Consider the following 72,089-nt stretch of genomic DNA (forward strand, 5'->3'; position numbering starts at 1 on the left):
CGTGGGGAGGGCGGCCCGACTTCTCACTCCCTGCCTCTCCTCGGGGCTGCCCTCTGTGCTTCCCCCTCTGCTGCAGAGTAAGTGCAGGGAAGCTTCATATATAGAGCAACTCCCTTCCTTCCCGCTCCAATCACCGATCATTTGCCGCTGGTCTCCTCTGCATAGCCGCATATACACTCTCTACTTCCTGATTAACAGGAAGTAGAGAGTGTATATGCGGCTATGCAGAGGAGACCAGTGGAAAGTGAGGATTGGTATTTCCAGGAGGTTAATGCTCCATGCCACACAGTTGGGTTAATCAAGGTCTGGATGGAGTCTGCATTGGCCTGCACTATCTCAAGATTAAAATAGGGATGATCAATGAGATGCAAATATTTTCAAGTTCATGTAGGATTATGTAAATTTGTATGCAAAACTATGCAGCTTGAAAATGGACTTGATTGATGCATTTTCAAGCTACATACATTTTGTATACAAATTTACAGTTAGCCATTAAAAGGTATTACTTTTACAAGACGTTTTTTTCTACCTACATAATTTGTTTGGCTAACCAGGTACAGAAACATTTTTACTACTATACAAATCTACATAATCCTTAATGAACTCGGAAATCTTTGCATCTCATTGATCATCCCTAGATTTGAACACTACTGAAAAAAAATGTTGAGGAAGGTGTGTATGGTCACAACCCATTAAGCAAAACTAAACCATTTTTTTTTTTTTTTGACGTTTCTAAAACTGGTGGAGAGCATACCAGAACGCATAAAACGCTGTGATTGCAAATTGAGACTATTCCACCAAATACTGAATTCGAAATGTTCTTTAGTTGAAACATCACCATTTTGCTTAAAATAAAACTGGTAGACTATTAGGTTAAAAATTTAGATACTTACCTCGGGAGAGGAAAGTCTCTGGATCCACCCCTCCATTCCAGCGTTGGGACCTCGAAGTTCCATGAAGTTTACTTGCACGGCACAGACTGCTTACCGGCGCAGTAGCAAGGAGCTGCACAGGCTCTGCTTTTTCCACCAAAAATATACACCTAGTAGAAACAGGCCCGTAATTTGGTCATCCTGTCCAGTCTGCAATCAGATTTTTATGTTTTAAATACTGTATTCAAGCTAAAGCATAATACATCATCTAATATATTAGTTATACTAGTTTAGGTCTCACCAGAACTCCCTGAAGCATAAATGGGGTGAGAAAATGGGAAGATGCTTATTTACATGGTCCATTCAGCAGAAACAAACCTGCCTGTTCTAGCAGCAGCTGAATTAGTTCAGGTGATACAGAAAATTGTAGTGGTTACTGTTTGTACAGCTCTGCAAATCTGTGTGCTGAGGCCTGATGTTATCTTTACAGACAGGCATTTCCACAGTAGAACATAACACTATTGGTGATGTTTTTAGTATTAGGCAGCTCAACTGCCAGATTCAAGTCCATCTGCTTCTGTTACATGCAGCAAGTACATAAATCTCAGGATTACAGCTAACGCTGGGAGGTGAAGAGGTTAGTGTGTTGTTTGGTTGACTTTTAACTCTATCATGCTTCTTTGACACCCCGGCTTAAAGGGACACGCACTTAAGCCAGGATTAAAAAAATCAGTTTTACTTTCCTAGTACTTCTACCAGCCCCCTGCAGCGGCCCCGTGCCTTCGCAGTCATTCACGGAGCCTCCGGTACCCCGCCGCCAGCAAGTTTCATTTTTGCTGACAGGCCTGGCCACATGTATTTTTCTTCACATGGCCAGGCCTGCGCAGAAAACCCGTCAACTCCCTGTCGGGGCCCATCAGTGAAAATGAAGCTAGCTGGCAGCGGAGGACCGGAGGCTCCGTGAGTGACTGCAAAGGCACGGGGTGGCTGCAGGGGGCTGGTAGAAGCCCCAGGCAAGTAAAACTGATTTTATTTATTCCTGGCTAGACGATGCCCTAGCTCAAGCTGACTCTTTTGGGTGTTTTTTTGGGGTGTTTCTTTGTGTTATAACTTATGCTACATTGTCTTTCTCTGCATCTGGTATTATGTTCTGTTCCTTTCTGACTGTTTGACTTGTCCTGTATCTGTACCTATATCCTTTATCAGTACCCTGTACGTGCCAAGACCAATTCCGAGCACGACCCAGTCGTGCTTGGCGATAATAAAGATTCTGATTAAGTATCCCTTTAAGGAATAATACTGTAGTGAATGTGAAGAGTTTCCTTTAAAGAGCAAAATTTATTACAATTGCTAAAGATTGGGTATGCTGTATCCAAGTTCAATATAAAAACATTTATCTGTAGCGACCAGTAAGATGAAATACTGTTTTTTAAAAGACACTTGGAATTTGAATATAGGTGTAAAAGAGTTAAGACATTTTCAATACTGACCTTTTAAAATGGGATCCTTGGCTACTAGGGATGAGTGAGCAAAGTTTTGCGAGACGCAAAAATTTTTCCGGATTGTACTGCCACAGATCGTTAATGTACCTGAATCCCGCATCGTTGGGAGGAACAGTGACCCACAGGATACCACGTGGTAGCAGCCACAACACTGCTGCCGGGGCAACCAGATGCCGCTCAAAGAATGCAGCTGCTATCCGGGGACTGCCTGCCCCACGCTGCTGCAACTTCAACACCACTGCCAGGGTTAAAAAGTCGTCGTATGTGGCTGCCCGGACACCATCTAAGGACCCAGAAGATGCCTGATCCGCTTCTCCATGTGGGGCCACTACACCGCCGCTGCCTGGGATCGCCATCACAGTAACAAGCAGGCAGCTCCACCGCCACAACCCGGAGAGGTATGTGCACCACCACTCTCTCTGCTCCCTCACGACCACCGAGATTCAAGGCTGCGGCCGCTCCTCCACCACTGCGACCCGTAGGGGGATGTGCGCCTCCGCTCACCCTGATCCCTCTCCTGCTCCATACATGCCACTGAAACAAGCTCCCCACCACCGAGCCTGCAGTCCTCAAACAGCACAGTGCAGCTCTGTAGTCCCCTCTGCTCTTATCCACCAGGCCACTCTGATCTGGCCAGCCTACACAGCAGCCCTGGTTCCCCGTAAGCCCTGGAAGGCCCAGTTTTCCTTCACCAGAACTGTGGGGGGCAGAGGAACAAGGCCCTTTAGAAACAGCACCACACATATACAGTAATGAAAAGATATATGCAATTTATTAGTACAATAACATCACTATACACATAAAAGCAATTAAAACATATATGCCACCTGTGTAATTAATCACCATGAAATAGCAGCGCTCAATGAATCCATATGCATATATTTGTCATAGATCAACCTCAGGGGTGCTCACATAAGAGACACCCACTGGGTATGAACCCGGGTTCAATTGTTAACCAGTATACTAGTAATAAAGTGCAATGCTGTCCTAATGACAGTAACTCCCAATACAGTGCTAAATGCTATCAATATGATGCAATAATTCAAACCGATGCAATATGATCAAACAATCTTCAGTGAATACACAATACCAGTGAAGCTGAAACACACTTAACACATTAATAGTGTTGCAGAGAGATTCCTCCACCAGAACTGGCTCCGTGTTCTTTTTATTCCCAGGAGCACCGGGCCCCCCTCCATCAAATGGATTCTTCTGGTCCTGACCAACTCAGATTTGGTCAGCAAGCCAGGGCTTTGCCTAAACGGGGGTTTAGCACATGGTTTCGGACTGATTGTCGGACTGTACCCAGGGGTGTTCAAACTGCAACCCTGAAGGAACTTTCTGCCTCTCTCCTCTTGCTTTGGTTCTCTCTCTTTCTTTCCAATTCTCTCTTTAGCTATCCCCTCTCTCTCTCTCTCTCTCTCTCTCTCTCTCTCTCTCTCTAAGTGCCATATGTACACATAGGTATATGCTTACTTTGTACTATACTGTATCTGATTGTATGTGTTGAAGATCGCATGTATGTGTTTTTTACCATCACCGACCCTGTATGAGCCAAAAACAATTCCGGGTACAATCCCCGTTGTACTTGGTGAAATAAATGATTCTGATTCTGTGCTAGTCATTATGGAAATGTTGTGCTGTGGATAGACTTTTTATATTTACTTTTTACTGAGTAAGTAGGGTACCTAGGTAATAATGGTGCTGGTTGGAAACAATAAAATGATTCCCAATAGTTATTGGTAACTATACTGATATTCATCTATCGCCTTCCCTATCCTATCTCTCACATTATCCCTCCCCTACCTACGCCTAAAACTAACCCACTTCTACCTACACTTAACAGTACCCCCCACCTACTCCTAACACTAGCTGTGAGTAAAAGAAAGCCTGGGTAATCATAGCGATGGTTAAAAACCATAAATAATTGTAGATAAATAGATTTTCAGTAAGTGTGCCAATATATAAAGAAGAGGACCCTTAGGCTCATTTAAAGAGAGTCTGAAGCCAAAATAATGTCCTCTTTTTAGCTTGTAGCTCTTAAGCATTAAGACCACAGCTGTTTCGCTGGGTCCCCATTGCAGAACCATTTATTTATGCCCCCGAAATCCCTGGGGCAAAATTCTGCGGATCACAGATTCCGCTTCCTGGTAGAGGCAGAGCTGTATGCAGTAGCTCTGCCTCGAATACAGTCAATATCCGCCTTTCCCTGCCTCTCTCAGTCTTCTTTCACTGAGAGGGGCGGGGAGAGGTGGAGATTGACTGCACTGGAGGCAGACCTACAGTGCAAAGGTCTGCCTCCCCTGGGCAGCAAAATCTACGACCTGAAAAGTAGTAGACTTTTGCCACAGGATTTCGGGGGATAAATACATTGTTCTGCTGTGGGGATGCGGCGAAACAGCTGTGGTCTTAATACTTAAGAGTACTACAAGGCAAAAAGAGGAACTTATTTTTTCTTCAGACTCTCTTTAAATGCTAGCAGAGAATGCAAAGCAAAAATGTAGCTTTGTTGCAGTTACTCAATGTTCATCAAACTAAACTGAAAGTTCACTGTGCAACTTTCCTATTACAGACACATATGTATGCTTAACAATATAATTCACATCTACTAAATTGAATCCTGGTTGTGTCGAAATATTTGAACCATGTGAAATGGGTTTGTTTCACTGATTTTATTAAAAGCGGGAGATTTTAAAAGAGGAAAGACCAACAAACCCAGAATTTGTCTTATTTTTGGGTTTACTGACGCCATGCTGGGAGACTGATATTCTAACAAGCTACTTTTGCCACTGGCTTTTTAGTTTACTTTTAAGTTACTATGAAATATCCATTACTGTGGGTGTAGTATCCTGCCCTGAGCCCCCTAGTGGAGTATTAATAAGACTGTAAGATGAGGAATCGGCTTACTGGAGGCGGGCTGAAAAGTTGAATTATTTTCCCAGGGCTACCCACATGAGTATTAAAGTGAACCCGAGGTGTGAGTGATATGGAGGCTGCCATATTTATTTCCTTTTAAACTCTAGTTGCCTGGCAGTCTTGCTGATCTATTTGGCTGCAGTAGTGAACTGAATTACACCAGAAACAAGCATGCAGCTAATCTCGTCAGTTCTGACAATATTGTCAGAAACCCCTGACCTGCTGCATGCTTATTCAGGATCTATGGTTGAAAGTATTAGAGGCAGAGAACCAGCAGGGGAGCCAGGCAACTGGTATTGCTTAAAAGGAAATAAAAATGGCAGCCTCCATATTATTCTCACTCCGGGTTCCCTTTAAAAAGCAGTGATGTCCATCCTCTCTAAATTAAATCCTTAAAGAGGAACTGTCACGAAAATCTTAAAATTTAAAACACATACAAATAAGATATACATTTTATTCCAGAGTAAAATGAGCCATAAATTACTTTTCTCCTATTTTGCTGTCACTTACAGTAGGTAGTAGAAATCTCTCATTACAGACAGGTTTTGGGGTAGTCCATCTCTTCATAGGGGATTCTCAACATGGCATTTATTCTTTATAAAGACACTCCCTGAAAAAGATTTATACAAAGATGTTGGCCAGCCTCCTTGCTCACTGCACACTTCTTTGGCAGTTGGACAGAGCAACTGCTATACACTAAGTGCTTTTAAAAATAAAGAAAACCCTGAGAATCCCCCATGAGAAGATGGGCTAGTCCAAAATCTGTCTGTACTGTCAGATTTCTACTACTTACTGTAAGTGACCGCAACATAGGAGAAAAGTAATGTATGACTCATTTTACTCTGAAAGAAACATACTTCATATTTGATTATGTTTACATGAATTTCAAATTTAAAGATTTTCGCGACAGGGGCCCTTTAACGAATATAATTTTCCTTCACTTTTAGCATGATAAAATAATGCAAGGCAGCATTGTTAAGAAAAGAGACATGCAATGACCTGTAGTTTGCAGTTTATGTGTCCATTTATGAACGGTATCAATTAGGTGTAATTACAACCATTTAATAATGTTGAAACTGTATATTTCATAAATGTTTCTCACTTTTACAAAAATGATTTTGATATACATATTGCATGGATCAGACCACATATGGAAGTTACCTGTATGTATGAAACTGAGACACTTTGCAGGATTGTAGTCTTAAATTAGCACAGTTTATCACCAATGTAGATTATGACACAAGAGAACAATATGAAACGGGCTTTCAGTTACTGCAGTCACATGATGCTGAGCTTGTCATTACTCTGCCATCAGATACACTGTACAGAGCATTTTACATCGGTGCACCCACTGTACTGTACTGAGTGGTTCTTCTCTTTTCTGTGACTGGCAGTACGAAGGCAGGATAACACTTGTTAGAAAATCAGCAATTATGGATTATTATGACATCAGTCTTTAACATGAGGCAAACCAGTCTGATGATGAGAATTTACAAGTAGAAGCTGCAACTTAGAAATGGCAGAGAAATGGCTCTCACAGGCTCTGTTATTCCAGATCAACCTGGGAATTCTAAACAGAAGGATGAGACTGAACCCAAACAACAATTGAATGGGTCGCCCAAACAACACAACACCTGGATTGAGGTTGGTGAGTAACATATTCTTCCTGGCTTCTATTTCAGATTGAAAAATATTTATAGATTACTATTGTCATGTAATGAGAAGAAAAGTATTTCATGGCATAATAATAATCCTATAAAAAATATCTCTTGAATGTTTAAAAACATTAGCTGAACACTTGCTCAAATTCTCAATGCAAAATACTATTTGAAGCAAATGTAAGTTGAAAAATGAAATATGTATATATATTTTAAAAAAATGATATACTCAAAGACAGCGCTGTGTAATATGTCGGCGCTTTATAAATACAAAAAGTAAATAAAATAAGACAGGAGTAAAGAAAAAAAAATCATGTGCTTATGGAATTTAACTTTTTACTAGTCAGATTACTTGAATATGTATTTTTCCGAGTTGCGTACTGCCACACTTTTTTAAGCGATTAAATATCAAGCATTTTAGCAGTGTATGATCACATCATTACATCTAATTTGTACAAAGAAACCTAGCAATAAGACTGCAACAGAATCTGTATATAAATGAATTAAGTTAAAATAGCGATAGTGTAAAGCTACACAACATTTGAATGCTATTAAGTTATATGTAAGCAAAGAAACAGTTGATGCCTAAAGATACTTCTTCAGAGGTATATTTTCACATGCAGTAGAAGTACCTCTGACTTGATAAGAAGCTAAGATGTGAAAGTGTACATTACAATTTAAAAAGAGAATGTATGAATCCTGTAACCTCTGTGTAACTGTTTATAGCTCCAACATCTATCCATACCAAACTGCTGTACTCTTACCTTAGAATTTTGTTGGTTTTTCTGCTGACAGAGTTTGTTGGGTATTATAGAGCTGACCACATGTACCATGCTTTGTTTTGCCTTTTTTTTTGTCCTGAGAGTGTAAATTGATTGGGGCCTAGAGATAAAAGCAAAATGTGCAGTGACAAGAGTTTTCTACAGCAAGGGTCATGAGAGAGCAATAACAGTCAACGAGGTCCGGTGATAGCAAATTGGCAATGAGAGACATGAATTACTCCAGATTTTCACCGAGATAACATTTTACAAGAGATGTCTTTAAATTATATCAAGAACTTCTATGAAGGATGTGTGAGTATCAACTGAGACTAGCTGATCAATGGAGTGTGGAATGGTAATAGTTAATGGTGGTGCAAAAGTATATGTATGTCAGGGTTCTACAGCTACAAATATCTTTGTTATTATTCCTTTCATGTCTGTCATGAGCAGTGCTTTGGTATTAGTTAAATATCATATTTCAGAAATTTTGAGGCTTTCCCAAGTAAAGGCAACAAGCAGACTGTTGGCCCATGAATTCAAGTCAGTGTATTTTGCTTTTTCCTCCATCAGATAGTTAAATAATCATCACTTTGATTTCTGTGTGTTATAGCTTGCTGTAAAATTCCAAACTCATTGGAAAACACCCCTAGTTATTTATTTGCTAGCATGTATCGGGAGAGTTCTATCATCTGTCTGCTGGAAAACAAAGAGCAAATCTGTGTTTTACTTTCCTGCGCTGCTGACTATCCTGTGATACAATACAATGAGAAATGGAGGCCTCCAGAGCTGGGCTGGTTTTGTTGTAAATGTTTTTTTTTGTGATGACAGTAGTTTCTTTTGGTGGCAGTTCTGTGCTGAATGTAGTCTACGTGTGGGTCTTGTTATGTCTGTGGCATGACTGCACTGCAAAGAAGAAATAATATGTAATCGATGAGGAATGTATGTAAGTTATGTTTATTTGTATAAATTATATGTAGTACTGTAGAAAAATGTACATATAGCATAAGTAGATGCATAAGTCCTGTTTAATTACAGATAATTATGATATTTTTTTTTCTCTTAAAGCTCAGACCTCCAACGGTGATTGGTCAGTTCCATACCCTTTTCTTTGGTTCTGTGCGAATGTTTTTCCTTGGTGTCCTGGGTTTTGCTGTTTACGGAAATGAGGCCTTACACTTCAGCTGTGATCCTGACAAACGAGAGGTTAACCTCTTTTGCTATAACCAGTTTCGACCGATAACTCCTCAGGTGAGCTAGAAATTAATTGCACTTCTGGGAACTAAAAGCATAACATAATATAGCAAAAGAGATTGTAACGGTACATTTCATTAATGGTAGCTTCTTTCACTTTACAAACTACTTTACAATAATGAGTTATAATTAGTGTATTGTGCAACTAGCCATCCTCTTTTCTTTATTGTTACTAATACTATAGTAGTATATGCATTATTATATTACTAGGGAGAAAAACTGTTCAAGTAGAAGGCAAAATAAATACAGTACACGGTATATGTAATTGATTTTAATCAGACTTGAAAATTTAAATAATGAAATGTTATTACCATAAAGCTAAAAAAATGTTACGCGTATGGCTTGAATTGATTTTAAGATGACATAATTATGTAAACTGTCTACAAATCTTACCTAGAATCTGCCGGCTTTGCCTTTTTCTAATGTTGGTTGTAAAGATATTTACATATAGACTAGTGTCACCTGTCAGGATCATGCTTGATTGCGTATGTGACGCTGCATTGAAGGAGCTTTATACAGAAGTGTCTGTTTCTATGGAGCAAAGACTATGGCACAGTACTTGGAGTGGTTTCTAGTGGGTGGGGTAAGCAGGCGAACAATGATGCTGAAAGATATGGTGGCATGCAGTCTCTAAGTTGGACACCATACACATGGTGTTTAGCCCCCTGCCTGACCAATTTCAGTCTGCCAAGTGTTTGTCACTTAAGGATTAATAACCTAATGCAGTGGTATAACTATAAGGGCAGCATGGGGAGCAAGAGCTGTGGGGAACCCCAACTACTTACCCTCTCTCCCTCCATATAGGAGTCCATCCTACAGAACAGGTGTTGCCTTGGCCACACTTGTTATGGGTGCACCATGACGGCCACCCTTGTTGTAGGACCCCTGGCAGATGGGCCCTTGGGCTATGAGGGTCACCAAGGTGAGATGGAGAAGAGAGAGTGAAACTGGGGGCATACATTACTCAATATTGTCGATCAACCTTCTGATTCAATAATTTTAATGAATCAGAGGAGAATCAGTACCACAACATGGCAGCTTGATCAATCCTTCAATCATGTTCTGGCTGAAATCGGTTGAATTAATCAATCGGGAATGGCGGAAAATAATGATCGCAAGGACTTTAGCAGGTGTGCAGTGGTAACTGCGTTCGATATAGCAACAACAACAGACCCAATGTACCTTTACCCAAGAAGGCAAAAAATGTAAAGAGATCATAGTTTACTAAGATATTAAGGGTCTGGAAATTGTTAGGAAACTAGCCTGGATTTATTTAAAAAAAAATTGCTGACAGTGTGAAATCACATAACTGAAAAATGTGCAACCTTTTTAGCATGACCAAAGTGAGGGGTTAAATCTATTCCTAGGTTTCCTGAGTCATTTATGTCCTCTAATAATATATAGCTTGAAAGTAGGTATCTATACACAGAGAATAAAGGGGTGAGATATGGATAGAGGTGTGAGAGAGAAGAAAGGAGACATGGAGGAGAGGGGGAAATATGGTGGAGAAAGGGGAAATGAAGGCGGGAAAGATGATTAAAACTGAAGAGAGTGACAGATGGAGGGGATATAGTGGAGACAGAGAGGAGAAAATGGGTCAAATTGTGAGGAGAAAGGGCTTAGACAGAGGAAAGAGATAGTGGAGACAGGAGGGCGTGGGGTAAGGGTGCCAATACATTACTCGATTTTACAGGCCAAACGACCTTCCGATCCAATAATTGAATCGAATCGGAGGAGAATCGGTGCTGCAGCATGGCTGCCCAATCAATCTATCAATCGATCGATTTCTGGACAAAATCAGGCGAAAGGAACGTTTGCGCATGGCAGAAAATTTCAGTCGCAAGGACTCAATCGGGTGTATGGTGTTAATGGTGTATGATTTCCCGATGACCGACAGACCCTTCCTGATCCCGTCCGGTGTCCCCTCAAGTGTATGTGTGTCCCCCACAGCCATGTGCAGTGTTAATTGTTGAAGACACGTGCATGCCCATGAGAGGTGCTCGGAGTCCCTTTTAATAAACACAGTTCAAACACTGACACTGGTGTGCAGCTTCTGTAAAATGGTACACGGTATACACGGCTACACGGTACAAACTAGGAATTGGGACCTAATTCCTCGGGTGACTGGGGCCAAGTGATGTGCAGAAGTACTGTTGGTGTAAAGGGGTAGAGTGACAGAGTGCCTTTTTATCTCACAGAAAACGCAGTCTATCACTTTCCCAGACACTCTGTCCCTTCAGCTGGCAGAACATGGAAACATACTAATATATCAAGGATGAGCATAAATGTAAATTAACCTGGTCAATGTACTTCCAGTTAGCAGTAAGATAGTATGTACAATGTACTTCTAATTAGCCATAAGCTATCACCTTGTCAGCGATTATAATATTTCTAAAAGTAAATAAATGTTACCTACTCCAGCGCTGTTATTCCATGTATATGGAGGGATAGACCGCAGCTACCAGGAGAGAGCTGGAGAGGGCTGTTTATTTGAGCTAAGGGGACACAGCGCCGCCCCAGGAAGATGCCTGTGCGTAAATTATTCTTCCAGGTCATTTTATAGTGCATGGTGGTGAAGAAGCAAGAACCCTAACAAGCCTTAAGGTGGCCACACACGATACAATAAAATGATCCGATTTTACAGCAATTCGATAAAAACGATCGTATCTCTTGAAAAAATTGAAAGCTTTATTTTCATTCGACCGTAAAACCCAATCGGATTTCCCGTTTTTTTCAATTTAAATCAATCCGGAATGCCAGACATTTCTCTTCAATTTATACTAAAGATTGTATGGTGTGTGTTGGATTGTCAATTTATTAACCTGCTGAGCGGTCTGGACGAGCTCAGCTCGTCCAACACCGCCAGAGGCTGCCGCTCAGGCCCTGCTGGGCCGATTTCCACCAAATAAAAAGCAGCACACGCAGCCGGCACTTTGCCAGCCGCGTGTGCTGCCTGATCGCCGCTGCAGCGCGGCGATCCGCCGCGTGCAGCGGCGAAAGAGGGTCCCCCCAGCCGCCCGAGCCCAGCGTAGCCGGAACAAACAGTTCCGGCCAGCGCTAAGGGCTGGATCGGAGGCGGCTGACGTCAGGACGTCGGCTGACGTCCATGACGTCACTCCGCTCGTCGCCATGGCGACGAGGGAAGCGAAACACGGAGGGCCGCTCATTGCGGCCTTCCGTGTTATTCCTTGCCGCCGGAGGCGATCGGAAGATCGCCTCCGGAGCGCCCTCTAGTGGGCTTTCATGCAGCCAACTTTCAGTTGGCTGCATGAAATAGTTTTTTTTTAATTTAAAAAAAACCCTCCCGCAGCCACCCTGGCGATTTAATCAGAACGCCAGGGTGGTTAATATACACACACTAGCAATTTTCTCAGAGTTTCGAATCATTTTTAGCATAATTGAGGTAAAATTGAACATAGGTGTGTGGTACATTGGATATATTTTTGAAATGTTACAATCAGTCAGAAAAAATGATTGCAATTCTTAAATTGCACAGATATTTAAAAAAATTGTATGGTGTGTGGCCACCTTTAGACAATGGTACAGATATTATATTGCCAGGCCTTCTGAGGGAATGTTGGTGTCAGAAAAGTTCAATTAACTTTGTAAAGCACTGCAGACAATATCAGTGCTACATGTCTATGGCCTGGTGCACACCGAGCGGTTTTTGAAGCGATCCGCAAACCGTTTCCGCCTTGGAAAACGCTTGGCTAATGTATTTCAATCGGCTGGTGCGCACCGGCGGTTTGCAGATTTTAGCAGACTGCAAACGTGGGTCCTGCAGCACTTTTGCGGTTTGCAGAAGCATTTCTGCCTCAATGTAAATTATGCTAGATCAGAGCGGTTTTCCAGGCGTTTTTGTTATAGAGGATGTTCACAGGGCTGGTTTAAGCATCAATGGGGCCCCAGGGCAAAATAAACCTGGGGGGCCCCCCCAACATATACCCCGGAACAAAAATCGGCATTAGGGGACCTTTTTGCAGCTGGTATAGTCAGGGTGTGAAGTCCCAATCGGTCAGAGCTCCACATTCTGGCTATCCCAGCCTGCATGGGGGACAAGGGGTTAAAACGTTTCAGGAGGGGGGACCCCACATAATTTTTTTTTTTTTAAATTCCCACACTCTAAACATAAAAAAAAATTGGGAAAATAGGAAAAAATGCCAGGGATCTTCATACAGCCATATTGCGGCTGTATAGCGATCCCTGGCCAAAGCGCTGCGGCTGCGTATAGACCCCCTGGAAACCCTGTCAGGAAATTTATTGCGCTTTCGTTTGATGCATGTAAAATTACACTACCGTTAGGTTTGCTACTAAAAGTTACATTTACTGCATTTAAAACTATACTTTTTTCCTTCTAAACTTTAAAATCGTTTTTCTCAAAAACTATAAGGGCTTTTTGAAAAATTGTTTTTTCCTCTTATTCCTAATGATCTCCTTAACCACTTAAGGACCGCAGTCTTTTCACCCCTTAAGGACCAGAGCCTTTTTTCCATTCAGACCACTGCAGCTTTAATGGTTTATTGCTCAGTCATACAAGCTACCATCTAAATGAATTTTACCTCCTTTTCTTGTCACTAATACAGCTTTCTTTTGGTGCTATTTGATTGCTGCTGCGATTTTTACTTTTTATTATATTCATCAAAAAAGACATGAATTTTGGCAAAAGAATGATTTTTTTAACTTTCTGTGCTGACATTTTTCAAATAAAGTAAAATTTCTGTATACATGCAGCGCGAAAAATGTGGACAAACATGTTTTTGATTTAAAAAAAACCATTCAGTGTATATTTATTGGTTTGGGTAAAAGTTATAGTGTTTACAAACTATGGTGCAAAAATTGAATTTTCCCATTTTGAAGCATCTCTCTCATTTCTGAGCACCTGTCAGATTTCATGAGGTGCCAGAATTCCAGGATAGTATAAATACCCCCCAAATGACCCCATTTTGGAAAGAAGACACCCCAAAGTATTCACTTAGAGGCATGGTGAGTTCATAGAAGATTTTATCTTTTGTCACAAGTTAGCGGAAAATGACACTTTGTGACAAAAAAAATAAATAAAAAAAAGTTTCCATTTCTGCTAACTGGTGACAAAAAAAAATGAAATCTGCCACGGACTCACCATGCCCCTCTCTGAATACCTTGAAGTGTCTAGTTTCCAAATAGGGGTCATTTGTGGGGTGTGTTTACTGTCCTGGCATTTTGGGGGGTGCTAAATTGTAAGCACCCCTGTAAAGCCTAAAGGTGCTCATAGGACTTTGGACCCCTTAGCGCACAATTGTCCATTTACAGAGATATTTCTCCCACCCAGCATGGGTATGTGTAAAAATACACCCCAAAACACATTATACTACTTCTCCTGAGTACGGCGATACCACATGTGTGACACTTTTTTGCACCCTAACTGCGCTAAGGGGCCCAAAGTCCTATGAGTACCTTTAGGATTTCACAGGTCATTTTGAGGCATTTATTTTCTAGACTACTCCTCACGGTTTAGGGCCCCTAAAATGCCAGGACAGTATAGGAACCCTACAAGTGACCCCATTTTAGAAAGAAGACACCCCAAGGTATTCCGTTAGTAGTATGGGGAGTTCATAGAAGATTTCATTTTTTTTTCACAAGTTAGCGGAAATTGATTTTTATTGTTTTTTTCACAAAGTGTCATTTTCCACTAACTTGTGACAAAAAATAAAATCGTCTATGAATTCCCCATACACCTAATTGAATACCTTGGGGTGTCTTCTTTCTAAAATGGGGTCACTTGTGGGGTTCCTATAATGCCCTGGCATTTTAGGGGCCCTAAACCGTGAGGAGTAGTCTAGAAACCAAATGCCTCAAAATGACCTGTGAAATTCTAAAGGTACTCATAGGACGTTGGGCCTCTTAGCGCACCTAGGTTGCAAAAAAGTGTCACACATGTGGTATCGCCGTACTCAGGAGAAGTAGTATAATGTGTTTTGGGGTGTATTTTTACACATACCCATGCTGGGTGGGAGAAATATCTAGGTAGGGGCGGTCGGCAAGTGGTTAAAATCACAATGCAGTAAAATATATATATATATATATATATATATATATATATATATATATATATAGATAGATCTATATATATATATATATGTAGATAGATCTATATATATATAGATAGATAGATAGATAGATAGATCTATATATATATATATATATATATATATAGATAGATCTATATATATATATATATATATATATATATATATATATATATATATATATATATATATATATATATATAGATATAATAGATATATATATATATATAGATAGATATAATAGATATATATATATATATAGATAGATCTATATATATATATAGATAGATCTATATATATATATATATAGATAGAGCTATATATATATATATATATATATATATATAGATAGATCTATATATATATAGATAGATCTATATATATATATATATATATATAGATAGATCTATATATATATATATATATATATATATATATATATATATATAGATCTATATATAGATATATAGGTGGTTGGGAGGGGATCAAGGGATACATGGGGGGGGAGTGCTGGATAAAAAAAAGTTTATTTTTACACTAAAATCGCACAGCCTGTCACGGCTGCAGGCTGTGCGTCTCTCCCTGTCACACAAGATCCACAGTGACAGGGAGAGGGAGGCGGAGAGGGAGGCGGAACGGCAACTATGTTGCCTTTCAGAGGGTGATCGCTGTGATTGGCTCACAGCGATCACACGGCAGGGAGCCAATCAGTGACGGCTCCTGCCGATACCCGGAAGCCTTAGCTGTCATAAGACAGCTAAGTGCAGCCGGTTCGGTGCGCGTGATCGCGGCGGGGAGCGGCGGCGCCGGTGATAGAGATCTACGCCCTGCCAGCCAGGAGCCCATCAAAACAGGGCGTAGATCTCTATCACCTCGGTCCTTAAGTGGTTAACATATCCTGCAAATTTAGGGTTTCTAGCATTTAAGGTGGATTTGCTATTAACCATTAAAGTCGGCAGGTTTTTAAATGTGTTTTTTTTTTCCTTTGAAACTTTAAAATCGATTTTCTCAAAAACTATAAGGCCGATTTGAAATTTTTTTTTCCTCTTGTAGCCACTAGGGGGCCCCTACAAGCTCTGGGGCCCTGGGGCAGCTGCCTCCTTTGCCTTAATGGTAGCGCCGGCCCTGGATGTTCAGTAACAGCTTTTGCTGTAACAATATTTGTAATCTGCTATACAAAAACGCTAGGCATGTTTAGAAAACGTCTCTAAACATGCCTAGAATCGCTCTGAAATCTGCTCCAAAAACCTCTAGCGTTTTGAGGATCTGCTAGCGGTTTTGGTGTGCACTGGGCCTATAATACAGTCAGACATTTCTGTGAAAACAGCTCTTTGAACTACATTGCAAGAGTGACATCTAGTGACTGATTGCACACATTACATGTACAAGGCAAAATTTCTGGTATATGCTGTATATGACATTTTCAGTTCAATTATGCACAAGTAAACGAACCAGGATTTTATACATTGAACTAAAATAAACCTTAGTCTTGTATTAAAAACACTGCATAATACAGCATGCCTTTTTAACATAGAATATAAAATGCAAGTGATCACTACCCCTTGTCTGAAGTGCTACACACACAGTGCATCACTGCAGGCATCATGGGCGACGCCACACTGGGGCACACGCCCTCCCCTTGGGGACCACTGTGCCCCCCCCCCCCCCCGCTCAGTAACATACAGCTTACAGTGAACAGGATAGGGTCTGTAAACAAATCTCTACATGTCACGGTGGCGTAGTGGTTAGCTCTCTCGCCTTGCAGCGCTGGGTCCCTGGTTCGAATCCCAGCCAGGGCACTATCTGCAAAAAGTTTGTATGTTCTCTCCGTGTCTGCGTGGGTTTCCTCCGGGCACTGTTTCCTCTCACACCCCAAAAACATACAGATAAGTTAATTGGCTCCCCCTAAAATTGGCCCTAGACTACAGTAGTTACACTACATAATATAGACATATGGCAATGGTAGGGATTAGATTGTGAGCTCCTTTGAGGGACAGTTAGTGACAAGACAATATATATGTATACTGTACAGTGCTGCACAATATGTCGGCGCTATATAAATACTAAATAATAATAATAATAATGTCAGCCTGAGTCTATGTAGACATTAAGTAATCCAATAGTCTTATCAATTTGCCATAAATACTTAAAAATCCTTGCAAGATCCCATGTAATTAATGTATCTGGATCATATGTATATTTGCAAAATAAATCTTTCTACCGTCTTCTGATTGTATGATCTAACATTGTCAGTCAACAGGAATAGTTTGAAGAAGGCTTACAAGCTGAAAGCTTACTGTTTTTCTTTTAAATTAGCTAATAAACGAGAGCTTTGTCCACAGCAATGCTGTTCCTCTCCCTCCTGCCTCTTCCCCCTCCCCTTGCTTGCAGAGTTGTGAAACACAGGCTGGGGGCTGGAATGATTTGTTTGGGATCTGTATACACAGGAACAGCTTGCTAGCAATTAAAGATTAAAGCATGCCAGCAAACTAACAAAGTAGCCAATGTTATCACCTGAGTTAGGCAAAAAATATCTAAAGCTCACCATACAATTGATCACCCAAATCGGCCCCACCAGCCTACCCCCTTTGTGCCCCCCCCCCCCCAAAAAAAAAAAATTGACACTGGAACAGCCACTGGCAGGCATGCAGAGACCCAGATGCAATGACGAGCTACAGACTTGTCAATTGAAAAGCCTTATGCCACCGGCTAGAAGCCAAAAACTTTCAAAACAACATTTATGAACCATTCCAGTCTGGCTTCAGGAAACATCACAGCATTGAAACGGCTCTCCTTCAAATGTTCAACCACCTACTCCTGGCAAGAGACAGAGGACAGTGCTCCATCCTGATACTGCTAGACCTTTCTGCAGCCTTTGATACAGTTGACCATGACATCTTGATAAGCAGGCTACAGGAATACTGGGGCATTGATGGCATAGTTCTTCAGTGGTTCCAATCCTTCTTGAGTGGCAGAACCCAAAAAGTGTCTATGGGGACCTTCCTGTCCACCTCTGTACCACTTAAGTATGGGGTGCCTCCGGGCTCAATCCTTTCTCCCCTGCTATTCACGATTTACATGTTACTGCTTGGAAAACAAATCCAAAAACACGGCCTGACATACCACTGCTAAGGTGAAAATTATATCGTATATACCCAATTATATCTTTTCTTCAAGCCTGGTGTGACAGACCTAACTCCAACTATAAACGCCTGCTTAGCTGAACTACAGCAATAGATGAGTGACAACTGGCTGAGACTGAATGCAGATAAAACCGAAGTCCTTCTGATTGTGAGGGCAGCGCATGAGAACAAAACAACTTCGCTTGCAGTCTTCACCACTGGGAAAAGAAGGTACAGATTTACACAGCTCTGAGCATGTGTACAGCCTGGGAGTTCTAAATGATGGGGGTTTTAAACTTCAGAACTCACATCTCTGTTGTGGTGAAATCAACCTATTTTCAGCTGAAGAACCTCGCAAAAATCAAGCACTTCATCCCCCCCCCAGAAGACCTGCTAACGTTAGTTCATGCCTTCATTACATCCTGACTAGACTATTGTAATGCTCTCTACACAGGCCTTCCAAACAAGGACTTGTACCGCCAACAGCTGATATAGAATACTGCTGCCAGACTGTTAACTAACCAACGTCGTCACTGCCACATAACATCGGTCCTGCACTCCCTTCACTGGCTACCTATAAAATGGACGATCCTGTTCAAGATCGGCCTACTGACATAAATCACTACGTAATCTGGGCCCTGGATACATTAATGTTGCAGCTGTGTAATAATCCCTGCAATCTCAGATCCAAAGGTTCTAATAATCTAGTCATACCCAGAGTCCACCTGAAAACCTTTGGTCACAGATCCTTCTGTCATGCCTCTTCTACATTATGGAACTCCTTACCTCAGCAGATTAGGACAGCTCCATCTCTGGATGTGTTTAACTGCTTGCCGACTGCATCACACCAATGGGAGTGGCGGCGGTGGCAGCCCCAGGACCACCTAACACTGATCGGCGTAAAGTCCTGGGGCGGCAGTTTGCAGGAGATCGGGCGGAGGCTGCACGCGCATCTCCTGTTGGTAGGCGGAGCGGAGCCTTCAGTCTCTGAGCGGCAATTGGTGCCCGGGAGACTGTTAGACAGCAGAACCGATGTCTAATTACATAGTACAGCGCTGCGATCAGCAGCAGCTCTGTACTGGGGACAGCTGTGTGACACGGCTGTCCCCTTGGGAGACCTGAAGGTGATCGGCTGTCATAGGCTGAAGCCTATGACAGCTGATCACAGTGATTGGCTGGCGGGGGGAGGGAGGGTCTAGGGTAAAAATAATAATAAAAAATAAAAAAATAGAAAGTTTATTAAAAAATAAATAACAAAAACGTTTACATAAAAAAAATAAAAACACGGGGAGCGATCAGACCCCACCAACAAAGAGCTCTGTTGGTGGGGAGAAAGGGGGGGGGGGAATCACTTGTGTGCTGTGTTGTGCGGAGCTGCAGCTTGTCCATTTTACATAAAATGGCCTGGTCTTTAAGGGGGTTTAACACTGCAGTCCTCAAGAGGTTAAAGGGAATCTCAACTGGGAAGGATATGGATTTTTCCTTTTAAAATAATACCTGTTGCCTGACTATTCTGCTGATCCTGTGTCTCTAAGGGCCGTTTCCACTGTCGCGGAAACGGCCGCCAATCCGCAGTTTCCCCGCAGGCAAATCGCGCGGGGAAACTCTGCCATAGGGGATAACGGCGCCGCCGGCCGAATCGCTTGCAGTAGCGATTCGGCCGGAACACCGTACAGAATTCGCGGTGGAGGTTGCGATTCCCATGGGAATCCCATTCGCCTGCGATCCCGCCAACCGGCTCAGTGCCGGCGTGCGTCTACGAGACACACGCCGCACTAGTGGAAACGAGCCCTAATACTTTCAGCCACAGCCCCTGAACAAGCATGCAGATCAGATACTCTGACTGAAGTCAGACTGGATTAGCTGCATGCTTGTTTCAGGTCTGTGATTCAGTCACTACTGCAACCAAAGAGATCAGCAGGACTGCCAGGCAACTGGTATTGTTTAAAAGGAAACATCCATATCCCTCTCAGTTTAGGTTCCCTTTAAATCCAGACTGAAAACCTACCTACTCAGTTTGGCATTTGCAAAAATATAATTTTGTTGTGTTAATACATCACCCTACTACCAATTACTGAATCTGAGAGAGCCTAAGCGCTTTGAGTACCTATGGGATAAAAGCACTATAGAAATGTTATTGTTAACTGCAGGATTATAGCACAGCTATAGTCTTTGCTTACACAGAATCATTTAATCTAACTTGCATACAGCTGTTTCATGGTAGCTGTTCCTCATCAGTTCATGCTATGGATTTGTATGATTCTGAAACCATGATTTTCCTATACTAGGCCAGGATTTCCTACAGTACAAGACCAACCTGCTGCAGTTCCACACTGCCCTTGCTCATGCGAAGCAGGAATACTTTACCAAGCTCATCGGAGCACAAGCTTCCAACCCCCGGCGTCTTTTTGCCACTTTCAACTCCCTGCTTAAATCCACCCCCCCACCCTCCGTTTCCTCCCTCTCTGCCACATATTTAGCCACCCACTTCACCAACAAAATTGTCTCCATCCGCCCGGAAATATCCAATCTCCAATCTTCACCTCCCAGCTCCTCCTCCACCCTATCCTCCCCTCACATCCTTCACTCCTACTACCACCGAGGAAGTAAACCACCTACTGCAGACTTCCCATACCACTACTTCCCCCCCTTGACCCCATCCCTTCTGATTTACTCCAGCCTCACTTCACGGAATTGGCCCCAGTCCTCACTACCCTGTTCAACCTCTCCCTATCCACAGGCACCTTCCCCTCAGACTTCAAGCAGGCCACTGGCCCCTGCTCAAGAAACCCTCCCTCGACCCCTTGCTACCCTCCAACTACCGTCCTATCTCCCTCCTCCCCTTTGCCTCAAAACTCCTTGAGCGTCTGGTTCACAAACGCCTGACCCAGTACCTCAATGCCTGCCCACTCAACCGAAACTGCTCTCACCAAAGTGGTCAACGACCTTGCCTTAGCTGAAGCTGAAGATAAATACTCCATTCTCCTCCTCCTTGACCTTTCAGCAGCTTTTGACACAGTAGATCATCCCCTACTCCTCCAGTCCCTCCAGTCTTTGGGCATTCACGATCTCGCCCTGTCCTGGCTTTCATCCTACCTCTCCAACCGCTCCTTCACGACCGCCTTTAATGAGTCCTCGTCCACCCCCAACCACCTCTCGGTGGGAGTCCCCCAAGGTTCGGTCCTTGGCCCCCTACTGTTCACCCTATACACATCCTCCATTGGCAAGGTTATCTCCTCCATGGGTTTTAACTATCATCTGTATGCAGATGACACCCAGATCTACCTCCACACCCCTGACATATCCACCACTACCATGGACAAGGTCTCCTCCTGCCTATCAGCCATCTCCTCCTGGATGTCCGCTAGGTTCCTGAAACTAAATCTAGACAAAACGGAATTTATGATCTTCCTACTCCGGCCATCCACGAACCTCCCAGATGTGCATGTCACTGTTAACCACACTACCACACTACCATTTGCCCTACCTCTCAAGCCCGCTGTCTGGGTGTCACCCTGGACTCCGCACTCTCCTTCACTTCCCACATTCAAAACCTCACAAAGTCCTGCAACTTCCACCTTCGTAACATCTGAAAGATTTGCCCTTTCCTGACCTCTGCCACCACCAAACTCCTCATCCATGCCCTCATAATTTCCCGCCTTGACTACTGCAATGCCCTGCTGTCTGGTCTCCCTATGACCCGAACAGCCCCACTACAGTCCATCATGAATGCGGCAGCCAGAATTATCCACTGCTCCCATCGCTCCACCACGGCCGATCCCCTTCTAGAATCCCTCCACTGGCTTCCTATCCAGTCCAGAATCAGATTCAAGATACTGTGTCTGACCTACAAATCTGTCCACAAAACCTGTCCAACCTACATTTCCGATCTTACTCAGAGGTACACACCTAGCCGCTCACTCAGCTCTTCCAATGAACTTCGCCTAACCGCCCCCCGCATCACCCAGTCCCATGCACGCCTCCAGGACTTCTCAAGGGCTGCTCCAACACTATGGAACTCCCTACCTCCACCCATTAGGGCAGCCCCCTCCTTCAACATCTTCAAGAAAGCCCTCAAAACTCACCTTTTCACTCTGGCCTACTACCCCTCACAAGTGCTCTAAACCTACAGCTGAACTCTGGTCCCCTACCGTTCGTGACCTTACCTCTCCCTCTAGATTGAAAGCCTTTGGGCAATGTCCTCCTCCATTTGTGTCCTACCTGATCATGCACCTCCATTACTGTGAACCCATGCTATGCATCTGAGTGAACCTAACTTGCCTAATCTCCATGCTCCATCCAGTGACTGACTAAGCATTACCTGGTACTCATACTGTGCTGTGTGATCTGGTATTCTTGTATTCCTGTATTGTCATATTGCTGTATGTCACCCCTAAATATTGTCTGTAACCTAAATTAATGTTCAGCGCTGCGTAATATGTTAGCGCTTTATAAATACAATAAATAAATAGTTATCCATCATTTTGCATTACCAGGCAAAAGTGCTAGAAAAGTACTGTGCAAATCTACTTCCATGTGGCCGAGTGCCATGCTTGCCAATAATATCAGCAGTTTTAAAGAGAATCTGAAGTAAAAATAATAAAAAAACAGATACTCATCTAAGGAGAGTAAGGCTAATTTCACACCAGGACGTTGCGTTAGAGGGGGCGTTAAGGTCGCATAACGTCCCCCTAACGGAACGCCTGGTGGTGCTGGATCTGGACGTCAGAGTGAGCCGCGTTGTGCAGCTCACTCTGGCGTCAGTGATGCCGTGATGCGTACTCTTGGACGCATGCGGCATCACGTGGTCCCGCCGGCCAATCGCCGCACAGAGCGGCCGCTCCAGGAAGTAAACACTGCATGTCACAACGTGCAGTGCATATTAATTAGCCATGTGCCTGGCCGCTCTCCGCTTCTCCACAAGATTACTGAGCATGTGCAAGCAGTCTAACACGGCTCAGCCGCGTCTAAAGTACTGCATGCAGTACGTTGTCTTGTGACGCAGCGTTACAATGTAACGCAACGTCCGCGCTGTGAACAGCCCCATTGATTTTTCATTACTGTGCGGTGGGCTGCGTTACAGGCTGCTCTAACGTGCGCCTGTAACGTCCCACTGTGAAACCAGCCTAAAGGCTCTGTGTCATATAGAGTCTTCCCATACCCTACCCTCCTTCCCTAAAGTGTTTTTAACCCCTTCTCACTCATACTGGCTGAATCGCTGACCCAGACAGCAAGAGTCTCTGCTATTGTGAATCATATCAGCCTGCATAGTCCATAAAATGGGGTGGAACTATGCAGGAGGCGTCAAAAATCCATCCCCCTTTATTGCAAAGCTGGAGCTTTTTTTTTATTTTTTTTTATTAAATGGGTGTTAGGATCAAGGCAACCATATTTATTTCCTTTTAAACAATACCAGTTGCCTGGCAGTCCTGCTAAGCATTTTGGTCAGTAGGATCTAAATCACACACCTGAAACAAGCATGCGGCTTATCAAACTTCAGTCAAAAACATCTGATTTGCATGCTTGTTCAGGGTCTATGGCTAAAAGTATTAGATGCAGAGGATCAGCAGGACAGCCAGGCAACTGGTATTGTTTGAAAGGAAATAAAAATGGCAGCCGTCAATACTTCTAAGTTCAGTACTTTAAAGCCAATGAAGCATGTGCACAGATTTGTTAGAGACACTACAGTAAGTGAATATTAACCACGTCTATGAAGTTTAACGCTTAAAGAGAACCTGAGTAATAAACTAGTTAGTCACATACATCCTAATGAGGCTTCTTTCAGGCATCCTCCATTGTTTGTTGGGACTCTATTGATCATGGTCACGCTCTTTTTCTGGTACAGACACGGCCATGTCACAGCCACGTGAGCATGTGCACACTTGTGCAGCAGCACGGAGCAGCTTGTGCATGAGGGACTTTGACTTGCTGTGCAGTTTCCGCCTTATTCATAAAGGTGCAGTACGGCTGCGCTAGTGCCAGAAGAGGAGTTTGACAACAATCAGATTACCAATGAGCCCTTGTCGGTAATCTTTGGAGCTACCGGGACACCGAGGGAAGCCTGATTAGGATACAGAGGTTTCCCTCTACTTAGGTAAGTATGTGTTGTTTTTTTTTGTAATTTACACCTCGGGTACACTTTAATGAACTTATCCAAACAATTTGGTGTGAGGGGTTCCCAAACTTTTTCATATAACTGTAAGACGTGTATAAACAGCAATTTTGCATGAAGTGGTTAAATTACGGCATAGATATCATCTGAATGCGAGGTTCTCGAATTAATGAATTGCGTGTGTGCAGAATGCTTACAGCTATGGGCGCGCGAGCGAGATGGGCGCGTGGAGGTTCCGTGCATGCACAGTTGCGAACGACTTTTGGCTGAAGTCGCCACTCTAACGTAGCTGCCGGTGGCAGAACAGAGGGTGCCCAGAGGATGCCGAGGGACTTCACCGACTATGAGGGGCTGGAGGAAACCCCGAGTAAATTCATTTACCAATTTTAGGATCCTGCTCAGGGTCACTTAAAGCACTGATGATGCTAGTTTAGGTATTCATACTAGTTACAGGGCTTACTTGACTTAACTACTACTTTCACTTTAGTCTGTGCTTCCATTCAGATGATTAATTCGAGAACCTCGCATGCGCAGAACACTTATGGCGATGGGCGTGTGAGTGAGACAGGTGCGGGGAGGGGACATGCATGCGCTGTTGTGCACGACTTTTGGCTGAAGTCACTGCTCTAATGGAGCCATCGGGGGCAGAATGGAGGGAGCCAGGAGGACTCCGAGGGACATCAGTGACTATAAGGGGCTGGAGGAAGCCCTGGGTAAGTTAATTTGTCAATTTTAGGGTCCTGCTTGGGGTCCTTTTAAGCATCAACTGATTTTTCATAATTTTCTCCAAAGAAGGAAATGTATTATTTAAAATGGTTGGAAGTGTTTGTTTTTTTAGCATCACATTGTAACTGTTCTTCATGTTGCAGGTATTTTGGGCTCTACAACTGGTGACAGTGCTAGTTCCAGGAGCAGTTTTCCATCTCTATGCAGCCTGCAAAAGCATTGACCAAGAAGACATTCTCCAGAAGCCTGTTTACACGGTGTTCTATATCATCTCAGTTCTTTTGAGGATTACATTGGAGGTGGTAGCATTTTGGCTACAGTCTCATCTTTTTGGCTTCCAAGTGAATCCAATATTTAAATGCGATGCAGGAAGCCTAGATAAAAAATATAATTTAACCAGATGTATGGTTCCTGAACACTTTGAGAAAACCATCTTCCTCATTGCTATGTACACTTTTACTGTCATTACTATAGTACTATGTGTAGCTGAAATTTTTGAGATTCTATGTAGGCGTTTAGGATTCCTAAACAACCAGTGACCCATTGCCTTACTACTTGATGTATTCAAGTAAGATAAGTCCTCTGAAGCAACAAAGGACTGTTTATAAAATATGTCTGCAATTTTTATGCAGGTTATTCAACCGTTAAATGTGACACACACTAATGTGAAATGTGATTCAACTTTAGGGAATAGTTGTTCTTAATGCACTGACTGACATATTTATTGTATTTAATTGTAGCCATGTAAACACCTTGGTACCATCAATATATGTTTTTGCGACTGAGAAGTTGGTGGACAAATATTATATTAGGATTCCTAGTTATATTTTTCAGTGGATGATAAAGTAGTACTGATATTTCTATAATATATAGAATTACAAAGGATTATTGCTGTGATCAGATACAGTTTTGGTTTTGATTATCACAAACAAAAGCAAGTGTACAGGAACAAACAAAAGCAAGTGTACAGGATGCAGTAAAGTTAAATGAGATATGGATGCTATGCACTTGTATTTTTAACAACCAACCTAAAATTGTGGTAGACAAAACTAATCTATCTGTTATATTTAATTACCTTTTTAATGGTTTAATAATTTATGTTCTAGCTGTACAATCAAACCACACTACAAACAATACCTTCTTCATGGCTCACTTGTTATGCAGTGTTCTGATTATACATTGTAGTGTACGTTATCAATACACTACATACTCCTAAATATTGGATTATCTCGCATAAAATGCAGCTTTTGTGTACATTATTGTCAATACATTAACTTTACTCTTCTGAAAATTGGAAAAAGTTACTTTGGTGAGAAAACATTGGCTGGTTGCTATCAGATTTTAGCACCCACACAGTGCATACCTATATATACCTGACACAAAGTTGACTAAGTATAAGATACCCTGAAAAGTATGATACCAATATACAGCAATATATTGATATAGGTAGTGTTTCTGATGCTAAATCCAGGAAAATTACTGATAAAGTGAGTATCCTGAATGATTTACTGCATTATACTAGATGTCACTTGTACCTGTTCAAGTATAAAACATAAGTGCACTTATAAATATATTCACTTATATCCATTCAGTGCAAATCTGCTCCCTGATCAGTAATGCAACTATAATGGATTACCAATGTTTCTCCCTTGCAGAGATATGAGGTCCCCTGGCTGCCATTGGTTTATAAAGGCCTCTACAGTTACCTGTACTGTGCAAGTGTTGGTTGGCTTTTCGTTTTGGAAAAACTCAAGCGATTGGTAGAATTTCAAACTTTTTATTGAACATTGTAACTGACAATACAGTATCAGATTGGCTTACTCAGGTCAATACAGCGCCTATAGAGGAGCATACTCATGAGCTCAAACACATATAAGCTATTGAAAACACCATAAATATATATCAAGAGACGAATAAATGTAACTAAAAAATAATAAACTTGTATCCTCCTCTATAGGCACAATATTGGCCTGAGAAACCAGACTGATACTCGTGAAATGGATCATCAGCTACAGTGTTCCATAGAAGTTATGAAATTCTACTGATTGGTTGCGTTTTTCCAAGACTGGAGGCAAGCCAACTCTTGCCTTAATTTTTTAGCCTTTTTCAAAGTTACTTAAAAATTGTGGGTACCTTCCCCCCTGTTCTGAATACAACCCCTGTTGGTCTAATCAATGCTTTCTGCATATTACTTCTTCAAGAGACAGAAGGGGTATTCACAGAAGTACAGAGGACAATACAGAGCAATATACAAAAGAAAAAGAGTTGTGTGCTCAGACCGGGTATCACCTGACTTATATACTGGCTGCCAATTGTTTATTGACTTTTATAATGGCACAATAAATGCATATTGCATAAGCTTGCCAGAATGTGCAGGGTCTAAACTATTTCACTGCTATGCCATGCAGGAGTTTGCCCACACATAATTCTTTGCATCTCAACAGAGGCACCTTTTATGCCTTACACACCTCTTTTTTTTTCTTTTTCTTTTGAATGCAACACAGAACAATGACCATATCTCTTCCATAAGTCATGAGTGAAAGCCTTCAGACAGGGATGTATACTGTAAATGTTAAGCCTCATCTACACGGGTAGATGAGGCTCCGATGATCCTTATCAATCGAGCCGCTGATGCGGCTCGATTGATAAGATCCGACAGGACGGATCTTGCTTCCGCCGATTCCCTGCTCGCTCCCCGCTAGGGGACAATGGCAGGGAATCGAGCAGAAGATAAGCGGCGCCGGCGGGGACGAGCGGGCACGAGCGGGGAATCGAATGCGGCGCACGCGCGGCGAGCGGGGACGCGGCGGGCACGCGGAAGAGGCGATCCGGCGGCTAATCGAGCCGCCGGATCGCTGCAATCTCTAATGGTGTAGATGGGGCTTTAGAGCTGGTGTACACAGTGTACAGGCTACCACAGAGAAGTGTTTGTAAACAACAGGCAACCAGGGGTCCTAACAACTCTTCAGGGGAGCCAAATTAGCAATATTGTACATAAGAAATAGGGACCAGTTGGGGACTGATATAATGCATTTATATTATAAATGCACTTATCCTTTCACCCTAATCCTCAGCTAATGTACAAATTGTTAACTGTAAGTTGTAATATTGTTGCTAATATTGTTTTTGTGCCAACATTTCATGCATCTAAACAAACCTATGCCATGATATTTCGAGGACAACAAATGTCATGACATAGAATCAATGTACAAAAAAAGTATGTGCCAAAAATGTCTGCGCTGAATATAACAGGTTCACATTCTTATTTCAATAAGGGAAAATATTAAACACTTTGTAAGAATACGTGATTTAAATTAATTTATAAGCAATTTGTCATTCTGTTTGTTACAGTTAATATTTTACTGTTAAGCATGCTGTATTTTAAGGACACTTTTTCATATAGAAAACTGATATTGTATTTGTATTGTAATGGCATATAACAAAGTTTCTACACCTAGATCTAGTTATGTTTTATTTGTTATGTTGGCAAATGTGTTAAAGAGCTGAATAAATGCTAAAACAATAACAATCAAAGGAAAGATTTTAAAGAACATCAGCAGTACTACGGTGCAGGAGTGTCAGCTTTCCTTTGTAAAGCAATCCTTAAAGGCGCATACAAACGCCATACTGTAGCTAACAACGGGTCTGTCAGGCCCTCCTACTGGGCAGACGTTCTGCCGACAGTAGCACGTGTGTACAAGCTGCCGGCAGACTGATAAGACAGATTCTGACAGATCCACTCGGCGGCAGAAAGTCCGCCCAGTGGGAGGGTCTGACGGATCCATCGTTAGCTACAGTATGGCGTGTGTACGCGCCCTTAAATCTGTGAAATAAAAAAAGATAGTTACTTACCTTGTATCTTCTTAGGGCTGGAGCACACCAAAAACCGCTAGTGGATCCGCAAACGCTAGTGGTTTTTGAAGCTGTTTTCCAGAGCGATTCTAGGCATGTTTAAAGAGATTTATTAAACATGCCTAGCGTTTTTTGGAGCGTTTTTGTGTAGCAGATTTTATATTTTGATACAGTAAAGCTGTAACTGAACAGCTTCTGTAACAAAAAGGCTTGGAAAACCGCTCTGATCTAGAGTCTTTCAGAGCAGTTTTCCACTTTCCTATACTTTACATTGAGGCAGAATTGCCTCAGAAATCTCAAAAATGCTGCAGGAACCGAGTTTGCGTTTGGGGGAAAAACGAGCCGCCTTGGTGTGCACCAGCCCATTGACCAACATTAGCCAAGCGGTTTTCCCCCCGAAAGCGGTTTAAAAAATGTTCAGAACTCTTGGTGTGCACCAGCCCTAACACTGTAACGTTGAAGCTCTGAGTTCCTCAGTGCCTTCAGTGTGCGAGCGTGGCCAACCATGCCCGTACTACACATGCATGGTCCGCACAGGCCAAGTAGAATAAATGGCTCGTATATTGAGGAAAAAAACAGTACACAAGAACATTTGTTATACTGGGCTTGCGTGAACCGTATTTGCGTATGTGCAGTACAAACATGCACGTACAGGATCACACTCGCACACTGAAGAAACATTTAACCATCTTTTAAGTCGCATATATTTTGAGGGACAAAGCGCTGGAACGTTGGGGTGTAAGAGGTATGGAGAAATCTAGAGGCTACCCACCACAAAGGTAAATCCATCTTGTTTTTTTTCTTTTAACTTCCTTTAAGTGCTTCTAGCATGTGTGACAAAACATGTTCATAATTCATGTTTTGTGTGATCAGAAATTTCTACAGATGTTAATGTTCTAGCTTGGCCAATGCCAAGAAACCAAACCCCAAAGCTCAAGGATTGTCTAGTGGCTTAAATTGACTAGTCAGTTATCATAGCTTAACCACTTTATGCAAAATGGACTTTAATAAACATCCTATTTGTGCACCATTTGGCCTTATTCACACTAGAAAATGCAGATGACCAGCAGGCATCACTCAACGCACGTGATAGCACGCCATCTACGTTGCTGATCCCATTTACTACAGTGATTGGGTCAGCGTTGTATTTTGCTGAGAATACAGTGCATACAATCTGAACATCAGTGCAGTCTATGCACTTCTGATGTTTTTCCATGTCGCACAATATATGCGTTGCCGAAATTCACATGGCAACGCATATAGTATGAATGAGGCCTTAGTGCAAATAAGATGTTTTATTAAATGTCCTTCCTTTCTTACTAAGTGAGGACCAGGGCAGCAACGGCAGCTTTCATAATCTCCCAGTAGAGGTCCACTTTGAGAAAACTGTGGCTAAACACCTTTAGTCAAGATGTTATATGACGGCCTCATCAGGAAAAGTACAAAAAAATCTAAATAATAATAATCTAAATAAGCAAAAAGGGAGGGTTTTTATAGGTTCAAGGAATCTTTTCAGTGATGGCACTTTTAGCTAAATACGTGGCTGCAATATAGACTTGAGTATACATTTTGACTATGAGCAGAGCAAGACTTTCTGTGGAACCTGCAGGGTTTTGCAGTACACTTGCTGGCTGTGCTTAAAGTGTACTGTATGTTTGATTCAAGTAATATGGTCACAGATTTGTTTAGCGTAAGGTCCCTGAAAGGAGCATTGTAAAAACAGCGCTGGAGATTTGGGCGCAGCCGGTGCCACCACAGGCTGTAATAGAAATTACGGCTATAGCGTCGCTCAGTGACTAATTTGGGCGCCGTTAGAAAACGAAGCACAAATTACTATGAAAACACTGTATTCCGCCGCCAGCAATAGCATTGCGTCGTTCCCCACTATCCACAGTGACCTGGAGGGGGAAGAGTAATTGATGCCGCCAGGACTTTTGCAGGAGCAAGTTGCGCCACTTTTTGGCTTTACCCTGCTCCCAAATCTCTTAGCGGCTTAATAATATGTATGCCCCTGAAAAGCTCCAGTTCTTGGTTTTATTTTGAATTAAAAATGAAAGATTAACTTAAAGGGAATACAGTACAAATTAAATTTTTTATCTTGCTTGGGCTGTTAATTTAGAAAACTCATACATTTTTTGCAACCATTAAAATATTGTTTAATGAAAGGAACTGTGATGTTAGCTTTGGCGATATAAAGAACTCTTTATTCATTATCCATCCAAATGTTAAGGAAAGTGCATCTTTTCTTTCAAGCTAAAATATGTAATCTCAGGAATGGTCTTTCTGTGTGGAAATTCTATTAATGTAATTGTTTTGTTTCTTCAAAAGTTAATTCAAATGTCATGAGTTTAATTTTTTTTTTAATTCTGAATGTCAAAAACTTTAAGGGAAAATAAAAAATAATTAAATGTTTGTAACTTTTCTGTGATGCGTATGGGGTGAATGCCAGAGTTGAGGTGTGTTTTGGATCTTATAATATCTGAAAGAAAATGTATCTAATAAAAAGTAATTATACTTTACTGTTTGTGAGACTGATAATTAGCTTATGACAACAAAGTATGGTAACTGCGATAATTATGGAATAATTATGGAATAAAGCAGGGAAGCTGACAACTGCCAATGTCATTAGGGGCTGGTTCACACATGCTTAAAAACATATTGTTTTCTCAGTGTAGTGCAGGTTTGTCTGTTTATTAAAACTTCTTTGTCACCTGTCATGAACCAAGAAATGGTTGAAGACTGTGACAGTGTGGAGTCTATATGGGTGAACTCATTGTGGAAGGAACAGTGGCGTAGCTAAGGAGCTGTGGGCCCCGATGCAAGTTTTACAATGGGGCCCCCCCAAGCACTCTATACATAGCAATTGATACGGTGCACCAAAACCTGCCAATGGCAACTACAGAGTCAGAGGTGCAAGGAAGGGATGGGAAACAGTTTGTTAATGATTACCACTATTCAAAGTATCTATAGAAGTGATTATTATGAGCACAGGACCAATAGAGAGCTAATACTGTAGTTGAGGGAGGGCCCTTCGGGGCCCCTCTGGCCCAAGGGCCCCGATGCGGTCGCTACCGCGGCACCCCCTATTGCTACGCCCCTGGGAAGGAAGTAATGTCAGTTGGTATCGGGGTGTATTACAAGCCATCACACATAAACATGGCTGGTTCTAGCTACAATGGGGCCCTGGGGCAAAAGTAACGTGGGGCCCCCTTAGCAATGTCCTCCCTCCCCTGCAGCCTCTGAGCCAACTCCCAAGACCCATCCCACCACACTCCCAGCCAAACACAATCATTGGGAGTCCTGCATATAGCTGCTTTACAGACTGAGCACCTAATGTAATCCAGCAGCTTGTTTATCATTGTGTGAAAAAGGTGTGCAGACCTCTGTGACAATCCAGCCCCGTGATCCCGTCTAAAAGACGTTAAAAGACCTGTTGCTGGATCGTCAGAAGGTAGTAATGTGACAGAGCATGCCAATCCCGTTTAATCTGCTCCCGTTACCAATCGGGGAATAACCACCTCTGATGGTTGGAAGTACGGTGAACAGACTGACGCTAAAGATTTGTCGCCAATGCTGTCGGCAATATGTAATGTGACAATCACTCACCAATCCCGTATTACTAGGCCACTGTTGCCATGCAGGTCTCATGAACTAGAGACTTCTGGAAGCAGATTCACTGTGTCCATAGTAAATGGTTATGATTGGTTTGAGGTGTCCATACATGTATAATCCTGATTGTATGTACAATTAGTAAACTAAAAATATCAATTTCACGCTGGAAATCGGGTAGGTTCACTGCCACCACTCTCTCGTGTTAGGGAGGAGAGAGACTCCCGCTAGCTATTCCTAGAAGGAAGAAAACGGTTATTTGCAACCTAACTAGCAAACAACACTTTATAAGAAAATAATAAAACAACGCGGTAGAATGACTCCTCAGAGGGTAGATCCTTTGTAGCAACAATCAGATGACCAGAACAGGCACAAGACTGAACGATAAAATCGTCAGTTTTATTCGAAAACTATATACACACAGTATACTTTAACCCACAGATAAATATACCTGTCTGGCAGAACAGATTGGTTTGATAGAAAAAGGAGAGAGATGAAAGAGAATGTCTTATTGTACAGTTCAAATAGCGTATTGCTAGTCCATGCAGCAGTCGCAAGTCTTTGGAGAAAGTTCAAGATGCCTGATTGCCATGCCTTTGTGAGAAATAATCCAAGTGATTTTGCCAGTGTCCAGCTGGCTGCCAGTTGGTGTTAACTCGACGTCAGATTTTAGCAATTGGAATTTTGGACACAGAGCTTTCTGAGCTCTGACAAGTTATAGCCTCCACTTCAGCAAGGAGGAGTGAATGTGGGGATCACACGCCTCTTGGAACCTGAGATGAGCCAGCCCCTTCTCATGCAGACTGAAAATATATCTAAATCATGAGAGGAGTGCTATCTCCAAAACCGTACAGGTTATGTTAAATCTAGTAACATTTTTAGGTTGGTCAGCATTTTTCAATAACGATTATACCAAACTTGAGGGATCTGGAGTGAATTGTGACCCCAAAATGCATATCTCTGCTTTGGCAGGGCTTACCCTGAATTCGGAAACATCCAATTGTGTGGTTTGTTCTGAATATCATAATAAGCAGGTTCTAAAGGCCGACGCCCAGTTGGAAAGACATATTTATGACAAAAGATTGATTTCATATTTGTGAGGTCACAGAAAGGTTTTCTAATTCAGTGAGAAGGCCAGCTGGGAGATGCCCTCCTTTGATCTATTCAGCTCAGTGAACCCTAGGTGACCCCTCTGCTGAGATTGATGCCGGCCAGTCTCAAATCCTTGGTCTAAACTGGTTCTGTCAAGCTCCTATCTGACTTCATCTGATGGATGGGCCTGTAAACTTTCCAGGGGGTCCCATGTGGTCAGGAGAACAGCTCTTCACACATACGTGAAAGGTTTTGTAATTAGAAGCTATCAAAGAGCCAGGGAGAAGAGGAAAAAAAGTTCATTTAAAAAAAAAAGACATTTTTGCAATCAAATTTGCGCTTGTGTTTTAAATGGCGCACACGTGGTTTTCTCGGGAATCGTGTGAGAGTCACAACCTCTTTTTCTTAAACAGTCCTGCATATGTCCCCTAAAGACTAATCCAGGTGGGACACAGGAGGCAGCATCATGCTCTACACTCCGGACTTCTCCTGACACGGTGCCTCTCTTCCTCATTCTCTACAGGCATGTATGGGGTCAACATAGCTGGAGGGGAGGGACACCCACCTTGGGGACCCCTATGGCCTCTGGGACTATTGCCTCCTTTGCCTCTATGGAAGTGCCGGCTCTGCACATAACACTGAGGAAGAATAATAACTGCAGCAGGTTGAAAAAACAGGACCATAGTTATGGGGGATTGGGGATTCAAATAGCATCCAAACCAACCAGGGGGAAGCTTCTGCTTGATTTGGGCATTTCAAATGGACCAGAATTTGCATAAAATGTCTGGGGACATTTGGGGTACAGTGAGCACAATACAACATTTGTTCTGGCATTTAATCAGTGGGACAACTAAAACTGTATTTTAGAAAAGCCTTATTTAAGTAGATCAGGAACTCACAGAATCTTGTAAACTGGGATAGTAAATTACAGGGTAAACAACAAAAGAGGGGAAAGCAGCAAAGCCGGTCATCTCGGCACTGAGCGTGCAAGAGTAATTCGGGGATCCGGCGATTGCCAGACCCCCAATGTTTTCATGACAGGGAAGAAAAGCATGGCTTTCAGAAGAAACGTGTGCAAATATGAGGAGAGTATACAAACTCCATGCATATAAAAAGAGAGGCACCCACACCCGTGATTGCTTCTGACTTTGGCACTTATTATTGACCTGAGGAAATGGGCCAGTACCCGTGAAATGCTTTGTCTTTTTGTGCATCATTAAAATTATTTCTACTCATGTGGTTTAGGTAAGATCTAGTTACTCCTATACTTTATGATTTTAAGATAAGATACAACCAGTGACCAACCTGCTTAGCGGATCTGGGATACCGAACAGGAACGGTGAATTTCCTGTAAGCTCTGTTGGTGGTTGCAGGAGTGCAACCCACCTTTCTAAGTATACTCTACTACTTTACTCGTACCCATTTTACCTAATGATACTGCACCATTGGACTCCTGGTCCCTCTCATTACAGAACCTTGGCAGTTGGAACTACAACCACCAGGAGTCACGCCATATATTGCATTCATATAGTGTCTTGGCTGAAGTTTTAAAATGGGAATGTAGTGCTGCAAGATAAAACTGGTGACTAGTTATCCACTATGCTGCCTGTTATGTACTTATTATCTACAGTTAGTTTTGTAAATATTTAAACATTCATACAAGATTTGTTATTTTTTGACATACTGAAACATATTTAAGTTAACGTTATATAATAATATGGACATTAAATGCAGACTCAGCTTTACTTTGGGGTTAAAAACATCCAAATTGGAGGAAGATGAAATATGGAGAAGAAGCAGACCTAGCCACATTTTTATTTTTTGCCTACCAGGTTAACTTTTTGTTGCTGCCCCCTTCGATTCCAGGTTCAGCCTTTAACTACACCAACCCACTCCTACATGTCCACTGCCCCCATACAGCCTGTGTAAACCTACCAGGTGAAATATGCAATACACTCTTAGGTTGAAGTCTGTATGTGCTCTGAACTGGATTGATGACATTTTTGTTCAACTGGTATCTTTGCCTTCAACTTAACGGACAACTTAAGCAAGAGGGATATGGAGGCTGCCATATTCATTTCCGTTTAAACAATACCAGTTGCCTGGGCGCTGGTCTATTTGGCTGCAATAGTATCTAAATCACACCAGAAACAAGCATGCAGCTAATCTTGTCAGATCTGACAATAATGTCAGAAACACCTGATCTGCTGCATGCTTGTTCAGGGTCTATAAAGAATAACAGGCTCCGCAATATGAAATTCAAAGTTTTAATATAAACATAATATGGCTCCTACCCAGATCTGCAAAGTTCTTATATGTGGAAAGGAGAGGGGACAGCTGACCTCCTACGACCCCTCAGGTGTTCTGTGACCGATGTCACCAGAAGGTACACACGCAGCCAAAACAATCATTAATCCCCCCCCCCCCATAGAAAGTGTACCCCGTATAAACCTTTTTAACCAACAATAACAAATGTGTCCTCTTAAACTGCCATGCAGGAAGATGGTTCCTTAATTGGCAGTCAAGCCCACATGATTCTGGCCTTTTCTTGTTTTTCTTCCTTTTTACCTACCAATTCACCTTGTTTTACCCCCTGAAGGTGTGCATTGTGGTCCGGTTTAGACTGGGGCATTGTTGCGGGTTGTGGGGAGTTCGGGACCTGGAGTTTTTTCCACCTTACCGCTGCCTAGGTCCGTTGTCTGTGCAGGTACAGTACAGGCAGTGTGGAGGCTTCCTGTGGCCTCATGTTCATGAATTGCTCCCATGCTGCTGTCCTCAGCCTTCTGTATCACCGTTACCGAGTCCCGTAACTTCGACGAGTCGTGGCCAGTCTGCACAAGAGAAGTGTGCCCTCTACGTATCTTTCTGGCAGCTGCCGGAGAGATAAGTAGAGCGCACTATTCTTGCGCAGACACGCCAAAATTATGGGACCGGGTACCTGCTATACAGTAGGCTGAGGACGGCGGTGTGGGAGCGATCCGTGCGCATGGGGCTGTAGTTCTGAGCCTGCGCAGTACAGCCCGGAGGACGTCCGATGACGTCAGCGCGCCAGCGTGGAACGCACAATGGAGCGCAGAAGAGGCCCGACCTGGCCGCCGGCCTGCCCAGGTCAGGTCGGCCACCGGAGACCACCGGAAGCCTGCGGAGCGGCGCCGAGGGCACCTCCTGCCTGCCACGGGCTGGAGGAAGCCCCAGGTAAGTGGATTTGAATTTTTATTTTTTTTTAACTGTCCCTGAACCTTCCCTTTAAATTATTGTATTGGTGGTACAGTCAATTATTGGGACTTCCATGCCCCTATATTCATGTTGCTTACAAAATACATTTTCACGACTACACCACTAAAAAGTGGGTGAGAGAAATAATATCAAACTCAAGGTAAAGCGAACAACTTATTTTGAGTTGTTTGCTGAGGACTGAAAATATATTTTATTGAAAAGGTGGAAAAATAAAACTTAGGAGAAAAGTTTTCAGTGTTCCTGAACTGAGAAAAGTGTCCTGAATGCACAGTGGGATGCGAACGTTTGGGCAACCTTGTTAATCCTCATGATTTTCCTGTATAAATTGTTGGTTGTTACGAAAAAAAAAATGTCAGTTAAAAATATCATATAGGAGACACACACAGTGATATTTGAGAAGTGAAATGAAGTTTATTGGATTTACAGAAAGTGTGCAAAATTAGGCAGGTGCATACATTTGGGCACCACAAAAAAGAAATGAAATCAATATTTAGTAGGTCCTCCTTTTGCAGGAATTACAGCCTCTAAACCAGGCATGGGCAAACTTGGCCCTCCAGCTGTTAAGGATCTACAAGTCCCACAATGCAATGCAGGAGTCTGACAGCCACAGTCATGACTCATAAAAGAAAATGCATTGTGGGACTTTTGTAATAGCTGGAGGGCCGAGTTTGCCCATGGCTGCTCTAAACGCTTCCTGTGGGTTCCAATGAGTCTGGATTCTGGTTGAAGGTATTTTGGACCATTCCTTTTAACAAAACATCTCTAGTTCATTCAGGTTTGATGGCTTCCGAGCATGGACAGCTCTCTTTAACACACACCATAGATTTTTAATTATATTCAGGTCTGGGGACTGAGATGGCCATTCCAGAATGTTGTACTTGTTTCTCTGCATGAATGCCTTAGTGGATTTCGAGCAGTGTGTAGGGTCGTTCTCTTGTTGAAAGATCCAGCTTTAGCTGTGTCACTGATTCCTGGACATTGGTCTCCAGAATCTGCTGATACTGAGTGGAATCCATGCCTCAGTCAACTTTGACAAGATTCCCAGGCACTGCCCTGGCCACACAGCCTCGCAGCATGATGGAACCACCACCATATTTTACTGTAGGTAGCAGGTATTTTTCTTGGAATGCTATGTTGTTTTTCCTCCATAGGGGGAATAACGCCCCTTGTTATGGCCAAGTAACTCAATTTTAGTTTCATCGGTCCACAGCACCTTATTCGAAAATGAAGCTGGCTTGTCCAAATGTGCTTTAGTATACCTTAAGCGGCTCTGTTTGTGCTGTGGGCGGAGAAAAGGCTTTCTCTGCATCACTCTTCCATACAGCATCTCCTTGTGTAAAGTGCGCTGAATGGCTGAACGATGCACAGTGACTCCGTCTGCAGCAAGGTAATGTTGTAGGTCTTTGGTGCTGGTCTGTGGGTTGATTCTGACTGTTCTCGCCAATTCGTCGCTTCTGGTTCATCTGAGATTTTTCTTGGTCTGCCACTTCAAGCCTTAACTTGAACTGAGCCTGTGGTCTTCCATTTCCTTAATATGTTCCTAACTGTGGAAAAAGACAGCTCAAATCTCTGAGACAGCTTTCTGTATCCTTCCCATAAACTGTGATCGTGAACAATAATTGTTTTCAGGTCATTTGAGAGTTGTGTTGAGACCCCCGTGTTGCTACTCTTCAGAGAAAATTAGAAGAGGAGGTAAACTTACAATTGACCCCTTAAATACTCTTTCTCATAAATGGATTCACCTGTGTAGGTAGGTCAGGTGTCAATGAGCGTGCCAAGCCAATTTGAATTCCAATAATTAGTTCTAAAGGTTTTGAAATCAATAAAATGACAAATTTATGCACCTGCCTAATTTTATTTAAACAATTATTGCACACTTTCTGTAAATCCAATAAACTTAATTTCACTTCTCAAATATCACTGTGTGTGTCTCCTATATGATATATTTAACTGACTTTTTTTTTCATAACAACCAACGATTTAAACAGGAAAACATGATGATTAACCAGGCTGCCCAAACTTTCACATCCCACTGTAATTATGTATTACTTTCCTTTGCAGTTAAACGTACCTTCCTGCAATTTGTTTCCTACAGTGTTATTTCCGTTGCCTGTCATCTATTATTTTTTTGTCTGCGGGCCAACTGAATCCATTCTCCTGGAAGCGCCGCCCTCCTGCAGCACAGCTGCAGGCATGGACAAGTTCATTACTGCTGAGCACAAGTGAGTTCACAGACCGTATGAGCCCTGTACAGGGAACCACCTTTGCCCAAAAGAAGCAAAACAAAATATCTCCTAACGAATCCAATCAGATTGATGGAATTCAACTGAAAATTGTATTGATTTCATTCATCTGATTGGATTAGTTAGGAGATTTTTGCCCATTAGTGGTCCTAAACGATCATTTCTGATTGTTCATATGAACCCTTGTTTGTAAATTATCATTCAGCAAATTGTATAATTAGTGGCCACTTTTAGGCAGGGTTCACATTTGCGTTAGCAGTCAGGATTTTCTGGACCGGATCCGGAACGTATACTGTACAAACGGAACGGACATTTGGCAATCCAATGATAGTCTATGGATGCGTACATACTCGTCCGTTCCACGCGGACCGGATCCGGACTCCGGATACTTTTCCAACTTGCTCTATTTTTCACGTACGTCGGATCCGGCCGCCGCACCCGGACCGGATCCTGACTGCACCATCTGCACAGCTGAAACCAATGAGAAACGGAAAGGACAAAACACACTGGCTATAAAATCTGGACGTTCTACCCACTTCCTATGAGTTTTCTATGGTCATAGCGGCCATTTTGGATGTTGACACATGGGCCCGGCGTTTGAGGAGTGGAGCAGCAGTGACTTGTGGCTGGAGATATTTGGCAGCATGTCGGAAGAGGTGAGGCCCTACACAGCTGAGGACCTGATTCTACAGGTGCAGCAGCTACCTGCCTTGTGGGAGAAGGGGCACCAAGACCACAGCAATATCAGGCTGTGCAGAACACTTTGGCAGAAGATAGCCAAGTCGTACGTCGAGGGGTTTGATGATCTGAACCGCAAAAATAAAATGCAAGAGGGTATGTTGACTACAGGTGTTGTTTGGGGGGGGGGGGGGCTTGTGGCTTTTCATTTGTGTTTAGTTTGATTGTGATGTATTCCACTTTTGATATTGATGTGTGTCACCTTGCCAACCCACCCACCCACCCACGTGTTACCCACCCACCTGTGCCGTGGCCCTGCCACCTGTGGCCCAACCACCTGTTTCCCACCTGTGGCCCTGCCACCTGTGCCATGGCCCTGCCACCTGTGGCCCACCCACCTGTGCCATGGCCCACCCACCTGTTGCCCTGCCACCTGTGGCCCACCCACCTGTGCCATGGCCCAACCACCTCTTGCCCACCCACCTGTTGCCCTGCCACCTGTGGCCCACCCACCTGTGCCATGGCCCACCCACCTGTGGCCATGCCACCTGTTGCCCTGTGGCCCACCCACCTGTGCCATGGCCCACCCACCTGTTGCCCTGCCACCTGTGGCCCACCCACCTGTGCTATGGCCCACCCACCTGTGACCCTGCCACCTGTTGCCCTGTGGCCCACCCACCTGTGCCATGGCCCACTCACCTGTTGCCCTGCCACACCGTTATAGCATGGGTATCTGGGCCGCAAGTTCAATCCTGTGGCCTAGACACGCATGCTCTGCGCACATACAACATTCAGATTGCCCATTGAAAAGTTAAAAACATTTTTATTACAAATGTTTAAATTTTATAACTTTGTAACTAACAACAAACGGTAAAAACAAACATTTTTATTACAAATTTTAACATTTTATAACATTTTAACTAACAAACGTTAAAAACAAAAAAAAAATATAACAAACGGTAAAAACAAAACAGTATTCAGGCTCGTCCTGGACGGGTCTGGAAATAGTCTTTCATTTGGTCCCTGTTGCGGAGGGACACAGTCCTTGGCCTGGTGGCATACCTCCTCATTGGCAGTAGTGGAAGCACATTTGGGGGTTCTGGAGTGTCCTTTTCCTCCTGGCGCACAAAGTTATGGAGGATGCACGCTGCCTTCACCACGTCGACTGCGTTGGCCGGTTTCAACAGCATCGGCGTGTGGAACACCCTCCACTTTGACACCAGGATCCCAAATGTGCATTCCACCATCCTCCTTGCACGGCTCAACGGAGCGTTGAAGTGGAGCTGCCTGGCATCAAGGCCCCTGTCCGGGTACGGCCGCATCACATGGCTGGACAAGGCGAACGCCTCGTCCCCCACAAACACATAGGGGTAAGCCGGTGTCCTAGTCCCAGGCCAGGGTCTGTCACCGGGGAGATGCAGTCTGCCTTCCTCCATCCTCTGGCAAAGGGCCGTACGTTGGAAGATTCCAGAGTCATTGGAACTTCCGTACGACCCCACATCCACGTAGACAAACTTATAGTCCGCATCCGCCACTGCCATTAGCACAATGCTGAAGTATTTTTTATAGTTGAAATAATGGCTGCCACTCGCCGAGGGTTTCTGAATCCGGATGTGTTTGCCGTCCAGCGCGCCAACACAATTGGGAAACTTGCACTGGGTCCAGAAGCCCTTGGCAATCTCCTCCCATTTGTGGGTGTCTGGCACTGGCATATATGTGGCCCTCAGTCTTCTCCAAAGGATTCTTGAGGTCCTCATGACGATGCCTGCCACCATGCTCTTACCAATGCGAAAAGTGACATGTAGCGATGCATAAGTTTGTCCAGTTGCGATGTACCTACAAGAGAAATAATCAAAATCAATTTTTTATGTCTTTGCAGGTGAAAAGTACAAAGTTCGATGGCGTAGTATTAGGGACGCCTATGTGAAATTTCTACGGCTCAAAGGCAAGGAAGAAAGAAGCGGAAGTGGGGCCTCCCAACGCAAAGATTACCAATACGCTCAACAGTTGTCATTCCTACGTTTAAGTGTGGAACCGAGAGTGTAAGTACCACTATGGTGACCATGAACTGAGAAGGCATTGTATATGACGTTGATCGACGACTACCATGACTTTGACCATGTATTGACAAAATATTGTATATGATGTCGGTTGTCAAACCAATAATATCGTTTTTATTATCTACAGGACTCAAGACAATTTTGAGGAGGAGCAAGAGCAACCTGCGGCACAGTACACCAGTGAGGAGGAGATCGATGATGAGGTGTTGGATAGCACGTACGTCCCACCGCTCAGAAGGAGGAGGTCGTCTAGCACCGACGTGCTAGATCTTTTGGAAGAGAATCAACCAATTGATCTGGACGTGGAGGAAGACACCCAAGATGTAGAGGTGCCAGGACCTAGTGACCAAGCTGTCGAAGAAACGGCAGAGTCCATTCAACAACAACAGCCACGCAGGGCAACGCCAACGCAACGCAAAGGCCGAGGTGATGAACCTACCCCCCAAGTGAGGCGTCGAGTGCCCTCTGGCCCCACCCCAACCTGAAGGGAGACTGAGGCTGAAATGTCTGGTGCGGTGTCTGGGCTTTTGGGCATTTTACAAAGCCATGAGGCCCTTATCACCTGGCAGCTGCAGGATGGGGACAGGGGACATTTAATCGAACAATACAGGCAACACATCGATTCCCTACAAAATGAGCTACGGGCTGTGCACGGTCATTACACAGAGGAGTATAAAATGATGTACACAGGGCACAGTTCGATCGGCTGCACGCAGAACATCACCAAGCAGTGGCACAGCTGCAGCAGATGATGCAGCAGATGCATCACCAACCTAGTGAAATGATGAAACTGCAGGCACACCCGGCATTCCATACTGTCATGTCCGTCCTACCCTTTTTGGAGAAGGTGCCAAGTCACAATATGATGGCATGCCACACTAGTTTGCTGGATGCTATCAAACAGCATATGGAGACACCATTGATCCAATCGGCATCATTCAGACCTTCCCAACCTTCATCGCTCCACTGGCAATCTTCCTCACAGTCATACACTGGCTACAGAGGAGTTACTTTCACACCACTGTTGTCAGGGTCCAGCACTTGCACGACCAGCACCCAAGACAGTCCTGATTTCCAGCCACCATCTAGCATTTTCCCAACAAGTGCTGTTGACCCAAACATTTGAATCATCTCTTCATTATCTCCCTAGGACATAGCCATCAAAACCTGTAAATACCAATGACTATATGGCTTCTGCTTTGGTCTTTCCATTCCTGTCCTCTTACATCGATTCCACGGTTTTGAGGGCTATGTCCTACAGGATATCTAACAACCATTTTAGTCTTTTGTGCCTCTGCAGCTGTGCTCCAACTTTCCTCTTGTTCCTGAACATGGTCCTCTGAACCTTGGATAAAGGAGAACAAGACAGGGCTAGCCAAGCCTTTCCCCGCCCTGTCTCCTTCATCCAAGGCTCAGAGGACCATGTCCAAATAGTTATGTTTTTTAAGTGCTTACATTTAGGGACTGGTGTCCCCGAAAGACACTATACCTGGGTCACAAGTGTGCCTTTAGGGCAGCTATGCCCTGCACCTTTTGCACAAGCTATGTCCTGCACCTGTGCCACACAAAGTTGGTTGTTCTTGTTCCTCACCCTCGAACATGGCCCTCAACCTTTCGAACCTTGGATGAAGGAGACCTGGACAGGGCTAGCCAAGCCTTTCCCTGCCCTGTCTCCTTCATCCAAGGCTCAGAGGACCATGTCCAAATAGTTATGTTTTTTAAGTACTTTACATTTAGGGCCTTGTGTCCAGGGATGGATCAAGACCAAGTTGTGCCTGGGGCAAGGTCAGGTTTTGGCGCCTAAAGGTCAGGTTTTTGCGCCTAAACTGCCATTCATTTTGCCGCCTTTTTAAGAATTCATCAAACTGCGCCTGGGGCAAGATACCCGCTTGCCCCCCCCCCCCCCTAGATCCGTAGCTGCTGGTGTCCCCGAAAGACACTATACCTGGGTCACAAGTGTGCCTTTAGGGCAGCTATGCCCTGCACCTTTTGCACAAGCTATGTCCTGCACCTGTGCCACACAAAGTTGGTTGTTCTTGTTCCTCACCCTCGGACATGGCCCTCAACCTTTCGAACCTTGGATGAAGGAGACCAGGACAGGGCTAGCCAAGCCTTTCCCTGCTCTGTCTCCTTCATCCAAGGCTCAGAGGACCATGTCCAAATAGTAATGTTTTTTAAGTGCTTACATTTAGGGCCTGGTGTCCCCGAAAGACACTATACCTGGGTTACAACTGTGCTTTTTGGGCAGCTATGCCCTGCACCTTTTGCACAAGCTATGTCCTGCACCTGTGCCACACAAAGTTGGTTGTTCTTGTTCCTCACCCTTGGAAATGGTTGGAACCTGGGATGAAGGAGACCAGGACAGGGCTAGCCAAGACTTTTCCCTGCCCTGTCTCCTTCATCCCAGCTTCAGATTACCATGTCGAAGTAGTTATGTTTTGTATTTCCTTATCTACATAGTGCCTAGTGTCCCCCTCAAGGCACTATGTTGTTGGAAAGTTGGCCTAGTGGACCATTTGCATGTTTTTTTGAAAAATTTAGCACCATTACTGCACTATTTCTTGTTGGCCTTGGTGTCCATATTGCACTGATAATTAGCACTTGTAAATGTATCTCAAATTTTTTTTTTTGGGCAGACCACAATGGACCAAGACCAGTCCGATGCACAACCGCACTCCCTTGGACATGACCTTCTGATTCTGTGAGGTAGGAAACCTTTTACAACATGACATGGCATGGTTCAAAGTACACCTATGCCTTGCCATGTCATGTTGACTTTCCTGTATCCCAGGATTTGAAGGCCATTCCCAAGAGAGTCTATATACACACAACTATTGTCCATGACCATGCTATTGTACCATAGAACTGTTCTTTATGTTTAGTCTTCCATATTGGAAGAATGTTTTCATGTTGAAAAGTTGTTTATCTTCAAATAAAAAAAATTTGGTTTTACGTACCTCAGCGTGATCAATAGTTGTTCTTGTGGTGTGACTGCTCTCCTGAACCTGGTATCCTTCTTCTTTAGGTCATCCTTCACTATCTCCAAGAGGGTATCAAACCTAGGAGATGGAAAGGAAGAAGCTGTAAAGTTTGCTGTGGGACAAGGTGTTGGGTGGAGCATGGGGGAGGTGTGTTTAGAGGGGTTTGGGTGTTTTGTGGAGAGTGGGGGTGGTGTTTAGCTAGGTATACAGGGGAGAGGTGTTGTGGGGGTGAGGGAGGGGTGTTTAACTAGGTATACAGCGGTGAAGTGTTGTGGGGGTGAGGGTGGGGTGGGGTGTTTAGCTAGGTAAACAGGGGTTAGATGTTATGAGGGTGGGGTGTTTAGGGATGGTGCTGGGTGGTGTGTTTAGGTCTGGATACTTACAGGGGTATGGACATCCGGGTATAACTGTAGAACTTCTCTGGGTGTCGTCTCAGGTCCCGGTAGAGGCTCTGGAACTCTCCCTTCCTCTGCCTCCTCGCTAGTAGAGGGTGCACCCACCATCTCCTGTGAGGAGCACGCCTTCTTCCCACATAATAATAAGTAAAAATAAAAAAGGAGACAATTCCCAGGTAAAATGAGTACAAAAAGACTGGATCCATGGTCCAAACTGCAGTCTCTATATCCAGGGATGGTCTCCACACGTCAGGCTGTCTCCAACAATGACCCCAGGGCTTCTGCAAACCTCCCAGACCCCAAGAATTTATATAGTCTGTTATCTCTTTAAAAAACGGATCCGGATATCAACCGGATCCGTAACTGATGAAAAAACGAATGCAAACGGAACGGATCCGGAGTGCAACCGTACGCATCCGGTCCGGATGCGCACGAAACGGATCCGTACATCCGTTCCGTTTTTGGCAAAAACGCAAGTGTGAACGGGGCCTTAGAGCTGTTTCACACCAAGAGCGCTTTTCAAGAGTTTTCTGATCACCCATGCTTTCCAGTGTATTTGAAAAGGTCTTGGAAAATGAAATCCTATAGCTATTACACACCAAATCGCCCCAAAATTGCTAATTGGTAAGAAACCGCCCTTATGGCCCTTTTACACTGTGTCCATTGGGTTGCACCGCAACGGACAATATCATCACATTGCAATGCAATATTCTGACACAATAGGTGCCCATTAATGGTACAATGTTTTCATCAGATGCAATCTTTCTATGCAATATTTACGATCAAATTGTACAGAAATGATTCTTTGGTTGATTGGAACTGAAAATTCCATCTATCCAAAAGTTAGATTTTACGATTATATCTAAAGAGAGAAAATGCCCTAATCGACTGGTTTATGGGAACAATCGAGAATTACCTTCTGATTACTTTCGATTGTAAAAACTGTGTCAAAAGATCACATCTGATGAAAAAATGGTGCCGCTAATGGACACCTTAACATACAGGATATGCTTTAACTGGGTAATGTGCATGTTTAAAGCAGCAGTTAATAATACTTTATTTAATAAGCTTCACTGCATGGTCGCACCACACATCTAATGCACTGTGTGACTTTTTGGCACCATTCTGTTGTTACCATAATACATACCTCCCAACTTTTTGAGATGAGAAAGAGGGACACTTAAGCCACGCCCTGCCAAACCCCTGATCACACCCCTGACACACCCCTAGTCACACATACCGTAAAGATTGCATAAGAAAAATATGTTATTTTATAATTCAAACCACACTGGTCCTTTCTATTCTGGTTAATTTTCCTTCATAGTAACATTTTTAAATTAGTAATATATCAATTTAAAGGATGGGAATAAAGTTTACAGTCGATCAAAAACATTTTTAGTAGAGAAATATATTTACACTAGGGTGACCATATTTTGATTTCCAAAAAAAGAGGATGATCACAACAGCATGTGGGCGTGGTCATGGGTGGGGCCAAATATACAAGGCCTTAGCAGTGTGCTGTCCAACTTCGCGGGCATGGAGGGCCGTTTTTTTTTTCCAGACCACATGGTGGAGGGCTGGCCGACCACAAAATGCAATCAGATTTGCAGAAGATTTCCCCACAAAATGCAATGAGATTGGCAACAGATTGCCCCACAAATGGAATCAGACTGGCAGCATATTTCCCCACAAATGCAATCAGATTGGCAGCATATTTCTTTACAAAATGCAATGAGATTGGCAACAGATTTCCCCACAAATGGAATCAAATTGGCAGCATATTTCTCTACAAATGCTATGAGATTGGCAGCAGATTTCCCCACAAATGCAATCTTATTGGCAGCACATTTCCCCACAAATGCAATGAGATTGGCAGCACATTTCCCCACAAATGCAATGAGATTTGCAGCAGATTTCCCCACAAATGCTATGAGATTGGCAGCAGATTTCCCCACAAATGCTATGAGATTGCCAGCAGATTTCCCCACAAATGCTATGAGATTGGCAGCAGATTTCCCCACAAATGCAATCTTATTGGCAGCAGATTTCCCCACAAATGCAATCTTATTGGCAGCACATTTCCCCACAAATGCTATGAGATTGGCATCAGATTTCCCCACAAATGCTATGAGATTGGCATCAGATTTCCCCACAAATGCTATGAGATTGGCAGATTTCCCCACAAATGCTATGAGATTGGCAGCACATTTCCCCACAAATGCAATCTTATTGGCAGCATACATACCTCAGATCGGCAGGAGATAGAAGCCGAGTCAGCCACACGCCCACACCAGCCACGCGCCGGTGAATTTAAATGCAGGAAGTGACATCATCGGTCACGTCCAGCATTTAAAGTCCACCGTGCGGCTGCTATGCGCCGGTCTGGCTGGCTCCCATCATGAAGAGCCGTTTGGGAGCCAAACACGAGCCGGCTCTTTGGGAGCCGAGCCAGAAGAGCCGATGCTTAAAAAGTCGGAATTCCCATCACTAGACTGAGACTCAGTCTAGTGATAGGAATTCCGGCTCTTTAGAAAGCATCGGCTCTTCTAGCTTGCTTGGCCGCTCGGCTCCCTTTAAAGAGCAGGCTCGTGTTCGGCTCCCAAACGGCTCTTCACTACCGACTACCCGGACATTTCAAAAACCCAGGAGGACAGGTCGGAAAAAGTGGACCTGTCCGGGCAAAAGAGGACGCCTGGTCAGCCTAATTTACACAGAAAGAGGGACAAAGTCCTGAAAGAGGGACAAATTAGGAGGAAAGAGGGACAGGGCTCCCAAAGAGGGACTGTCCCTCCCAAAGAGGGACTGTCCCTCTCAAAGAGGAACACTTGGGAGCTATGATAAAACCACGTGCAGTGCGAATGGACCCTAAAGGGCCCTTTCACACTCAGACGGAAAATTGTGATTTTGGCACATTTTGCGTTTTGATTCCCGTTCAACAGAATGAGAAATACAACGCAATTGCCCCCCAAAAAGCGCTACATGCAGCGCATTTGCCATTTATGCAAATAGCAAAAGCTGCAATAATAATGATCCCATAGGGATACATTAGCAGCAGCACTCTAGTGTGAACCAGCCTGCTCTTCATATGCAAATACGTTTATGCATACAGATCTGTACATCAAGTCAAAGAGAGAGATTGCAGAAGAGAGAGGGACGGGAATCTATGTTTTATTAATACTTTTTTGGTTAAACAGAAGAAATTACAGTAACAACGACTGCAGCTGCAGCAGCTTACAACTGCAGCAGCGATGAAACGAGATACGAGAATCTTACTTCAAAACCATCTGTTGTTAGTTTTGCGTATTCCTTTATTTTACTCGTGACTACTCAACTTGAATGTGGTGCTGTTATAGCGACAGTGCGACACACACATTAAACCAGATAGATCTATGGCAGCAGCATGTGTCGTCCCCTCCCAATCTCGTCATCTCCAGCGGGTCCTCCTACAGACCGACGGAAGCGGAAGAGCTACGCTGTAATCATTGTGCTGTCTGCTGTGTTGTGTTTTCGCTGTCACTTTAGTTTTTGTTAATAAGTAGTTCAGGTTCACTATCAGGGGGACGTAAATGGCTGCCCAGTTGCCCCCGCTTCCTGCTCAGTTCAAAACCGTTCAGCATCATCTGAGGACCGCTCAGGAGCATGATAAGAGGGATCCGGTGGTGGCTTATTACTGTGAGTAGTGGGACACTCCAATTCATTTACAGTCATGTCTGACATGTACAGTATTCCTTCTGTTCACCCATACTCTGCTGCCAATGCCTCTCACCTATATGTATCCAGCTTGTTTTAAAAACCAATGTTAGTAAATGTTCTGCAGGTGTTATCTACTAATTTCCTACTTACTGTCTGTGTTAAAAAACAAAAACACACACATTTTTTTCCCTAAAAGAATGAATGTATTTCGACACGATATGAATTGAGCTTGGGAATGAAACTAACTTTATCAGCATGCCACCAGTAATAATCATTGAGGCTACGGTTACGTGGCAGTTGATCTCCCCAATACAGCAGGAACCGGAAAGTAGCGCCATGCGTTACTTGTGCGTTGTGGTTGATACAGTGAAACATATAGTAAATGAACAGTTAATGTATGCTGTACTTTTACTATAAATGCGCATGTTTTGTGGTAACACTGCATGCTGTTATACTGCAATGCATCAGCTGCGCTGGGAAAGCCACTATAGGTGGTACATTGCCGTGCGGCAAGCTGTGTTACAAGGTGGCAGTTATGCCAAATGCCAACGCACCACTTCAAGCCTAGCCTTAGGGGGTATATATATACATACATACATACATAGGTGTCATTAACGTGCAGAGCAAGACACACATTTTCTCACTCCCAGCTAAAGCACTTTCCTACCTTTATTTAGTCAGCAGGCGCCATTCAGCCAATCTGTAAAATATGTAATCTACGATTACGTCCAACCGAGGCCTCCCACCTGAATGCTAATTTATGCAATTTCTACTAGATTTGGTATGGCAAGCAAAGAGTGTATGACAGTACACCTGATTGGCTGACTGGCGCCTGCTGACCAAATAAAGGTAGGAAAGTGCTTTAGCTGGGAGTGAGCAAATGGTGTGTGTGTTGCAGTCAGCATGCAGTTCAGAGGCAGTGGGGTGAGTTCTCTGGTTGTGAGAGATCCAGGGCTCGATCGCACTTCCCTCTGGGTATTGCATGGTGGTTTGGGGGCCCCAGCCAGTGAGAGGGCCTGGGGCTCCTGGCCGTAGTGGGAACCAGTGTTTGTGATTTCAAGACATACATTTGTCAGTTGCAGGGTCTGGTTCCCGAGATGTGTCACTTATTTGAAAAATGCTAATACATTGCACTTAACAGAAAAAAATGTGTTTATGATGTAGTATTATAATGCAGAGCACAGAAACGCAACGGACGTATGAAAGGTGAAAGCAGAAGCATGAGTGGGTTGAGCATATCCGTACGATACATGTGGTGTACTGTATTGCAATAAAACACAATGTGAAAGAACCTAAAGATGGCAGCTGGGTAACTAATCCATCAGCTACTGTGTTTGATTGCCTCTGTTTCAGATCTGTGGAAGTTTGCATACAAGGTCAAAATTAAAGGGACCCTGAGAGGTGTTCTAAAAAAAGAAAACTGGACTTACCTGGGGCTTCCTCTAGTTCACGAGAACCCCGACATCCTCCTGGCCCCCTCCACGGTCCCACTGGCAGCTGCGGCAATGCACCAAGTTCGGGTGAAGTCACGCGTGTTCGCTATGCTGCATCATCACGCTGGCTGTCGTAAGAGTCCTGCGCACACGTGGCTCAGTCTTTAGAGAACCGTGCGTGTGCAAGACTCTTACGCCGGTGATGATGCGATGGACGAGGCCAGGAAGATGCCGGGGACCTCGTAGGCTGGAGGAAGACCCAGGTAAGTCCAGTTTTCTTTTTTTAGGACATTGCTCAGGGTCCCTTTTAAGCACATTTCTATTTAGCACTACTATTGTCATGCTACATACCATGTTCATATTGTCATTAAATGGAACCTGAGGCAACCAGAGGCCATACAGTGGTGTGGGCATGAGAGCAGACTCTTCCCACTGTGTCTGATCCTGCTAAGACGCTCCATGAGATGTATACCCCTCTATTAGTGGTTATGACTAGATCTATATACAGCTTTGCCCTGGAAGCTGCCATACTACTTTCGGGGCAAAGCTGCCGACTATATGTTGTTGCGGCAGTCAGTTACAATAAGTACATCATCATGCTGCTCATTGCAGATGTATGTGTTTATGCTTGCTGTATTAATATGCACCAGCACTTTACTGAAGCAACACATGACTTGTAGTGACCCTCTCTCTTCTCTGGTTTGTATACTGGACTATACTTTCGGTCTAGAGCAGGGATGTCAAACCGGTCCTTCGAGGGCCAAGGTCCTCACACATGTTTGACACAGCTCAAATTAATTGATGGATCTGAATCAAGAAAGGTGTGGTCCATCAGGTAGAACACATTCCCCTTTTTCTCAGTTCATCCTAAACACTGACCACAAATGTGGTCTTGGAGCCTAGGTTCTCAACGTGTGGTACGCATACCCCAGGGGGTACTTCTGATATTTTTTTACGGGGGTACTCGGGCTTGATGTACTTAACCAAGAATAACAAATTTTAGCATTTTAGAATATGATAAATCTTATTTAACCCCCCTGGCGGTATGAAAAATTCTGCCAGGGGGCAGCGCAGCAGTTTTTTTTATTTATTTATTTTTTTAAATCATGTAGCGAGCCCAGGGCTCGCTACATGATAGCCGCTGCTCAGCGGCATCCCCCCAGCCCCGCCGATCGCCTCCGGCGATAGGCGGTCAGGAAATCCCGTTCAAAGAACGGGATTTCCTGGAGGACTTCCCCCGTCGCCATGGCGACTGGGCAAGATGACGTCATTGGGAGTCCCGAACAACCCCTCGGCGCTGCCTGGCACTGATTGGCCAGGCAGCGCACGGGGTCTGGGGGGGGGGGGGGGGGGGGGGGGGGGCGCGCCGCATCAGATAGCGGCGATCGGGCCGGGGCCGGCGGCGATCAGAGTCCTGGCGCAGCTAGCAAAGTGCTAGCTGCGTCCAGCAAAAAAAAAATTATAATAAATCGGCCCAGCAGGGCCTGAGCGGCACCCTCCGGCGGCTTACCCCGTGTCCAGCACGGGGTTACCGCTAAGGAGGTTAAACAACGCCAAATTAGTGTTTTAGCTAATTAAAAGCAATAGTGAATGCTTGGAAATTGTTGAGAACCAATTATCATGTACTACGGTTAAATATAGATTTGTCAAGGGGTATTTGTGATAATGTTTACTATGCTAAGTGGTACTTGACGAGTAAAGGGCTACATATCAATAAATTGTTGAGAAACACTGGTCTAGAACACACTTGACTGTCATAATCAAATCTCCTCCTTCATGTCTACCTGTTTTCTAAAATGCAATATGGACAAGAATGAAATGGTAATTTTCCCACCTCACAATTCAATGTCTCTGCCGCCTGACTTCACTTTTTCTGTTGCTCGCTCCCTAGACGTAATACTGGACTTGAGTCTCTCATTCAAACCACACATTGACAAACTATCCTCTTATTGTCATCTCCACCTAAAAAACTTCTGCATCTGCCAATTTCTCACACAGGACACTACCAACCTTCTGGTGCATGCCCTGACTATTTCACGACTGGACTATTGCATCTTTCTGCTCTGCGGCCTCCCCGCTAACTGTTTAACCCCTCCACAGTCCATTATGAACTCTGCTGCACGACTCATCCACCTCTCCTCCTGCTTCTTCAACCAAACTATCCCGATATGTCAGTCCCTTTTTTTGGCTGCCAGTTACACAACGGATGCAATTTAAAATCCTTACTCTCACCTACAAAGCTCTCCACAACCTAGCTCCTTCTTAACTATAGTAACTTATTTTCAGATACCATTCTACAGGCAATCTCCGCTCTACTAACAATATTGTCCTGTCTTCCTTTCTGGTCACTTCTCACTCCTTCCTACAAGACTTTTCCTGATCCTTTCACCTTCTCTGAAACACCTACCCTTAGGCTACTTGCACACTAAGACGTTGCGTTAGGTGCCACGTTAAGGTCGCATAACGTGCACCTAACGCGACGCCTGGTGCTCTTCGTTGTGGACATCAGAGTAAGCTGCGCTCTGATGCGTCCGTGATGCGTACTCTTGTGCGCATGCGGCATCACGTGGTCCCGCCGGCCAATCACCGCACTTAATACACTCAGACCAGTTGCTGTTGAAATTTTGCTGTTGATTTTTATGGTGACAATATCGCTTTAACACATCTGCCATTCACTCACACTTATTTTTTTTTAGGCACAATCTGAAAACTCCCCTCTTCAGGCAAGCGTACTCTCCTACCTAGGACACTTCGGCCACTAGCCACCGTTTCTACCATCTCCTACACTGCTTCCCTTTGCCTACTGTCCTATCTCTTAAACCTTTAGACTTTTAGCCAGGGCTCTCTTCCCTTTCGTCTCACAATCTTGTTTAATGCGTGTGCATATCTTCCACTCCTGTGTAAAAATATGTAGTTGATCCCTGCATCAGCAGTAATCCACCGTTGTTTTGTATTGGTAGCTGTTGTATTGTTTGTTTATTTTGTATTGTTAGACCCTGTATGCTGTTGTACAGCACCACGGAAGATGCTGGTGCTATATAAATTAATAAGAATAATAATAATAGCCTGGAAGCCTCACCATATAACCTTTACCTGCTTACAAAGGACTTTTTGTGACCCCATAACCATGTCCCTGCTGGATCCTTTTTGTATGTTGCATAATTACAGTGAAAAATCAAACATGCTGAACAAATGTATAGCAAATTCCAAGACACAAAAGGATGAGAGAGCCCTGCCCTTGTGAGCTTACAATCTAAAGCGTTAGGGAAAGGTTTTTATTGCTGCTCTTGTCCCGTTGCAGAAATTTTCACCCACTTCCTGTTTTTGGGAATTCTGCGGAGCATTGATCTGAAAATTGGCTGATCCAGGGGCCAGGAACAAAGAACAGCAATGCAACCTAGTGTTAGTTGTCTCATTGACACTACTGTAGAGATGTCACCTCTTTTTGTCTGAACAAAGAGTAATATACATTTTGACAGATAGGGACATAGGACAGCCGTAAACATGCTCATTATATTCTAAACCTTTTCCACTCCATTCAAATGTAAAAAAAAAATATTTGTCCAATATGTGAACTGTAATTTAATGTGATATTAGCCTCAAAAACCTCTTCATAAAGGGAAAATGTGCCCTTTCCCCTGCACATTAAAGTCCTGGTTCACCCTCTTAGGGTGTTTGAGAGAACTCTTAGAGAGTTTGTAAGTATGAATAGAGCTCTATTCCTTTACCTGCCCAATTTTTGATATTTGCTGCAGCTGTTCACTGAGAGATCCCATGTGGAAAAGTCAAGTCACATGACCCAGGATCATTTCCCAGCTGGGGAGCTGCTATCACTACTGAGCACAGTCATCCCAAACACCCTTTCCCGTGATACTTATAGATTAACTCTTTGTAGCCAATGTTGCAGCAACAGAACCTAATTAATATGAGACGATGCTGTAGTTGCAGTACAGGCCACAATGAGTTGGAAAATTTTCACACTGCATCCGTTGCATTGAATTGAACAGTATAATTGCATCATTTTGCCAACATGCTGTGCGCATACTGGATGACTTGCGAGTTCACAGTTGTGGTGAAGCGTACTTTTTATGTACTGCATGCTACACTGTTTGTGTTGCATTGCACTTATTACACACAATGTGTCTTTTCCACCTCCGTTGTGATCCTGTTTCTCAGGAAGAGCAAAGCCTTGAAGTGCACTCAAGTAAAATAACAATAATTACCTTATTACAATGGCACTTATCAAGGGGTGGAATGTGTTAAGTAGGAAGTAAACAGTCACTTCTAGAAGGGGATTTGTTGAAAACAGAAAAAATGAGTAAGGTTAAAGTGAACCAGAAGCGAGGAAACTCTCTTCAGGTTAGACACTTGACTATATATAGGGAATGCTTTGGAACCTATAGAGCTTTCCTGGTCCTCACTCCATGCCCCTGTTCCACCGCTGCCCCTGATGGATTTATGCATCCTAGGTACTCCTTGGCAGGCTTGGGAAGTGTTGCATGTTTGAGTGCTTTCGATCTGGTTGTCTTCGGAAGTACTCAGGCACACGAGCATCGGAAGCCTGCATGAGGAGTGCCAAAGAAGTATTCAATCTGCAGGTCGAAGAACATCAACAGTGGACAGCAGTGGAACAACAGGATGGAGCAAGATCTTGTTTTACCTATGTGATTTTTAGTACCTACCAAAGGTAGTCTAAAGGGAGACAACTGCTAAACTTGTGCAAAGGGTCATGAGCTCCCAAGGCTCACTGATGCACATAGGGAGGGAGGGAAGGCCAGCATGTCTCAGCTGACCCACAGTGACACAAATTAGTTGAAGCATATTGCTGGGTTTTAGATGAAGCTGTTAGATTACATGATGAATATGGGACTATGTAGCTGCAGATCAGAGTGCCCATGCTTAACCCTGTCCGCTGTGGGAAGTGCCTATACTTTGCATATGAACATCGGAACTTGACCATGAAGTGGGTAGCCTGGTCTCATAAATCATGTTTTCCTTGCCCTCCAATTTCTCCATCTCTCTATCCTATCCATCCATGGGATGTACTGGAAAAAACAAGTCCAATTTATGAAGGAATACACAGGTGCTGAGAACTGCATGCAATAGAGACATCAGTACCACATAAAAAGCTTCAGTTCCACAGTAGGTTTAATATGTAATTGCTTGGGTGTGGTTTGAACATAGTTCTTTTCTGTGGCCATGGTAAGAAGAGGAGCAGGATCCTTTGACCATATTACACCCACAGCCTTATAATTGTGTACATTTGAAATCGGCGCCGGTAGACTTGGGCGCAGGATACAGCGGTATATGGCTGATCCTGCTTCTGCACAAGTCCGGGCCGATTTAATTACTATTCCCCCTCCAGGCCGCCATGGATAGTGGGGGAATGAAATAATTCGGCTTCCAGCGATTGCTGGAGGCCGAATTATTATGTTTTTAAGCAACTTCGGCTCTGTCTTCTGACGGCGCCGACGTTACTCACTGAGCGCTTCAATAGGAATGATTCCTATTGAAGTCTATGGAGGCGCCGGCTGCGCCCAAATCTAGCAGCGCTGAAAAGCACTGCTCCTTTATAATTCGAACAATACAATAGCTACTCCTCCACCATTAATGACATTTTTTGATATGTGGGCTGCTGCATCAAATTCAGGTTACCACCATCTTGAAAAACACAAATGCATGAGAAACACAAGTGCATGCAATGTTTGTGCAATTTTTATTTGCGATTCTGGGAGACCGTTTAATAGCTGTCCCAGCATGCAACACAATCCCGCCTCGGCAGGATGCCGTGGGGGTCTTCACTTTTTAAACATTTTAATTTAAAGAGAACCCTAAACTAAAAATAAAAAGTCAAAATAACCATACACAGGCCATACGTACCTCCTGTGTAGTCTACTACTCAATCTCTTTCTCCTCTCCTGTGTCCCATTTGTCCACTGTAATCAAATGTAATGGGAATTCTCCGTCCTCCATTTTAAAAATGGCCATGACCCCATAATAGCTTCCTGGCCAACACACTGTTAAACTGTAATTTCGCCCACTTGAGCCGTAGGGAAACATGGACATTACCTCGCACATTCAGTTGTAACTGACAGCAACTCATATATATCAGTTCTGACAAAATCTTGTCATAACTGGAAGGGATCACTGTAAGAAGAAAATGGTGAGCTTCTGAGAGGAACTGATGGTGAGGTTAGTATGTAATATTAATTTGCAGGTACATCATGTATTTATTTTAAATAATTTTACCCGCTTCAGGTTCCCTTTAATGTCAATTATTTTGCAAGGCATGATCAGTTTTTAGTTTGGGTCTTGGCTTGGCTGTTGTGAGTCTTTAGCCTGAAACACATATGGAGATCAGGTGTTGTGATTCCACTGACTGCAGTCTGCAGGTATGTGACTCAGACATTAATGAAGGCCAAAGATTAGAATGGTGACAAGTAATTGGCATTTTACAATAGGGCATGAAAATGTCAGCCTCTATTTTTCTTTCACTACAAGTTCTGTTAAGGGGAACTTATCACATTTTATCTGTTTTCAGCTTTAGGGCTCAGACATGCTATAAGCACTTTTCTATTAGAGCTTTCCCATTGACTTACATTAAAAGTGCCGATCGCAATTTGCAATTTTAACCACTTGCCGTCCACGAACTCATAACGCGCGTCGGCAAAGTGCCAGCTGCAGGACCAGCGACGCAGTTTTGCGTCGCGGGCTGCAGACTAATTAATCAGGAAGCAGCCGCTCGCGCGAGCGACTGCTTCCTGTCAATTCTCGGCGGGGGGCTCCGTGAATAGCCTGCGGGCCGCCGATCGCGGCTCGCAGGCTAAATGTAAACACAAGCGGAAATAACCTGCTTTGTTTACATTTGTACAACGCTGCTAACAGTAGCAACGTTGTACCAGATCAGCGATCCCCGGCCAATCAGCGGCCGGGGATCGCTGTCACATGACAGGCAGGAGCCTGTTAGAGGCTGCTCAGGACAGATCCGTTCCTGTGCAGCCTCGGATCTCCGAGGGAGGGAGGAGAGGGAGGGGGGAATTTCGCCGCGGAGGGGGGCTTTGAGGTGCCCCCCCCCCCCCCCGCAACACCCAGGCAGGAGCGATCAGACCCCACCCCAGCACATCATCCCCCTAGTGGGGAAAAAAGGGGGGCAATCTGGTCGCTCTGCCTGGTGTTTGATCTGTGCTGGGGGCTGCACAGCCCACCCAGCACAGATCAGCTAAAACAGCGCTGGTCCTTAAGGGGGGGTAAAGGCTGGGTCATCAAGTGGTTAATATGTCAATGGAAGCGTTTTTTTTTAAAAAGCTCTCAGAAACCTCTGATGGCCAAAAAGCGCTCAGAAAAGTTCTTATAGTGAGTCTGAGCCCTTAGTTAGACCTCTTTCACACAGAAAGATGAAGGCGGTGAATTCACAGCCTGACAAATGCTGCTTTGCACCGACTGGACGCACGGATGCTCGGCACGGGCAGTGGGAAGGCAGCTGCCACACTGAGTCACATGGGAGTGCGGCCATACTCAGACGAGACATGACAGTGTTCTTCCCAGAATTTTTTCCAGCCGGGTGGCATGAAAAAGTAGCCGGGTGGGTAGCAATCAGGGGAATGCAGGGCTGGCGCAAAAAAATGGGCTTTACCACAAAACCAAATGTGGGTGTGGCTTCGGTGGAGCTATGACTTTGGCAGGGATTAGATGGTGAGCTCCTCTGAGGAAAGTCAGTGACATGACTATGTACTCTGAAAAGTGCTGCAGGAGAGGTCAGTGCTGTATAAAATTACTGTATTTTTTGGACTAAGACTCACTTTTTTTCTCCCCCGAAAGTGGGGAAAAAAAGTCACTGTGTCTGATAGTCTATAGTCTATAGTATGGCATTTAAAGGGGGCCTAGATGCTTTCCTTGCGTTGAAAGACATCTATGGCTACAATTACTAGGTAATGCCCAATGATGTTGATCCAGGGATTTTATCTGATTGCCATCTGGTAAAAACAGGGAACACCAAGAGCCCCAATAGTGTAATACGTACTGGATAAGGTGGCAATAAGTTCGTATTGCTAGATACTCACAAGTCAGGGTCACCAGCAGGCAACCACTGTAAAGGCAGATGGGGAGATTATCCTGACCCCACTCAGGATTAAGAAGTCGCTCTGTAGACAGGAAAAAAGGGTAGCAACCCTCCACCAAGAGTGGACTCGAAATTGTATACAATAAACAGAGGCGCCAAAAGTATAACATTAGATTAAATGAGCTTAAAAACCAACTCAAATGGCAAAAATGAAGGAGGAAGTGGTGGTCTTACCTCCCTCAAGTAGACACGACAACGACTGCGATTCAAACAGTCAAACACATTTATTAGAAACGCCCCAAAACATTTTTACAATGCATTTCGCAGGCTCAATCCCGCTCCATCAGGCAATACAGGGAGGAGTATCAAGCGATCTGCACAAGGATTCAAGTTAAGATTCAAGTTAAGCACCTCTGTCTATGATTGCCATCTGGAGTCGGGAAGGAACTTTCCCCCCCTTTTTTTTTCCCTTTTGGGGCTAATTGGACCATGCCTTGTAAGGGTTTTTTGCCTTCCTCTGGATTAACAGGGATATGTGAGGGAGCAGGCTGGTGTTGTACTTTGTTCTCTGGTTGAACTCGATGGACGTACTTCTTTTTTCAACCCAAATAACTATGTAACTATAGTCCAAATGCAGGGAGTTACTTGTGAATGCCTGCCAATACGAACCTCCAACCCGAAGCAATGTCGGGGACTCCCTGTACTGTGCCCATGCAGAGAAGGACACAGGGACAAACAAAAGACACGAGAACACAAAGGGGTATAGAGGAGGACAAAAAGGGACACAAAGAGGCATAGAGGAGGCCAGAGGCGGACACGAGTTACAAGGGGGCATAATCTACAAGATGCCCATTCACCATGGATGCACAAGGTTTAGTCTATATTTTTTCCCCCTGGTTTTTGTCCTCTAAATGTAGGTGCGTCTTATTGTCAGGAACGTCTTATAGTCTTAAAAATATGGTAATAATAGTATGGTAGGACATTAGACTATGACTATGGAAGGTATTAGGGCCGGTTCACACGGACGCTTGGCGGCGTCTACCGTCAAGCGTTCGGGACCCGTCGGCTAAACTCTCCCATTCAAGTGAATAGGAGCGTTTAGCATTGCGCGGTTACCGTCGATTACCGTCGATTGCATAAACGCGGCGTTCTGATCCCGATTTAACGCATCGTTTCGGCCGTCCCTAGAAGCCGCATGCAACGTCCAGGGACGGCTAGCCGGCGCGGCTATATGTCCCCCTGCGGGGACGAGAAACGCCGATCGCGACGATCTCTGTACCGCCGCCACCGAACGGGACGTCGCAGGACGACGCGACTTCCTGGCCACCCCAACGCCGCCTGCCGTCCGTGTGAACCGGCCCTTAAGGTGGCCACTAACTATACAATTTGCTGAGCAATCATTTACAAGCAATTCTTCATATGAATGATCATCAATCTGATTGAATTGGCTAGGAGATTTTTGTCCATTAGTAATCCCCAAACAATAATTTCTGATCATTCATACAAAGAATCTTTCGTAAACTATCATATAGCAAATTGTATCATTAGTGTCCACTGTTAGATTCTGAGTTCCTCTGAGGACAGTGAGTGACAGAACTATGTACTCTGTAAAATACTGCAGAAGATGACATTGCTATATAAATACATAATAATATGGTAGGACATTAGACTATGACTATAAGTTGAATTTTGCTTACCTAGGGCATCTTCCAATCCCTTGTAGTCCTTCAGGTGCCTTGCTGTCCTCCAGGTCCGTTCTGTTGTGCAGCTGTCACACCATGTGCTGTGCCAGCCTCATGCACCTCCTTGATCGAGCTCCCATGGCCTGCAGCATTCTGGGCATGTGCGGTTTGTTAATATCTCAACTTTGCATGCACAGAATGCTCTGGGCCATGGATGTGCTATTGAGGTCACACATGGCCAGAACAGCATATGTGCAGTAGGCCAGCCGGTGAGATTTTGGAGGGGTACATAATGGAGCAGACTGAGAGGACAGCGAGGGACCTGAAGGACTACAGGCCCCAGGTAAGTAAACATCTATATTCGGGACGACAGACATGCTACAAGATGTCGGGCCTTCATGTTTGATTGGGTGTGCGGTGGTAACGGTGAGCAATATCGGGATGAGGGACCCCCAGCGCTGTTCCCCGAGTATATAAATGTGCCCCACATGTGTATTTCTACATTATTTGTCTTATGTTGCCCACCGCATAGTGCCCCTCCGTCTTCATCTTCCTCTTTTATTCATGCCTCATGCCGCTGGTGTAAAGCGCATGGGTGATGTCACTCATGCCATGCATGAAACGCCTGTAGCGTGGGAAGCGCAAATGGAGGAGCAGGAAGGGGAAGATGGATGGGCACTGCGCAGTGGGTGGCATAGGACAAGTAATGTATAAATGTACACACAGGGGCAGGGCTGTGGAGTCGGAGTTGGAGTCGGAGTCGAGGAGTCGGAGTCGGGGCAATTTTGGGTACCCGGAGTTGGAGTCGGAGTTGTGGTTTCAGAAACGTAGGAGTCGGAGTCGGAGTTGGAGTCGGAAGATTTTTGTACCGACTCCACAGCCCTGCACAGGGAGTACATTTCTAGACTAAGGGGGCAGCGGCGAGGCGGTGGACTCGGGCCATTCTCCCAAGAGATTTCATGCTGAAACGAGTCGGTAATTGGCCTGCAGTGTATGGGCAGCTGACAGCTCTCTCTAGTCAGATTTGGATGGAGAGAGATTTGTCTCTTGGTCGAAGCTGCCCAACATCGCTAGATGTTTGGACATCTTTACTTTACCATGGCAGCATTAGGACCCTGCAGTCTCATCCCTGCATGCCCCAGGTTCTCATCAGTTCTGCCAGGAGGAAGGTAGGGAGAAAGTTATCATAGAAGGCTGAATGGCTGTCTTCCTGCTTTGATCTTCAAGAGCACTGCGGGGCCAGGCACACATACCCCCCCCCCCCCCCTCCTGGGAGCTGCCTGATCACGATTCATATTGTCCCGCCTAGTCCATGTGAATCCAATGACTGTATGAGCCCACCGGGAAGCGTGAGATCTCATATGCAGACGAGCAGAACAGCGCTGGCTTTTCTATTTACAGGCACAGATTGACAGCCGGTCGGTGATTTATTACACAGACCAGTGGAACAGCCCTAGCTTCTCATTTGCAGGCGCGTGCTGTCACCTGGGCGGGCTGCCTAGCTCTTTGACTCTGGGGAGGACACTGCATGATGCGTTTTTTTTGGTTGTTTGCCAATTAACCACACTATGGCCCAGATGCAACTAACTTTCCTCCTGAGTTCCTGTGCATACAATACTGAACAGGTGTAATCCCTGTGTTTTTGAGATCAGAGTTCACGTTAAGATGAACTTTTTCTTACTAGTACCTCTTTTAGACTGATGTTTAACTTGTTGTTCTACATTGTATTAAGAGAAACTCAAGTGTTTCGTAATAAGGAAATTATCGGTGTGCTCAGATCAATGCTTTCTCAGGGAGTGACTTGCATACCAGTTTTGTTGTGTCATAGTATGTGTGTCACATGAGAATGAGTTTAATGTAGCCTTGGTATAGAGGGAAATTATAGTAGACAGCAAATTCACGTGCTCATTATTTTTATCTGAAGGTAATATTTGGTTCAGTAGCAGCCTTTAGCATAAGCTGAGTTTAGGGTGTCATTTAAAAAGGGATGCCACATAAATCTGTGGAATGAAGGGTGCCCTATGCCAGATTCATTTTAAAATAATCTGCTAGTAATCTCTTGTTTCAATATATTGGATCGATTTTGTCCAGTTTATTCATCAAAAGTCAGATTGTATATGTTAGAAAATCTCCACGCAATGGGGCAGGAATGGTAGGTATCGATGACCTATCACTGGGTTTGATGCAATTCACTTTTTCTCTTAAGTTTTTTTCTCCTAGGTGATATTTTCACATCTTATAAATAAAATGCCTTTTTAAGCCACCAGCAAGCAAGAAAATTCTAAGAATAATTTTGACAGTCTACACCTAACACTAATCTCCCCCCAACCTACACCTAACACTAGACCCACCACCTACACCTATTACCTCCCCCCCCATGTCCAAGACTAACCTCCCTCATGCCTACGTCTAACATGAAACCTTTCCCCATATACGCCTAAAACTATCCTACCTAATAATATACGAGTGTCCCTGCGTCCTGTCCTTGTGTCAGTGCTTTTGCGATACTGTACTTGTCCTGCACTATCAGCCATTGGGACAGGGCGCAGGACAGGCCGGCGGAGCGGGCGGGCACGCACATGTGCACGCGATGGGCATGTGTGCGGCGGCCAGGTGTGCACACGCGGTGGTGACAGACCTAGAGCCCATTTTTAAACGGGCTCAGGTCACTGGTCCTGTATAATGGCAGTTGGCTATACCTGCCCCGCAGCTGATCCATTGTTATCCAATTAATTGATTGCCGATAACTAGAGTTCCGCTATATAAAGCTGAACTAACTCAGGCACCGATATCTGGAGTCGAGGTACATAATTATGCACTCTACCACCTGCTGTGCCAGTAGCTGGAGTTCAGCTATATAATAGCTGAACCTCAGTGCCAAATTGACTTAGTCAGAATTGCCATAGCTGCAAATTACATAGTAGTCTATGGCGGCTCCTAATTTAATTTGTATGCACAACATGTTAATGAATTGATTCGATCTGCTGATTAAGCGTTACACCCCCCCCCCCCCCCCAAAAAAAAGATAAGAAATGTAACCACAAATGCAGATGTGTATTTTTCTGTTATTATACCCATGAGGATTAGTAAATGCATGTTTACAGACTGAGTGGGAGTATGATAGGATAGATTGGAGGATCTCAATACATTTTGTGCTTACATGAGCACGGTGGTGGAGTGGTTAGGGCCCTCACCTTGCAGCGCTGAATTCCCAGTTCGAATCCCAGCCAGGGCAACATCTGTAAGGAGTTGGTATGTTCTCCCCGTGTCTGCGTGGGTTTCCTCTGGGCATTCCGGTTTCCTCTGGGCATTCCGGCTTCCTAACACATCCCAAAAATATATGTAAGTTAATTGGCTTCCCCCTAAATTGGCCCTAGACTGCTATGCACATACTACTACACAATATTTACATAGACATATGACTATGGTATGGATTAGATTGTGAGCCCCTCTGAGGGACAGTTGGTGACAAGACAATATACACTCTGTACAGCGCTGTGGAAGATGTTGGCGCTGTATAAATACTAAATAATAATAATTTAAAAATGTACTTCATTTTATTTTATTTCTAATTCCTACATTTGCCCCTGGTTGTCACTATGGGTCACTATGGGTCTATGCATTCAAATTTATCAGCAAAAGGTTGTGGAGTTGAACTGAAGAAGCAATGCATACACTATTTGTCACTGCATTTTGTTTTCAGTTGCTATAGCAATCGATCATATTATCACCATCATTGTGGACCAATCTTTCAATCTATTTTAGCACTAAATATCGATCCTAATAACGTACCAACAGCCCCCTACTTACAAGCGTCTCAAGTTCCGTTTCATACATACAAAGCTGTTCCTGTTCAAAATATACATTACTGTTTTGGTTATTACATGTTTGTTGTTACATTTTACAGTGTTGTGTAAACTGTAGTTAATAGTTTAAAACACATTTAAAAGCTCATTGAAAACAACAAAACATTGTTCATACTATACGTCCAAATTAAGAGTTGTCTGAAAGTAAATCATTTGTCCACCTTTCACAATGTTTGACATGACTCAAGTTACAAACAAATTCAACTTACAAACGACCTCCCGAAACAAAACCTGTTTGTAAGTCTGGAACTAACTGTGTATTAAATAATGCTAGACGTCGCATTGTGTATGTGTTTATTCATTCCGTGAAAGTGGGCCCGATGGGGATAATTTAAATAAACGGTTTTATTTTTATTTAGTATTTTTCACACTATAAGATGCACCTGATCATACGATGCACCTAGGTTAACCGCTTGCCGACCGTGTCACGCCGACGGGCGTGGCCGTGGCGGCAGCCCCAGGACCAGCAGTTTGCAGGAGATCGCGCGCAGGCTGCGCGCGCATCTCTTGCCTGGTGGGCGGAGCCGCTCGGAAGACTGTTACACGGCGAAACCGCCGTGTATTTACATGTACAGCGCTGCGATCTGCAGCAGCGCTGTACTGGGGACAGCTGTGTGACAGGGCTGTCCTCTTGGGGGACAAGGGAGCGATCGGCTCTCATAGGCAGAAGCCTATGACAGCTGATCGCCGTGATTGGCCTGCTGGGGGGAGGGAGGGGATTTGGTAAAAAAAAAATTATATAAAATGGCGAGGAATATTAAAAAAAAATAATGTATTTATAAAAAAAAAAAACGGAGGGGGCAGGGCAATCAGACCTCACCAATAGAGCTCTCTGTTGGTGGGGAGAAAAGGGGGGGGGGGAATAACTTATGTGCAGAGTTGTACGGCCCTGCAGCTTGGCCTTAAAGCTGCAGTGGCCAATTAAGAAGGAAATAGCTTGGTCACTAGGGGTTTTAACACCATGGTCCTCGAGAGGTTAAGAAAAGGAAAGCAAGATAAAAAATATTCTGAACCAAATCTTCGCTCTCCTGGTAGTCTAATTCAGGGCTTTTCAACCTTTCCACTAATTGTACCACTTCTATTGCTTGAAAACTTTCAAGTACCACCAGTGTGCCTGCACAGGAGATTGGATGCAATCGATCTTGGCCGTTTCTGCTGGAGCCTGAATAGAGAGCAGCTACTGTGCATGTGCACACCGATGAGGAGAACTATGGGGCTCCCAGCACTGGATCCCATCTACTGAGGAGGAAGGGGGAAACCTCTTTAGGATACAAAGGCCTCCCATTCCCTGAGGTAAGTACCCCCGAGGCACTTTTTTCTTACAAGGTACACTTTGAGAAAAAAAGGCATTTGGGAGGGGAAAAGTAGGAGGCATTTGTGGGGAAAAAAACTACAATTAGATTGCCAATACTGACAATATGTAGGCTAGCAATGTAGAGGTAGATTGCCAATATAGGTAGCCATACAAGTTCCAATCCTTCCCCCCCCCCCCCCCCCCGCCCCCCACACGCTCTTAATTATAGATAGCCTGGCCCCACCACCTGAGAGCTAGGCAGTGACTCACCACAAAGTTCAGATCCCCCCCTTGCTCGCTCCTTGCTGTGCTGCCCTGCGGAATAGTTCACACCTCAGAACATTGGTAAGCCAGCCGCAGTGAAGAGACAGCCAGGCAAGCGGTGCACAGGGACAGCGTGTATACTTCAAATGAGCAGTGATGTCACTTTCTGTATCTGCTCTATCACTGTGCACCGTTGGCCTGGCTGTCTCCTCCACACTAATCTGAGGTCTGAAGTATGCTGCAGAGAAGCGGAGCGAGGGAGGGGGAGCCAAACTTTATGGAGGCAGGACAGGACCAGGACAAGTGGCAGGTGGACAAAAGTGGCAGGCAAATCTGGTGTGTACCATCTGGCCAACAGCAATGTACCACCGGTGGCAAGCATACCACAGGTGCAAAGCCCTGGTCTAGAGAGATTAGCCTGTCTAATTAGGCCTTATCAACAAGTAAACAGCAAGTGTAAATTAGGGCTGTCAGGTGTGCCACTCTATGCCATAGTTTGGGCTAATATGTAAACACAGGAGGTTAACCCTTTTGTGTTCCTAGGACACCAGAAAGTAAACACTGCAGGGTTTTTGTTAGATTTCTGTAAGTTGTCACAAAGAAATGTTTTTTCTTTAAAGTTGTGATGCTTTTGCTTATCTCCTTGCTGACAGAACCAACAGGTTTTGGACTAGTCCATCTCCTCACGGTGTAGTCTCAGGGTTTCCCTTTTTTTTCAAAAGCATTTGCTGAATGGCCATTGTTAAGTCTGACTGCCAAAATAGTGTGCGAGTAGGGACTCTGGCTGGTCCTATTTTGGCAGTTAGACTTAGCAACTGCCATTTAGGAAATTATTTTAAAAAAACAAAGAAAACACTTTGTATCCCCAATGAGGAACTCGATTAGTCCAAAACATGTTGGTTCTGAAAGATTTTAACTGCTTACTTTTTCACTATAGTGGTCCTTTAAAATGGTAATTTGATAACAACCGGGAAGGTCAGGATGTACTGCTGCATTGCTGAGCTTATTTCAGTAATGTGTTACAGACTCATGTGCTGTGCTGTGTTCTGACAATAAACTGCTGTATGCATCTCTGTGCCAACGCTGCTGTCTCATTTCAATTAATACTGCCATGCAGAGCAAAACACGTGCCATACATTTTTGTAAAGAGAAGTAAATGGTTGGCACTCCAAAAAATTGGTACAGACAGATCTGTAATTCATTCTGTAATGAAGATGATCCAAAATTCCAAAGCAACAAAGTACATCTTTATCAAGAAAAAACGGTGCAAGTTCATCTGAAAAACAACTCCGCAACAATAAATCACCACAATGCTTAATAAACAAATACATTTGAAGTAGCCCAAGAAAAAGAGGGTCACCATCGTGGAGGAACACAAGTACCAAACACTGAGGTAGAGAATGTGTGGACAAGTTTCAAAGGTGGCTACAAGTGCTGCTAGCCTGGAATGAGAACCACTATGAAAGTTGAAGACAATAAATGGGTCATTAGACTGGGAGCAAGATACAAAGATAAAAAGCCAACATAGGCTTTTTCTTCCACTGCCTCTCTACAGTTGTCCATATAATAATTCCTTTTTTTGTATAGCGCTTTTCTCCTGTTGGACTCAAAGCGCTTGCGAGGCAGCCACTACAGCGCACTCAGTAGGCAGTAGCAGTGTTAGAGTGTCTTGCCCAAAGATCTCCTTACTGAATTGGTGCTGGCTTAGTGAATAGAAAGAGCCAAGATTTAAACCCTGGTCTCCTACGTCAGAGGCAGAGCCCTTAACCATTGCACTATCCAGCCACCATATCTGACACCTGTCACTGTTAGAGATGGACAGTTTTAAATTGTGCAAATCGTGATGCAAATCTAGCCCCCAAAACACAAAATGAATTTGGCTGCTGCAAAATGACAGTTGAGAAATGGCAGTTTAAAAATGACAGTTGAAAAACAGTTACAATTTGGCAGTTGTAAAATGACAGAAAATGGCAGTTGGAAAATTACAGTTGGAAAATGGCAGTTAAAATTTGACAGTTGAAAAATGGCAGTTGAAAAATGGCAGTTGGAAAATGACAGTTGGAAAATGACAGTTGGAAAATGACAGTTGGAAAATGACAGTTGGAAAATGACAGTTGGAAAATGACAGTTGGAAAATGACAGTTAAAATTTGACAGTTGGAAATTGGCAGTTAAAATTTGCCATTTTCCAACTGTCAAATTGTAACTGCCATTTTCTAACTGCCAATTTCCAACTGTCAAATTTTAACTGTCATTTTCCAACTGCCATTTTCTGCCATTTTCTAACTGCCATTTCTCAACTGCCCTTTTCTAACTGTCTTATTTAAACTGTCATTTTCCAACTGTCAAATTTCAACTGTTTGAAGGACCACTACAGTGAAAAAGTGAGCAGTTGAGGAGAAATTAAGTGAGAGGCATATTGAGGCTGCCATATTTATTTCCTTTTAAGCAATGCCAGTTACCTGGCTATCATGCTGACCCTCTGCCTCTAATACTTTTAGCCACAGCTCCTGAACAAGCACATGCAGATCAGGCGTTTCTGACATTATTGTCAGATCTGACAAGGTTACCTGCATGCTTGTTTCTGGTGTGATTCAGACACTTCTGCAGAGATATAGATCAGCAGGGCTGCCAGTCAACTCATATAGTTCAAAAGGAAATTAATATAGCAGCCACCGTATTCTTCTCACTTAAAAGGAGTTCTTTTGCATCCTACGAATCAAACAAGCTGACACTTACCTGGGGCTTCTATCGGCCCCCTGCAGCAGTAATGTCCCATGCCGTTCTCTTCTGATGCTCCGTTCCCCGCTGCCGGTCCCAGTGTAATCACACGAGTTATTACACTGTGGCTGTGCAGTAAGCTCCCGATGACGCGAGCAGGAGCTAACATTATTCGTCTATTTAGACGAATATTAAACCGGGACCGGCGGCGGGAAACAGAGCATCGTAGGAGGACGGCACGGGACATTACAGCTGCAGGGGGCCGATAGAAGCCCCAGATAAGTGTCAGCTTGTTTGACTGATTTTTAGAATCCCACAGAACCTCTTTAACCACTTGAGGACCCACCCTTTACCCCCCCCTTAAGGACCAGCACTGTTTTAGCTGATCTCTGCTGGGTGGGCTGTGCAGCCCCCAGCACAGATCAAACACCAGGCAGAGCGACCAGATCGCCCCCCTTTTTTCCCCACTAGGGGAATGATGTGCTGGGGGGGTCTGATCGCTCCTGCCTGCCTGGGTGTTGCGGGGGGGGGGGCACCTCAAAGCCCCCCTCCGCGGTATAATTCCTCCCTCCCTCTCCTGCCTCCCTTCCCCGGAGATCCGAGGCTGCACAGGAACGGATCTGTCCTGTGCAGCCTCTAACAGGCTCCTGCCTGTCATGTGACAGCGATCCCCGGCCGCTGATTGGCCAGGGATCGCTGATCTGGTACAACGCTGCTACTGTTAGCAGCGTTGTACAAATGTAAACAAAGCGGATTATTTCCGCTTGTGTTTACATTTAGCCTGCGAGCCGCGATCGGCGGCCCGCAGGCTATTCACGGAGCCCCCCGCCGTGAATTGACAGGAAGCAGCCGCTCGCGCGTACATATGAACTGGCAGCCGGGAGATTGGGCGCAGGATACAGCTGGTATACGGCAATTGCTGGAAGCTAAATTGCAGGGTTTTAAAAGCAACTTCAGCTCCGTCTTCTGATGGCGCAGAAGTTACTGACTGTGAGCCGCCATAGCCGTAATTCCTATTTCGGCCTATGATGCCGCCAGCTGCGCCCAAATCTCCTGCACTGTTATTACAGTGCTCGCCCCCTCCCCCCCTGCATAATTATAGGTAGCCTAGTCCCACCATCAGAGAGCTGAGAGCTAGGCAGTGACTCACCACAAAGTTCGACTCCCCCCTTGCTCACTCCTTGCTGTGCTGCCCTGCGGAATAGTTCACACCTCAGATCATCGGTAAGCCAGCCGCAGAGAAGTGACAGTCAGGCAAACAGTGCATGGTGACGGCGCGTATACTTCAAATACAGGAAGTGAGCAGTGGTGTCCCTTTCTGTATCTGCGCCATTACTGTGCACTATTTGCCTGGCTGGCTCTTCGCTACTGATCTGAGGTCGGAAGTATGCTGCAGAGAAACACAGCAAGGAGCGAGGAATGAGGAGCCAAACTTTGTGGAGACAGGACCAGGACAAGTGGCATGCGGGCAATAAAGTGGCAGGCAAACCTGGTGTGTCCCACCTGGCCAACAGCATAGTACCACTGGTGGTACGTGTACCACAGGTTGAAAAGCCTTGGTCTAATGAACCCCCTCCCCTATATAGCCTCCTGGTGGTCTAGTGGCCCCTCCCTCCCTATATAGCACTCCCTGTTGTCTATATAGCATCCTTAGTGGTCTTGTGGCTCCCTCCCAATGAAGGCTGGATGAATTAATTCCAAAAATAATTGTATGTAGGATCTCCTCAACCTTTTATATATATTTTTTTAATGAGATATTAGCTGCTGTGGTAGTATCTGTATCTAGAGAAGGAGTGTCAAACTCGAATACAATGTGGGCCGAAAATGAACACTGTTACCTGGTTGCGGGCCAACATCAATGTTTACTGGCCACCTTCCTCCCTTATAAAGTTTCCTGGTGTCTGATGGCCCCCTCCAACCCTTATACAGTTCCTTGGTGTCTAGTGGTCCTCCTCCCTCCCCTGTATAGTTCTGTGATGTCTAGTGGTCCCCACCTACCCCTATACAATTTTCTAGTGTTTAGTGCTTTCACCCTACCTCCACGCCCGTTTCTTGGGCCGTGCAGGGTGTGCCGCCGCCTGGGGCGCTGTTTGGAGGGGGGCACTATAATGGAGGGGGGAGCCGGAGCCGCGGGGAGGGCAGCCCTATCTCTCTCCCTCTCCTCTCCCGGGCCGCCCTCCGTGCTCCCCCCTCCAGACTGCAGAGTAATGCGCAGGGAGTGCTGTATACAACATACCTCCCTGCGTTCCAAGCGCTGCTCTCTCGCCGCCGGTCTCTTCCTCTCTGCCTATACGATGATACACACGCTGCTTCCTGTTAGCCGGAAGCAGCGTGTGTATCATCGTATAGGCATAGAGGAAGAGACCGGCGGCGAGAGAGCAGCGCTTGGAACGCAGGGAGGTATGTTGTATACAGCACTCCCTGCGCATTACTCTGCAGTCTGGAGGGGGGAGCACGGAGGGCGGCCTGGGAGAGTAGAGGAAGGGAGAGGTCGGGCTGCCCTCCCCGCAGCTCAGGCTCCCCCCCCCCTCCATTATAGGGGGGCAGCTACCTATCTAACCTATACTGGGGGGCACCTACCTAATCTAATCTACGCTGGGGGGCAGCTACCTACTCTAACCTACACTGGGGGGCAGCTACCTATCTAACCTACACTGGGGGGCAGCTACCTATCTAACCTACACTGGGGGGCAGCTACCTACTCTAACCTACACTGGGGGGCAGCTACCTATCTAACCTACACTGGGGGGCAGCTACCTATTTAACCTACACTGGGGGGCAGCTACCTATCTAACCTACACTGGGGGGCAGCTACCTATCTAACCTATACTGGGGGGCACCTACTTAATCTAACCTATACTGGGGGTCACCTACCTAATCTAACCTACACTGGGGGGCAGCTACCTAATCTAACCTATACTGGGGGGCACCTACCTAATCTAACATACACTGGGTGGCAGCTACCTATCTAACCTACACTGGGGGGCAGCTACCTGTCTAACCTACACTGGGGGGCAGCTACCTATCTAATCTATACTGGGGGGCAGCTACCTAATCTAACCTACGCTGGGGGGCAACTACCTATCTAACCTATACTGGGGGGCACCTACCTAATCTAACCTACACTGGGGGGCAGCTACCTATCTAACCTATACTGGGGGCAGCTACCTATCTAACCTATACTGGGGGACAGCTACCTAATCTAACCTACGCTGGGGGGCACCTACCTAATCTAACCTACACTGGGGGGCAGCTACCTATCTAACCTACACTGGGGGGCAGCTACCTATCTAACCTACACTGGGGGGCAGCTACCTATCTAACCTATACTGAGGGCACTTATCTAACCTGTATTGGGGGCACCTACCTAGCTAGCCTGCACAGGTGGCAACTATACTGGCTACCTATATTGCAGGCACCTACCTAAATAACCTATACTGGGGGCACCTACCTATCTAACCTATGCTGGGGGCAACTATTCTGGCTACCTATATTAGAGGCACCCACCTAGCTAACCTGTACTGGGGCACCTACCTATCTAACTTATACCGGGGGCGCCTGCCTATCTAACCTATACTGGGGGCAACTATACTGGCTACCTATACTGGAGGCACCTACCTGGCTAACCTATAGCGGGGGCAACTATACTGGCTCACCTATGCCTGGCTACCTATACTGGGGTACCTATTCTTAGCTACCTACACTGGGGGGACCTATACTAAGTGCAACTAGACCTGGCTAACCTATACTGCGGGCACCCATGCCTTGCTCGGGGGGGGGGGGGGGGCGCAATTTTTACACCCTCGCCCTGGGAGCATTTTAACCTAGAAACTGCACTGCCTACCTCCCCCATATGACTTCCCTGGGGCTTCACCTCCAGTATAGCTTCCCTGGTGGTGTAGAGTGGGCTAAACATAATGCAAAGTGGGGAAACTTGGGGCCAATT

At 44.5% G+C, this 72,089-nt stretch overlaps 2 protein-coding genes across 7 annotated transcripts in view; both read left to right on the forward strand.

The window, feature by feature from the left end:
* The first annotated feature begins 1,424 nt into the window (after positions 1–1,424).
* On the forward strand, positions 1,425–28,286 carry GJE1 (gap junction protein epsilon 1). 5 transcript variants are annotated; one of them, XM_068232040.1, is made up of 4 exons: positions 1,425–1,509; positions 6,846–6,938; positions 8,775–8,957; positions 25,129–28,286. In XM_068232040.1, exons 2-4 carry the CDS (start codon positions 6,900–6,902, stop codon positions 25,522–25,524), a joined length of 618 nt encoding a protein of 205 aa, XP_068088141.1. In that variant the 5' UTR covers positions 1,425–1,509; positions 6,846–6,899; the 3' UTR covers positions 25,525–28,286. The 5 variants fall into 5 exon arrangements, with proteins under 5 accessions (XP_068088141.1, XP_068088140.1, XP_068088142.1 ...); XM_068232039.1 differs by lacking the exon at positions 1,425–1,509 and having other exon boundaries at positions 6,637–6,938; XM_068232041.1 differs by lacking the exons at positions 1,425–1,509; positions 6,846–6,938 and adding an exon at positions 7,819–8,021.
* A 20,198-nt stretch (positions 28,287–48,484) lies between these two features.
* The window catches only part of VTA1 (vesicle trafficking 1), a 329,615-nt gene continuing 306,010 nt past the window's right edge, over positions 48,485–72,089 (forward strand). Inside the window, exon 1 of one of the 2 annotated variants that reach the window (XM_068232038.1) lies at positions 48,485–48,804. In XM_068232038.1, coding sequence (XP_068088139.1) covers positions 48,699–48,804 — 106 coding nt within the window. In that variant the 5' untranslated portion in view covers positions 48,485–48,698. The remainder of the gene's footprint in view (positions 48,805–72,089) is intronic. The other variant, XM_068232037.1, reaches the window with a different exon arrangement.

The sequence above is a fragment of the Hyperolius riggenbachi genome, chromosome 4 (genome assembly GCF_040937935.1).
Source record: "Hyperolius riggenbachi isolate aHypRig1 chromosome 4, aHypRig1.pri, whole genome shotgun sequence".
Lineage (NCBI taxonomy): Eukaryota > Metazoa > Chordata > Amphibia > Anura > Hyperoliidae > Hyperolius > Hyperolius riggenbachi.

Bases quoted from the DNA above. Each gene is read 5' to 3' on its own strand.
- GJE1 (XM_068232040.1), top strand. From the start codon at position 6,900: ATGGGTCGCCCAAACAACACAACACCTGGATTGAGGTTG. The intron at 6,939-8,774 runs GTGAGTAACATA...TTTCTCTTAAAG, and splicing joins CAACACCTGGATTGAGGTTG to CTCAGACCTCCAACGGTGAT. The intron at 8,958-25,128 runs GTGAGCTAGAAA...TTCATGTTGCAG, and splicing joins TTCGACCGATAACTCCTCAG to GTATTTTGGGCTCTACAACT.